The sequence below is a fragment of the Dipodomys merriami genome, unplaced genomic scaffold, assembly GCF_024711535.1.
Source record: "Dipodomys merriami isolate MVZ:Mamm:240054 unplaced genomic scaffold, mDipMer1.0.p SCAF_16, whole genome shotgun sequence".
In the NCBI taxonomy this organism is placed as follows: Eukaryota; Metazoa; Chordata; class Mammalia; order Rodentia; family Heteromyidae; genus Dipodomys; species Dipodomys merriami.
Genome location: NW_027202937.1, coordinates 33,567,311 through 33,638,455, shown reverse-complemented (window position 1 = coordinate 33,638,455; position 71,145 = coordinate 33,567,311). Strand labels below are relative to the sequence as shown.

The following is a 71,145-nucleotide window of genomic DNA, read 5'->3' as shown; positions in this document are numbered from 1 at the left end:
AGTATACCATTCAGTATATGATTTGTAGTGAACTGTCTCATTGATGAGATACCCTTAAAACTTATAAGATCTGGTCAATTTTTTTTAATTTAAAATTTTATTTTATTTTATTTGAGAACATACTGTACAGAGGGGTTACAATTACCTGGGCAGGATAATGCATACATTTCTTACCAAGCATTGCAGCCTCCTCCTTTGTTTACCCTTCACCTCCCTTCCCAGCCACCCCCCTCCCCCCCACCCAATCATACCCCCCTCCCCCCCACATCGACATTGTAAAGCTGGTTTTGACATGACATTTTGTACTTCTCATTGTTGCAACAGGTCCACCTGAATCCTTAAACGACTTGTTTGTCCCCATCTCCTCCACATGTTATACTGACATCAAATATAGTGAAAGCGGGGGTTACACTGTGGGGGAGGGACATACAAAGCAACAAAGAAATAATCTTATAAATGCGTTAGAAACACATGCATGAAAGAAACGAAAACATTAAAATACATAATTTAAGGGTTCATTTTCCTAACATCACATTATCTGACCTTTTCCGCTTGACTCATACCTATACTAGATATTGCAAATAAGGGAAACCATGGGACCTATGTTTCTTTGGGCCTGGCTTACTTCACTTAATATAATTTTTTCCAAGTTTTTCCATTTCCTAACAAATGGGGAAATGTCATTCTTTCTGATGGAGGCATAGAATTCCATTGTGTATATATACCACATTTTCTTGATCCATTCATCTACTGAGGGGCATCTGGGTTGGTTCCATATCTTAGCTATGGTAAATAATGCTGCAATAAACATAGTTGTGCTGGTAGCTTTAGTGTGGTCTTGTTTGTAAACATTTGGGTAAATGCCCAAAAGTGTGATGGCTGGATCATAGGGGAGATCTATGTGAAGTCTTTTGAGGAACCTCCATACTGCTTTCCAAAGTGGTTGAACAAGTTTACATTCCCACCAACAATGAAGTAAGGTTCCTTTCTGTCCACATCCCCTCCAGCATCTGTTGTTGTTAGAGTTCTTGATTTTTGCTGTTCTAACTGGAGTGAGGTGATATCTCAATGTTGTTTTGATTTGCATTTCTTTTATGGCTAGGGATGTTGAACATTTCTTCATTTGTCTATTGGCCATCCTTCTTTCTTCTTCAGAGAAGCTTCTCTTTAAGTCTTTCGCCCACTTATTTATTGGGCAGTTGTTTCTTTGAGGATTTGTTGTTGGGTGGTTTAATTTTTTGAGTTCCAAGTATATTTTAGATATGAGACCCTTGTCCGTTGTATGGCTAGTAAAGATCTTCTCCCAATCGGTGGGCTTTCTATTGAAGATCTGGTCAATTTTTACTCTCCAAAATGTTTCATTAACAATATGAGTTCAGAGGGGACAGGGGGAGGCTGTGAAGGGGAAACAAAGGAGGAGGCTACAATGCTTGATAAGAAATGTACTCATTATCTTGCCCATGTAATTGTTACCCCTCTGTACAATATTTTCATACAAAAAAATTATCTTGGAAAAAAAAACAATATGAGTTCAGAATCAGAGGCAAAAGCCTAGACCTAAGGTGGCTTTTCATTCAGCCTCACTAAGAAATTTACTTTAAGATGTGCTGTGGAATAAGTGTGTGACCTGAGTGACAATAATACTGATTGTGTTACAGGCCCTCTGTGTTTATAGAAGATAAAGCTGTAGACACCCTGGCATATCTCAGTGATGGGGATGCCCGCACTGGCTTGAATGGACTACAGCTGGCAGTGCTGGCCAGGTTGAGTTCTAGGAAGATGTTCTGCAAGAAGAGTGGACAAACCTATTCTCCCAGCAGAGTTTTGATCACCGAGAATGATGTGAAGGAAGGCCTTCAAAGGTCCCACATACTATATGACCGAGCAGGTGAGTAATTGGAATGTGGAGAGAGTAATACTAGGGAAATAAGTGTGAGTACAACGTGCTCATTGCTAGGTGTCTAACCTACTGGGTCCAAAGTTTGTCCCTCCTACTCAGTTGGATCTGTATATAGAATTAAACCTCACAGGATTGACTTTCCTGAATAAAGGCATAAAGCAGAAGCTCCCAGGATAAGAATCAAGAGGAATTTGAGGCTTGAAGCTTTAGGCTTCCCTGTCATTTAGAAACTTGTTAGATATTTCCCATTCCTCACTAGTAGCACTTCAGTTGACAGTAAGCAGTTCTTGGCATCATGTCAGTACGTAACAAGAAAGCTTTTGCAGTAAATAACTTCATTCTCTTGAAAGTTAAATTCTTTATATCTAGAACCTAAACTAAAAGTTACATGTTATAGGTCTTGATGCTTTTGTTTTGTAGTAGCTTTGAAAATTTAGTTTTACTATGCATGGAATTGCATTTACAGATGGCAGGCATATATAGGGCAGACATACCAACTTACAAAATTCTTGAGCTGGCAATGTTAAATATTGTAGGTATGGCACATTTGGGTTTTTGTTTTTTTGTGTTTTGTGCTGGTCTTGGGGCTTGAACTCTGGGCCTGGGTGCTATCCCTAAACTTCTTTATTTGCTCAAGGCTGGTGTTCTACCACTTGAGCCATAGCTCCACTTCCAGCTTTTCAGTAATTTATTGGAAATAAGAGTCTTACGGACTTTCCTACCCAGGCTTGTTTTGAACCACAATCTTCAGATCTCAGCCTCCTTGATTAGCTAGGATTACAGGCATGAGCCACTAGTACCCAGCACATTTTCTTTTTTTTTTTTTCTATAAAAGAGGTGGGAGATTAAGTTAATTTACTATAGATTAGGCTGGACTCTGGGGCTTTACCATTTGTATGACTCTGAATGCAGTCTTAGTGCAGTAACTGGAATACAATTTCTATATCTTTAAAAGACCTTCCATTTTGAAAAGGAAGCTGATAATTGGACACTACAGGCCTACAATTGACTATGCTGTCTCTGCTGTTTCCTGATGATGGGAAGTGCTAGCTAGCAAAGAGCTAAAAGGACTGAAGACTAATTCCAAGCACTGCCTCCCCTGAGTAAACTTGTTTGCTGCTTGTTCTCAGTGACCAGAGCTCTGTGGCCTTAATGCCCTTTGGCTAGTGTTACTGTAGGGTGTTAATTAGTGCTAAAAGCACACCAGACACTTTGAACACACAATCCTATCTGTGTTCTGATCAGAACATTTCTCTCTCCAGGAGCCTACTCTTGAATGTCATGTCAGTGCTTGAAAAGTAAAATATCTAGATGTAAAACTTTCAAGAAATGGAAGAATTCTTACATGCTGGGCTCTCCCTTGTTTGTTTCTGAGGGTCCAGCGTGGTAGTCTTTCTCTTTTCTTGTGGGTGTCCCAAAAAGAGCTTTGTTTAGACTAGACTTTGATTTCAGAAAGAAATGAGATTTAGATTTTTGCTTTATCAAGCTATCAGTTAAAATCCATATAACATGACATTCACTAAAATTTGATTATTGAGTATAAATTTCTGAAAGTCCTCAAAATAGAAGTAGGAAATGAAGATAATTCAAGTCTGAGTTTGGCTGTTCCTCAAGATCATGTCCTTCCCTACTGTCCACATGTGCCTATACAACCCTGCTGAGCAGTCACTGAACTCACCTGAGTGTGTGTTACTGAGAAGAGTTACCCTTGGACCCTAGGACTCTAGGGAGCCAGGTGCAGTGGGTATCACCTTGATAGTAGCTCTTCACTGTCCCAGGAAGAATAGTGGCAGTGGAGGTTTCTCAGTGCCACAGCCTCTGCCTCTCATGTAAAGCACCCTCACCCCGCCCCACTCTAGTGCATCTGCTCCACAGGAGATTACAGACATGTGGAATGTACTTCCTATCCTTGAGAAGTGTTCTCTTATAGGCTATTCCATAAAAAAAAAGAATTATAGAAGCATTTTTCTGGGAACCTTTGGATTCGATTCTTAGGACTTTTTGTAACTCCACCGAGACAAACATCCCACCCCCAGAGTTTGTATTGTTTATTTTAATGTCATGTAATACATAGTTTCTCACTAGTAGGATCCTATAAGTAGTTTGTACATGAGTGAAGAACTTTGCAAATGAGAAAAAATTTTCTGCTGGGTATATACATTATTCTGTGTAAATAATATGAAATTTCCAGTTATAAAAAGCAAAACTGAAGGGTAGCATAATATAACAATAGAAGGTAACCCTGATACCATGTTTTTGTCATGTTTGCCTTGTGCAGGGCCTGTATTATTTAAAATAACATTATAAGGTTGCTGGTCTTGGTGACCCCACTTTTACCATTGAGAACCTTGAGGCATAAAGAGGATCCACAGCTTGCCCATGGTTGCATAGATAATGAGTTTGGTATTCAAGCCCAGTCTCTCTGGCTCCAGAGCCCATGGTTTGGCCCACTATACCATTGGGATTACCTCTCTCATTGACACAGTAAAGCTGAATGAGTAACCATGATAGAGCATATGCAGTTGAAGAAAGTGAGCTAGAGATGTTTCTTCTACCCATCCATACCTATATATTTTGCGAAGCCTAGCACTGTCTGGGAGAGGAACAAAGCAAAGGATATCTTTTGGGCAGCAGGATAAAATGGTGAGGGCAAGGGCTGGAACCATGTGGATCAGCCAGGACACTTTCCCAACTAGAGTTCATAGCTAACTATACTAGGAAAACTCTGGCACAAAGAATACTCAGTTTATCCATAGAACCCTAGTATCTGGGCTAATGCCATCTATCTACTCTAGGTATTCTCTTGTGTCATTAAGGCTCTGCCATCAGTATTTTGGGTGTTAGCCCTGCAGTAGGCCCGCATCTTGCCACTTGTTCTCATTTCCATCAACCAACTGTCATCTTACCAGCTGCTAGGATTTGTTCTGGGGCCCAAGTTCTACCCAGAACACAGTCCTATTGTTGACATGGCTTGTGATAAGCAGAGACCAGGTGCTTCTCTGGAAGGACTCAGAAGAACAGTACCCCATGCCCTTTTGGGAGACAGTGTTCTCTGATCTTCTGTGAAAGAGTAGTCAGAAAGTTGGGGAAATATGTGCAAGTGCCACTGCTTATTTTTTGTAATTGTTTAGCTGTCATGTCCTCCCTTAAATGTGTTTTTTGTAAAGTATTAATTTTTTTTCATTGGTTTTTTTTTTTGGGGGGGGGGGTGAGGAGGTAAGGGTAGGGCTACAATACTGTCAGGGTTCGAGCTACTTGCCCATGTACCAGTCCTCTTGAGATTCTGCCACATAAGTTAAGGCTGTAGTAAAAATGACCATGGGCTTTGAGATTAGGAAGGCAGCTGGAAATGACACAGAGGAACAAATGGGCTGTAACAGCTGTCCTACCACTCTCTTCTCCATCCTAGCGTCTGTGCCTAGGTCAACAGCCAGTTGTCCTCAAATAGACTATTGGGGCAGAGCATGAGACCGGGATGTGAGAGTGCTTCTCCCTCCACCCCTTGTAATGGCCAACCCACTGTTGTGAAAGAATTACCTTTCAGAGTGACTTGCTCCTTCCCTCCCCTTGCTTCTTATGTCTGAATGCAGGTTTCTCCATCTTCCCCCATATGGGACATGCATCCTATCCCAGGGACATCAGCCATGGGGCTGAGCCAGGCTTTGTTCCCCACTGAGTGAGATTTGAAGACAGTTGTCAAGCCCCATCCCTCCCATTGTTCCTAGCAGCCCACATCTCACACTGCAGCCCATGTCAGTATTGTTCTCTCTGGTGTACAGGAGAGGAACACTACAACTGCATCTCCGCCCTGCACAAGGCCATGCGGGGCTCTGACCAGAACGCCTCTCTCTACTGGCTGGCACGCATGCTTGAGGGAGGGGAAGACCCACTCTACGTAGCAAGGAGGCTGGTGAGGTTTGCCAGCGAGGACATTGGTGAGTGCTGTGGACGATCAGGGGAGGGCCAAGCAGCGTGAGGGAGGAAGTAGCTTCTTTTAGACTAAAAATGCAATGAAATTCTACTAGACATGAAGAAGGAAGCTTAAAAAAAAGCTGAACAGGAATTCATACCTATTTCATGGTGCATGTCTTCAAAAAGTCACTATTTTCTGCTTCCTGTTCAAGAATGTTTTTTAAAACACAATTGGCTATTCAGAGTATTGAAATAATAAAAGACAAACTTTTGAATTTGCTTTGTAGCCAGATACTAAGGTTTTCATTAGACAATTCCTGAGGCAGACTTAGAAGACACTGAACATTTAAAACAAAGATCAGCAAGGTGCTAGTGGCTCATGCCCGTAATCTTAGCTACTCAGGAGGCTGAAATCTGAGAATAGTGGTTCAAAGCCAGCCTGGGCAGAAAAGCCTGTTACTCTTACCTCCAATTAATTACCCAAAAAACACCAGAAGTAGATCTGTGGTTCAACTATTAGAGCACTAGCCTTGAGCACAAAAGTTCAGTCCTTAGGATCTGAGTTCAAACCCACCCCAGGACTGTCACAAAAAATAAAGAATAAAAATGAAAACAAAGATCAGAAAAGATTTCCTTTAAAGTCTCTGGTCTTTGTAAATGTTTTGTTTTTAATGTATCTGTCCTGTGATGTCTTCATGGCCTTTGCTCCTTATGTTTGTTGTACATAGTGTCTTTCTTACTAGATACAAAGTTTTTTATCCACAAGAAAATAATTTTTGACACTCTTTAAGTATTTCTTAAGTATACTGTGTCAGAGATAAGTTAATTTATTTTGCTAAATGGGACTTCATTGGTCACTATGTCTAATAATTGTTTATGGTCACAGCAGCATGCAGACAGTTTGGAATGATGTGCATTTGACTTAAACTTTCCTTTGTCTTTCTGTGTGTATGGCAGGCCTGGCAGACCCGTCTGCATTAACACAAGCAGTTGCTGCCTACCAAGGCTGTCATTTTATAGGCATGCCCGAATGTGAGGTAAAGTAATCAGCCCAGTTCTCTGTAAAACTGTCTCTTTGTGTTCTGTCCCTTTGTGAATTTTGATATATGTTTTGCCTTCACCATTGGTGTATCGGGCCTACTGACTAAGCTGCTTGGCTTTTAAATTACTTTGCATAGAATCTTGGCCTTCTGGAGAGATGACCTGGGTACAAATAGTACCAACAAGATCATGTTTTCAAACTATCTGTAGGAGTCCCAGAGCTCAGGGACAGTACTCCAGGCTTTCTGGGGTAGGGACAAGGGACAGAAAAGTTAGATTTGCTAACAGGAAGCCTTTGTACTTTCACCTCCAGACAGCTCTCTGTTCATCTGGTTGGTTTTTTTTTTTTTTGTATGAATAGTTTAAGAAAAAGTTCATATACTAAAAAGTTGTTCTGTTTAAGTGAGCAGCCCTGGTCTGACTAACCTCGTACCTCAGAGGAGTTTTTGTTGTTGTTGTTTTTTCCTCTGTGGTAGCTGGGTGTTCAGATGAGGTGAGAAGGAGGAAAAAACATGATGGGACTCAACAAGAAGGGTCATAAAACCCTCTGCCAAATAGGAACTTTCTGGCATCATCTTAGTAACATGTACCTTTCTGCATCCAAGGTGCTTCTGGCCCAGTGTGTGGTCTATTTTGCCCGGGCCCCAAAGTCCATTGAGGTGTACAACGCCTACAACAATGTCAAAGCCTGCCTGCGGAACCACCAGGGGCCCCTGCCCCCTGTCCCCCTGCACCTGAGGAATGCCCCCACCAGGCTGATGAAGGATTTGGGCTACAGTAAAGGCTACAAGTACAACCCCATGTACAGTGAGCCTGTGGACCAAGAGTACCTGCCTGAGGAGTTGAGAGGAGTTGATTTCTTCAAGCAGAGGCGATGCTGACTCTCAGGCAGTGGCAACAGAAAGAGGCTTCTGGCTTCAGGAAGGCCAGGAGGAAAAAGTCACTGGATGTTGGTGTTGGGTTGCCTAGTGGAAGTTAAAAAGAGACCAGCCTTTTGTACCAGAAACTTAAAGAGTTCTGTAGGCAGAGGTGGTTACTTCAACTAAATGTGTACCATTGAAATTGTGTTCATTTGCACTCTGTGCAATGGTTATGCTTATGAAAATATCTGGCAGCTTTGTGCAATGAATTAATGTTATAAGGAATTATCTATTTTGTCATAGTATTTAAGTCATAATGTCATTTCAGAATTGAGTTCAGTAGGGTTTTTTCCTTTAAAAAATGTATATTCTGGGTAGTTTCAATTGGTAAAAAAAATAATGTAATTGTGATTTAATACTGCATAGTGTTTTGGGTATTTTTTTTATATGCAAAGGTCTTATGAGCCAATAAAACTATTTCAAAGTACTCTTCAATTCTTTCATGCGTCTTCTGCCAGGAGTCAGTGTTTTTCACCTACCATTTCAGTAGTTATGGTGAGCAAGCAGATGAGAAGATTGGAGAGCGTAGGGAGATGTCAGTGGGTCATTTGAAAATTGACTTTAGTTTTTCACATAGCATCTTGCTATGTCACCCAGGTTGCCTTGAACCTGTCATCCTCCTGTCTCAGCTTCCTGAAGAGGGAGGGATTACAAGTGTGTACCGCCATATCCAGCTAATTTTAATTTTTTAAGAACTACTTGTACATAGTTTGAAGTGGCCTGTAAAAGACTTGGGTAATTCCTGGCCCATTCCTCCTCCTTTCTAATCCCTTCTTATAGTCCTGTATTTATTACTGCCTATTTTTTGTTTGTTTCATGAAGTTTTTTATATATATATATATGTGTGTGTGTGTGTGTTATATATAAATGTATATCCATATTCCTCAGTTTATATATATATATATATATATATATATATATATATATATATATCCTTATTCCTCCACTTTGTGTTCTTTAGATCCACTACTAATTGACACCATTTTGTGTATGTTCGTTCTCACAAGAAGTTGTTGAGCACCTTGTCTTTTACCCTTGATATGGGGTCTTCCTTGAGATCCTGCTGCCACTCTGGAATAGCTGCCTCTGCCTTTCTCTTGAGTAAGAATTCCTATTTTCTAGATGTAATGACCTGCTCATGGTTTAATACACTATTTTGGTGCATGTAGTTTCATCAGCCTACACACACACACTCACACTCACACTCATACTCATACACTGCAGAGGCTTTGTGACCAGTGCCCTCCCAACTGTTTCCCCTTCCTCTGGACAAGCTGTACTTTAGGATTTGGTTGTCATCTCAAGACTGTCTTCATTGTCATCCTGGAGGCTCCTCTGCCCCAACATGCATTGCATCTTCAAACTGCAGGACTGGCAAAGACCCCAAACCCTTAGTTGTGTTTGGTTGGGCTCCTTCAGCTCATAGGTCTTCCAGTGGTCTGAATAGAAGATACCTAGGAAGATAAAACACCCTTTCTTGTAGCCACTTTCTGTGTCTCTGAGACAGCTTCCAAATGGTGATCTTGACTGACCTCACTGAATTTTCTCCCATCATCTTTCCAGCCTCCAATATCATGTCACCATTATCTCCCTTGTTTGCTCTATTTCTAAGGGTGGATAGAAGTTTTTAGATTCTTTCACTGAGGCTTAGGAAATGAAATTAGATGCATGGCCAACCTATTAGTCTTATTGCTAGTTCATTAATGGATTCACAGATCAGTGTTTCCTTTATTGTTATGGGTTGAGGACATTTTCCAGTAAATGTCCTTGCAATGGAACCTGCAGGTAACATTAACTGGGAAGGGGCATTTCTACTACTTTGGCCTGTTTCTGAGGGGCCTGGGTCAGATGATACTACAGGCATAGGTACAGATGTGTGCCTCAAGTCAATGGACTATATATAGCACTCTCTCAGACCCTCTTACTAGACATGCACCATAGAGTATCACATATGAAACATGGTGCCTATCATCAGAGCACTGATACTGAGGAAACTAAAGTTCAATTCCTAATTTCCTAAAAGGGGTAGACTGAAAACAGCTTTCTATAATTGCAACATCAAATTTGGAAGTCAGGAAATACTTTTATTGTATATTTCAAAAATACAAAAAACATTTTATCAAGTTTTTCTTTTTTTTTTTTTTTTTTTTTTGAGGCAGGTCTTTGCACCTGAAATACAGCCTACATCATAAACATGAATGAAAGTACAGTCATCCAAATCTTAGAAAATCTAGTAAGTCAAGGTTTCTGAGTAAAGGGGCAAAACTTCTGCCTGCTTTCAGCAGCACTTTTGTCCACTAGATGCAGGACTCAATTTGTAAGCTATTTAAATACTATGTATGGACTGATTCTGCAAAAGCCACCCAGATAGTCACCAAACATGGTCTTCCTCACACTGCAGATGTGCTTTGTCTTCTGTCTACCTTCATACAGTGACACTTGATTTTGCTAACAACTATTACATGAATGTCTTGCAAAGACTTGTTTCAATTAGTCCAAGAAAAAATACCCTTTCCAGGAGCAAATCTTTAAAACTAGATATTTTATAAATGAGTTCCAAGTGAGAACCTTTTAGTGCTGTTACATTAAAAGGCACAAGTTTCTGTCCTTTCATACACATGCCTCAAAGACTTGTATGTGTGTGCCATACTGGTGCTTGAACTCAGGACCTCATGCTCTCAAGCTTTTTTTGCTCAAGGCTGGTGCTCTACCACTTGAGCCACCACAGCTCCATTTCCAGCTTTTTACTGGTTTGGTTAGAGGTACTATCTAGGATTTGTCTGCCAAGCTGACTTCAAACTTTGGTTCTCAGGTCTCAACATCCTGAATAGCTGTGATTACACCAGTGTTAGCCACTACCACCTGCCTCCACAGAGGTTTCCCCCTCCCCTTTTTAAGCATTGTGTAGTGACTCGATTGTAAGCATTCTGGTAGGTATGTCTAGATGTGATTCCAGACAGTTCAAGCCCCCAAGAGCATTTAAAATTTAAGTGGAAATCATGCAGAAATATTTTTATAGTAGGGTTAACAAAATATCAACAAAAGCAATCACTTTAAAGCTTTGTAGCACTTAAAATCAGTTTCATTAAAGTAAGAGCACCTGCTGTCCTGTGTGTACAGGAGGCAGAGGCCAGCCAGAGTCCTAGGGGTTACTGAAGCATTTGCCAAGGATTACAATGTTCCAGAGGTGTAGGGAGAGCTCAATATGGGACAGGATACATTTCCTCCAGACTTGAAGACAAAAGAGAATCCTAGTTGTCAAGGGCCAAGGCCAGCTTTGATAAAGCCATAGCATTGAATGGGTGTGTTTATGTGCATGCATGCACATGTGCTCACACATACACATGTAGGACTCAGAAGATATATGTCTGGAGAGGGAGAGGAGTACGGCAAAGAAGGGGGCAGCAGTCTGCCTTCTCTCCTGCCTTCTTATCTGTTGGTGCCTCCTCCTGGCAGAAAATTTCAGCAGAAAGAAGATGGAAAGCTAGGCACTGGGGTTTATTGCTGAGACCTGAGAATTATAGGATTGGACACACAAAAAAAAATGTCTGGAAGACTTAATTCCAGTTACCAACAAAAAGTTGGAAGTAGTGTGGCTCAAGTGGTAAAGTGCCAACCTTGAGCAAAAAAGCTAAGGGACAGCACCCAGACCCTAAGTTCAAGCCTCAGTACTGTTAAACATACACATACACACAAAGCAAATGGAGAGGTGATCAGACCAGTGGGAACACCCATTGTGGACCAATCTCTTCGATAAGAAACACAACTGCCATCTTAAAATTCTTTCTGTAAGACTGCATACCTGGGGAACCAACAAGAATAATCTGAAATACCAATAACATAGTACAGTACAGTGGCCAGATGTAAATAATGCATGCAAGTCTATAGCTTCTAAACTACTATTGATAAGTTACCAACAAACACACTAGAGAACATCTCATCCTTAGTGGCAGCCTGGAAACCAACTTTGTGTACTTAAGAAGAGCAACAGAACTTAAGTACAGAAAAATTCACACTGTTGAATCAAAAAGAAGACTGAAGCCCAAGGAGAAGGGATCATTTTTCCTGTCAGTCTCTGTGTTCCATGTATTTTTATACTCCCATTATGCTTGGCATGTAGATGTGAAAAGCACTTACTGAGTGATGAATAAACTTTTCCTGACAAGACAAAGTAGAAGTTAGTCCTTGAATCTTCTATCTACCAGGAGTCCAGGGTCAGCCAGATGAAAGCAGGTTCTGAAGTTACATTGCAAAACAACTTTTTTTCTTGACCAAAGCCAAGTTTCAGTGTTTGCTATTAACCTGAAAAATGAAGAAACTGCTTTAAAAGAGACATTTGGCTGGGTACCAGGGGCTCATACCTGTAATGCTAGCTACTCAAAAGTCTGAGATTTGAGAATCACAGTCAAAGTGAGCCTGGGAAGTAAAGTCCATGAAACTCACCTCCAATTAACCAGCAAAGGGCCAGAAGTAGAAGCATGGTTCAAGTGGTAAAGCACCAGCCTTGAGTGAAAAAGCTAAGGAAGAAAGTCTTGTCCCCAATACCAGCGCGCGCATACACACACACACACACACACACACACACACACACACACACACACACACACACACAATATATATATTATATATACATATATATACATATATATGTATATATATATATATATATACACACACACACACAAATAGAGCCTTTTGTTATAGAAGCAATATCAAGGGAAATCATGGAAGAGGATGCAACAGCAATAAACCACATAGAAAAAGAAAGGTTAATATTTCCTCTCAGCACCCACTATAAACAATATGAATGCTTCGGATATTGTTTCAATGTGTGTGCCTGTGAAAACTGGGAACCTACAACATCTCTTGTACAGCTGTTATTTTCTCACCACTCACATGATTTTCCACAGCCTGCATTAGTCTCATGACCTTGAAGGTCTCATAGCCACAAGGAGGTGCACAGCTCACACTCTACACGCAGAGCAATGTCAGTCACAGGCTGTGATCCATGGCAGTCCTTAAGAAGAAGATTAATAAGAGGAAATGGTAATTTGGCAATATTCCTCCAGTTCTCCCACACCTCATCCTCTACCACCACCAGGATTCTCTTCTCCTTGATCAAAACTTCCGAGTCAGAACCGAGAGACTCAAATCTATCTGGGCCACTTCTCTACTGTATGACCTTGGTTGAGATTATTTTCTTTGTTTACCACCTTCCTCATTAGTAGAATAGAGATTAAAAATATTACTCACTTGCAATGGGAACTACACTATTTGAAATACCAAATTGTTTAGCATAATGCCCTGCATAGTCATTCTGATCTCAGTTTAAATATCATTGTCTTCTGACTTCTCAGGCTAAGTTCCCACCCCAGCACTGTGCCTAGCCCCATGTCTGCTCACAGCCCCAGGAGCTCCTGCTCATATCTAGAACTCTTAACAGAGCCTGATGGCTATTGGTTCAATATTGCTCTCTCCTTCTGGGCTTCCATTGCAAGCCAGCCTGCACTCTTTCATTCCTTGTGAAGAACCAGGCTGAAATGGGAGTGTTAGCCTGAGAACTAGGGAGTCAAGCAATCTTGAGCACTCCTAATACTTATTTTGGGCTGTTATCAATAATTGTAAAAATCCTATCTTCTTTTTTATGTATAGTACATTCATGTATATATCTTGTGGGGGGCACACTTGAGGGGTACAGAAATGGAGCTCACTGGACACTGACAAAAGTGAATTATACAACTCATGGGTGGAGATTGGTGGGAGGGACTGGAAAGAGAGTGAGGGAAGAGAAGACACTGTATGAAAGGAAATGTACTCATTACCTGATTCATGTAATGGTAATCTCTCTGGACATCACCTTTATGGGAAGAAGACACATTGGTATCTAAATCATGGCATTTCAGCATCTAGTATATCTCCTTGAGACTTAGCTTCTCTGTCTGAACTAATCTCTTCCTCATTGTGTTGTTGCAAAAGAAGAAATGAAATAATGTTAGAGAAAATTTCAGCCGGAACCGGTGGCTCATGCCTGTAATCCTAGCTACTCAGGTAGCTCAGATCTGAGGATTATAGTTCAAAGCCAGGCAGGGCAGGAAAGTCTGTGTGACTCTTATCTTCAATTGACCACCAGAGAATTGGAAGTGGCACTATGGCTTAAAGTGGTAGACTTCTAGCCTTGAGTGAAAAAGCTCAGGGACAGTGTCCAGGCCCCATAATAAAAACAAAAAAATAAATTCAGGTACAGATTTCCAACATCAGCTCTTCTCTGTTGGTTCAATTATACTTATGTTTGTGTTCCAAGTTACTTTTTGTCATATAAGTAAGATAGAAAATTTATGAATAACAGTGATAAAGAAACAGAAAGCTACCAAAATAAAGACATAGAAATTTTATGGTACTATTTTTTTAATGTGTAGGTAACACTAAGATTCTAAATTGTCAAGTACATTCTATAAATAGGTGAATTCAAAATAGTACAACAGGCTGAAGTAGTAAATCAAAACTCAGAAGACAATGAATAGGCAAGTGAACAGTTATAAAAGGTGTAGATTCTGTGAATTTTCCAATCCATAGAGTTAAAAATAAGCATTACAAACATGGAAATACTGCCTATTTGGTGCAGGCACCATTCAGAATGCTTTCAGAATTCGGTTAATACTTTATGGATTCTGTCTTTTTCCATCCTCAGTTTCTAAAAGCACCAAGTCAGTACTTCTGTTTTGCATTTGGAAGAGGTCTTTGGAACTCATCACAATCAAGTGGCAGCTAGATACCCCAGAGACCCCTCAAGGCCTATACCACATACCACTAAGTCTGTCTCCTTCTCTCCCACCCTTTATGTCCCACCGCTTCTTCTCAGGGTGCTGACTGGAACCAGCTGCTAGGGGTCTGTGCAGGCTGGTAGTATCTAGGATTGCTTGGCTGAAGCTCAAGTCAGCAGGCTGGCATCCAGATTGTGCATTCTCTAAGATGCAAAAAGGTATTCATGGGCTGGCTGGTAGAGAAGAGAGAGACTTTGAAGCAAGTTAATTTGCCTATTGTGGTTAACTTTCAGTTTCAAAAAACAAAAACAAAAAGAGGCTCCTTGCTGAGAAAAAAAAATGTACAAACTTCTCTCTGCAGCCTGCAGATTCCCTAACTTGCCACCTGCTCACTGTTATAGAAAATCGAGGAAACAAAAGGGTTAGTATTGTACTGGGAGCATGGGGAAACTCTTACCATATTGAAAACCTGAATCTCTAGGACACACATGGTGGGAAGCCTCTTGTCAGCCACACTGGGCATGCTCTAATTAAAGCTGGTTCTGAGGAAGTTAAAAATCATATGGCTACTTGCTAAAGCAACCAGCAAAGTCCTGAATCTGTTATCTCTTTCCTCTGCATGTAAGTCACATGTCTGGCATCCTCAACTTTTTTCTGAAGCAGAAACTGAAAGCAGGGCACTGGTGGCTTCCATCTATAATCCTAGCTATTCAAAAGGCTGAGATCTGGGGATTGTGGTTTGAAGCCAGCCTGGGAAGGAAAGTCCATGAAACAAAAAGTTGAAAAGTAGAGGTTTGATTCAGGTGGTGAAAAAAAAGCCAAGTGAGAGCTCAAGGCCCTGAATTCAAACCCCAGTCCAGGAACATAAAAGAGAAAGAGATAGAAAGAAACAGAGACAGAGACACAGAGAGACAGAGAGACAGAGAGAGGGCAGCAGAGAGGGAGGGAGGGAGGGAGGAAGGAAGGAAAAAGGAAGGAAGAAGGAAGGAAGGAAGGAAAGATCCTAAATATTTCCCATTCTCCAGGTTTTGAAATCCTGTCCCAAGACCTACCAAAAATGTGAAGTTTTCCTTTACCATCAGTTTGAATACACAGCTGCTCCTTCTGCTCACAATATCTGGCTGCTAATATTACATGGATCCTTCCCATTTAGCTCTAGATTGGTAGCCTTCTGGGTCAATTGTAACAATAGTGGCAGTAATCCTGCAATGTTGGGCTTCTACTAGGCTTTCAGTGAGCATTTGTTTCATGATCTTTCCTTGGTGGAGAAGATAGTGATCTTTATAGGCTCAGCTAGTGTAGGTGTGAGCTCTCCCTAGCTCAGACAATGAATGGCCTGGTCACTTTCTGAGACTATCTTCCATAGTCTGGCTTGAGGAGTGGAACAACTGGTGTTTTATGGGATATGGTATGAATTTTATTCTTTTGTACAAAACAAGATTCTTATTCCTTATGCAATATATTTGCCTAAGCAACAGCCTAATTACAAATGTAGTGTTACTGTATATTTCCATGATGTTTCAAATAGAATGAAAATGCTTAAACCTCAGTTATAAAACAGATTTGGACAACTTTGGGTGATTGACATAGTGGCCTCCTTAAGCTTCAATTTCCTTTCTCTGTCTTTTTCTCTCTATCTGTTTGTCTTTTCTTCTGTCTCTCTGCTTCTCTGTCTATTGTTCTGCCTCCTGGCTTCCATCCCTCCCCCCTCTCTTTTTCCTCTCCCTTCCCTTTCTCTCTGTTAAGTGTCTTGCCATGTATCACAGGCTGGCCTCCAACTCATGATCCTTCTGCTTCTACCTTCTGAGTGCGGAGATAACAGATGTGGCCACCTTGCCTAGGTCACAGTATTTTATAGTAAACCTTTTTTCTTATGTTGGTTTTTATTGTTTTTTAATATTTTAAAAGTTATTATCCCCCAGAGCTACACGGGATACCCACAGAACACCAGAGCAGAAGACCTGCAAGGTACTGGTGCTGATCCAGAGAGCGCAAACAGAGACAAACCCCAGCGCTCAGAACCTGCACGGAGGCCCCTCCCCCACCCCTCTGGAAGAGGCTGGAGGCCCATCGTGCAATGCAACCCGAACAGCATTAACTGAGGCAGAGACAGAAGAGAAACACGCAGAGCCACCACCACCCAGCCCAGCCCACAACCACGTCAACTGAACTCTGATTGCGATGGCAACCAACGACCTACAACACAGAAACAACAACTAGCTCCAGGGTGAGTACCCCACAGGGGACAGTGTATCCCTCAAGGGAGACCAGAGCTGGTGGGAATCCCCAGACCCTGACCCAGACTCCCTACCCCAACACCTGGACCACAGGACCCACTAAAACTGGGAACTGTTTGAGAGCTCCACCAGCCCGTGGGCCACACCCAGCTGGCCAGGCTAGAGCAAGAGCGCCCCTGGAAGAGAGCTTAAACACCCAAGCCAAGAACAACACCCCTGGGTCAAAACAGCCAACAATAGAAGAAATTTGAACTGTGTACTCCAGGCTGCATGACCTAGGTGGAATACACAGCAGCACAGGTCCAACTGGCATGCCCCAGGCAGGGGGGCAGGGACCAGGCCTGGGGATCCAGTGCCTGAGCAACACAACCAACTCCTCCCAACTGAAGTCAGAAAGTGAGCATACACCTTAGCAGAGGGGGGAAAAACAGGGAGCTGTACCCCCTGGGAATCACACCTGTGACAACAAAAACCTGGAAGTTCAGGACAAGAGAAGCCCAAACCCCACCAGAACCTGACCCATATATTCCAGGCTGGGAATTGAACAACACAGGCCGCCAGCACCTGATAATACTCAGGAGCTCAGGCTGGTAAGATGGCTCAGAAGTAGAGTGCTTGTCTTGGGTGCATGAGGCCCTGGATCTGATTCCTCGGCACCACATAAGCAGAAAGGACCAGAAGTGGTGCTGTGGCTCAAATGGTAGGGTGCCAGCCTTGAGCTGAAGAGCTGAAGGACAGTGCCCAAGCCCAGAATTCAAGCCCACAACCGCCCCCCCCCCCAAAAAAACAAACATCAGGACCCCATAGCAGACTCCAGTATCTGGGAGAGTGCATCCAGCACATCTAATCTCGCCAAGAGCACCTGTAGGAGCAAACAGGATCAGTCTAGGCTGCTCAACACTTCTAAAGGTGGGAACTGCCAGTGATCTACAGCAGAGAGTCAAGAACCCTATGTGGGTCAGACCAGCAGCTGGAGGTCGGCCCCCAACAGAACTGAGATCAGTTACAGACTCTCTCTACCAGCACAGAAACAGCAACCAAGCAAAGACAGACACCTATTGACCAAAACAAAATTTCAGATTAGTCTCCAATAATCCCTGAATCCCCATGTGAAAATCACAGAGAAAAATTATAAGGTTTATCAACACCCAGGATAACAAGCTATCCCCAAAAGCCAGCAGCCAACCAGGGTAGAGCCCCAGTGGGAGCAAAGCAGGAATAGAAGACAAAAGCTACATCCAAGAGATGCTGGAGTCAATGACTCAAGAAATAAAGCGAGAAATAGACCAGAAATTGAAAGAATACAGGAAATATCAAAAGAGATGCGGGATATCAAACAAGAGATGCATGCAAAAATAGATGCAGCATATACCTCGCTAAGAGGTAAGATTAGTGCAAAAATAGAGGCAGTACACACCTCACTAAGAGGTGAGACTAGTACTTTGAGAACCAACATCGAATCCATAAATGAGTCCATTTCCTCCATGTAAACCACAATGGAAGCCATAGTTAACAGAGTGAACAAAATGGAATGTAGAATGTCAGATACAGAAGACAGAATACACCAACTGGACCAAAAAATGGAAAAATCACTTAAATTATGCTGAAGGGAAATTCAAGAGCAAACGGATAGTGCCAAGAAATTTAACCTTCGTATAATTGGAGTGGATGAAGGTGAGGAATATCAAAGCAAGGGAATGCAACACCTATTCAACAAGATAATCAGTGAAAATTTTCCCCATCTCAAAAAAGAACATCTTACCTACATAACAGAAGCATATAGAACACCTAACAAGCAGGATCCCAGGAAAAACACTTCTAGACACATTATAGTATAAATGATAGATCTGAATGATAAGGAAACAATCTTGCATGCAGCAAAAATGAAGAAGGAGTTATACTACAATGGGAAAAAAATTAGAATCACTGCAGATCTCTCCACACAAACACTGAATGCAAGAAAGGCCTGGGAAAGTCCCATATGAGCCCTGAGAGCCAATAACTGCCAACCCAGACTGATATACCCAGCAAAGCTAGCATTCACATTTGATGGAGAATTGAAAATTTTTAATAACAAAGAAAAACTAAATGAACACATAAACATTAAGCCAGCATTACAAAGAATACTAAGAGGGGGAACACAACCTGAAGAAAGCAGCCAGGAACAGAGACCTGCACCCAGACAGGCATTAATAGAAGTCTAACTGAGCAAGCACAGGAGGAAAGGAAAGAAGAAAAACTTAGGAAAACAGGGAATGACAGGGACCACAATGCATCTCTCTATATTATCTCTTAATATTAACAGTCTTAATTTACCAATCTAAAGAAAAAGAACTAAGGGTTGGGAAGGTGGCTCAGTGGTAGAGCACTTGCCTTGCATGCCTGGGGCCCTGGGTTCGATTCCTCAGCACCACATAAGCAAAAAGAAAAAAGCCGGAAGTTGCGCTGTGGCTCAAGTGGTAGAGCGCTAACCTTGAGCTAAAGAGCTAAGGGACAGCGCCCAGGCACAGAGTTCAGACCCCATGACCAGACCCCCCCAAAAAAAATAAGAAAAGGAAAAGAACTGCAGATTGGATCAGAAAACATGACCCATTCATCTATTGCCTTCTGGAGACCCACCTCTCAGCCAAACATACAAACAAACTCAGAGTCAAGGGTTAGAAAAGGATCTACCAATCAAATGCCCCCAAGAAAGCAGGTGTAGCAATCCTGATATCTGACAAAATAAACTTTTCATTAAAACCAATACAAAAAGACAAGGATGGATGCTACATATTAATACAGGGAACAATCCAAGAGGAGGATATTACCGTCATCAACTTACATTCCCCAAACATTGGCGCACCCAAATATGTTAAGCAAATACTCTCAAACTTACAGAATAAAATAGATCCCAAGATGATAACACTAGGAGACTTTAACACCCCACTCTCATCAAAGGACAGGTCTACCAACCAGAGGATTGGCAAAGAAGCTATCGAATTAAGTGAGGCCATACTTCAAGTGGAACTAACTGACATCTACCAAGTATTTCACCCTAAAACAACACAATACACATTCTTCTCAGCAGCTCATGGAACTTTCTCCAAAATAGACCATATCATAGCTCATGCAAGGAACTTAAGCAAATACAAGGGGATTGACATTATCCCTTGTATCCTATCTGACCACAGTGGAATCAAGCTAGTTCTCAATAATAAAGCATACTGCAGAAATTACTCAAATACATGGAAATTGAACAGCACACTTCTAAGCAACACCTGGATAACAGAAGAGATTAAAGAAGAAATTTAAAAATTCCTACAACTCAATGAAAATGAAAACACATCACAAAGAAACTTGTGGGACACAGCAAAAGCAGTTCTGAGGGGCAAATTTATTGCTCTCAGTGCCCACATCAAAAAAATAGAGACAGACCAAGTAAATAATCTCATGTTGCAATTGAAACAGCTAGAAAAGCATGAAAATATGGAACCTAAAGTTACTAGATGGAGCCAGATAACCAAACTAAGAGCAGAGTTCAATGAAATGAGAATAGGAGAATCATAGCCAAAATTAACAAAACAAGCAGCTGGTTCTTTGAAAAAATAAATAAAATTGATGGACCATTTGCAAGATTAATTTAAAAAAGAAGAGAGGAAACCCATATTAACAAGATTAGGGATGCCACAGGAAAAAATCATAACACGTACCCAAGATATCCAAACAATTTTAACGGACTTTCAAAAGTTATACTCTCTAAAGAAAGAAAACCTGGAAGAAATGGATGCATTTTTAGAGAAATACAAGTTGTCCAAACTGATCAAAGAAGAAGTAAATCAATTAAATAAGCAATATCCTACAATGAGATACAGGAAGCAATCAGAAGTCTTCCAACAAAGAAAAGCCCGGGACCATATGGATTCACAACAGAATTCTATAAGACCTTTAAAGAAGAACTAATATCCATACTCCTCAAGCTCTTCAGAGAAACAGAGGAGGGAGCTATCCCAAACTCATTCTATGATGCCAGTATCACACTCATCCCCAAACCAGGCAAAGACCCAACCAAAAAAGGGAATTACAGGCCAATTTCCTTGATGAACACAGATGCAAAGATCCTTAACAAAATTCTAGCTAACAGAATGCAGAAACACATTTAAAAAAATTATACACTACGACCAGGTAGGTTTCATCCCAGGGATGCAGGGATGGTTTAACATACATAAGTCAATAAATGTAATCCAACACATCAACAGAGCCAAGATCAAGAATCACATGATTATCTCCAGAGATGCAGAAAAGGCCTTTGATAAAATTCAACATTCATTCATGCTAAAAGCTCTGGAGAAAATAGGAATAGAAGGAACATTTTTTTTTAATTTTATTTTATTTTATTTGAGAACATACTGTACAGAGGGGTCACAATTACATTGGCAGGATAATGCATACATTAGAAGGAACATTTCTTAAAACAATAAAAGCCATTTATGACAGAACAATAGCCAATATTATACCTAATGGGGAAAAGCTACAACCAATTCTCCTAAAATCAGGAACAAGGCAAGGATGCCCACTGTCTCCACTCCTCTTCAATATAGGCCTGGAACCCTTAGCCAGGGCAATAAGGCAAGAAAAAGACATTAAAGGGATCCACATAGGGAAAGAAGAAGTTAAACTATCCCTTTTTGCAGATGACATGATACTATACCTTCACGACCCCAAAAACTCCATCCCCAAACTCTTAGAAATCATAAATCACCTTGTCAAAGTAGCAGGATACAAAATAAACCCACAAAAATCAGTTGCCTTCCTGTACACTGACTATGTACAAGCAGAGAGGGAAATAAAGGAAACAACCCCATTCACAATAACCTCCCAAAAAATAAAATATTTGGGATTAAAGATGTAAAAGAACTATTTAATGAAAACTACAAAAAGTTAAAGAAAGAAATTACAGAAGACACTAGGAAATGGAAAGATCTTCCATGCTCTTGGATAGGCAGACTTAATATAGTGAAAATGGTAACACTGCCAAAATTAATATACAAATTCAATGCAATTCCTATTAAAATACAGAAAACAGTCCAAAATTTCATATGGAACAACAAAAGACCTAAAATAGCCAAAACAATTCTACGGAATAAAGACAACATGGGAGGGATATCCATGCTGAACTTCAAACTCTACTATAGAGCCATAATAACAAAGACAGCATGGTACTGGCACAAAAACAGACCCAAAGACCAATGGAATAGAATAGAAGATCCAGAAATAAATCCACAGGCCTACAGTCAGCTGATATTTAACAAAGGAGCCAAAGACATACAATGGAAGAAATACAGCCTCTTCAACCACTGGTGCTGGGAAAACTGGGCGGCCACATGCAGAAGACTAAAAGTGGACCCCAGCCTATCACCATGCACCAACATCAACTCATAATGGATTAAAGACCTTAACATTAAACCTGAATATCTGAAACTACTGCAGGACAGAGTAGGAGAGACACTTGAACTTATAGGCACAGGAAGGAACTTCCTGAACAGAGTCCCAGGGTCACAACAAATTGGAGAGAGACTTGACAAATGGGACTACCTTAAAATAAAAAGCTTCTGCACAGCTAAAGGTATAGCAACCAAGCTAGAAAGACAACCAACTAATTGGGAAAAAATATTTACCAACAATATATCAGACAAAGGGTTAGTATCTAGTATATACAGGGAACTCAAACCTAACAAACCTAACAAACCAATTACTAAATGGGCAAGGGAACTAAAGAGAGACTTCTCAGATGAAGAGATAAAAATGGCAAAGAAACACATGAGGAAATGTTCACCATCCTTGGTTGTGAAGGAAATGCAAATAAAGACAATCCTTAGATACCATCTTACCCCAGTCAGAATGTCCCACATCCACAAATCAGCCAACGACAAATGCTGGAGGGGATGCGGAGAAAAAGAAACCCTATTACACTGCTGGTGGGACTGTACACTTATACAACCACTTTGGAAAGCAGTCTCGAGGGTCCTCAGAAAGCTAAATATTGACCTCCCTTATGAGGTCATCTATCCTGAACAACAGGAACCAGTATACAAGGACACATGCACCTCCATGTTTATTTCAGCACTGTTCACAATAGCCAAGATATGGAAACAACCCAGATGTCCCACCTCAGATGAATGGATCCAAAAATTGTGGTATCTATACACAATGGAATATTATGCAGCCATTAGAAATGACAAAATAGTGGCATTTGCAGGGAAATGGATGGAGCTAGAAGAAATCATGTTGAGTGAGGTAAGCCAAGAGCAAAGAGACTAATGGTACGTGGTCTCCCTGATAAGTGGATGTTAAATCCAAAATGTTAGGTGATACAACAAAATTAACAGGACTTAAGAAACAAAGGACTTCCACTCATCTGGTCGAATCACTACTAAATAACCCCATGCTGCTGATCACATGTATGGTATATATGTGCACACCGGAGGGGAACCAGGAAGACGACACAGAACTAGAAGGAATCAGGAAAAAAACATACAAAAGCGGGACCCATCAGCTGCACTGGACATTGACCAAAATGAACTAAGCAACCAATGGCAGCAATCAGAGGGAGGAAACAAGTAGGAAAGAGGGAGCAGCTGATGCTATGAAAAACAAAATAAATGTACCCAATGTGGAAGAAATAACTGTATTGGAAAGCTCATAGAACTCATAAATGTTACAGGCCATGATAGACAATTTGCTCCAGGAAAGTTAGAATGTGTTACATCACTATCCCACAATACTGTGAAATTTGGGAAATTATGTAACCATTTAATCACAATAAAAAAATTGAAAAAGTTATTATCCATAAGTACTTAACACAAGAGTTTCCATTTAACAAACAGTTTATAAATACAATGCACCTTCATCAGTGTCACCCTTTCAACAGTCTCACCCACCCACCCACTCTCCCCTTCCCTCGTTTTCCTTAATTTTGTAGGATATACATTCAATTCTTGACTGCATTCTCTCTACTCCTCCATTCATCTATCCCTTTCCCCTTGACTCCACTCTACTCTTTTCAGGTACTCATTTCCTGGTGAGTAAATCTTTTTTTTTTAACATGTTGAAAGAGTATATTTCAAAATAACAATTTAAAAAAGTATCATCACGTTGAACTGCTATCCTCAGATCTTAGACTCCTTAGCTAGATGGCATAAGTCACTGGTGCCTGGCTACAACTTATTTTTGATAAGCTACTTTTTATGTGCTCTTTTTGTTTAAGGGAAACTACAAGCAGTTTGATTAGATTAGGGGTTGGTTTTTATGAGCTATATTAGTGGAAAAAGTTATGATTAAACATATCATCTGTCAAAATCACTGTAATTTTGATCTCCTCTCACCACCATGGTCAAGTTACTGTCACATTGCCGGAACTGGATCCAATTACTCATAAGTTCCTTTCTTGTCTTATAATTCAATATGAGGCTACACTGATTATCTCTGTGAGATTGTCACCCAATTCTCTTCGTTTATTTAGGCTTTAGCAGCACAAAGAAAAGGATCATTGGAAGCAAATTGCAGAATGAATGAATCATACAATAAATACAGAAACCAGTAATGTAACCCAGGTCATCTCAAAATAGGTACCTGCTTCAGGCAGGAACTGTGGATCCCAGAAATCCAGGTGGGAAATAGCTGAAGAGGTTGTAGTAGGGTACAACATCTTGTATTTCTGCAAGATGCTGATGGTAGGACACATTTCAACTCATTGTATAAAGAGCCTAGAGTGGTTTGGGGTGTTTGGTTTTTTTTAAAGTAGTACTGGGGTTTGAACTCAGGGACTAAACTGACACGATAGCCCTGAGCCACACCTCCAAAATCATAAAATAAAAACAGATTCTCTCCTAGCTTCATTCAGTTTGACTTCCATTAATGAGAGTTAATGAACATGGCTTCTCCTTCAAGCTTGACCTCCTCATACACATCTCCTATCTGATTAAGGCTCTGTATGGACCCACAGCTATTGGAGGATAGACTGGCCAAGGCAATTAGTTTGAGGACAACTTGACACAATTTTTCTCCACATTGCTTTCTGGTTCTTCCACATTCTATTGTACAGAGACCTCATTCTTTTTCTCACTTTAGTTGTACCAATCCCTCCTCTATCACCCACAATCTTTCATCTTCTATACCAGCCACAGTGTTGTGTGTGTGTGTGTGTGTGTGTGTGTGTGTGCGTGTGCACACATGCATGCATATTTGCATGCATGTGTGCTGGTAGTGGGACTTGAACTCAGGGGCACTGTCCCATAGGTTTTATGCTTAAAGCTAGCTCTCTATGACTAGAGCTACCACTTTATTTCTGAATTTTAGGTAGTCCCTGAAGATAGGAATCTCATAGATTCTCCTTGAGCTGGTTTTGAGTCATAATCCTTAGAACTCAGCCTTCTGAGTAGCTTGGATTATAAGTATTAGCCAACAACACTTGGAGAACCCTAGTCTTATCAAGAGTTTATAATTGGAAAAAATAGTTCTTTGTGCCTCAAAGCCTTTCCATTTTATGGCTATCATTACAAACAAAAAATATTGTTTTTTATTACCCTATAGACTAGGGAAACTCCTGTGGGCTCTAGGAGAGAACATAGGGAAAAAAATGCCTATTATAGGGAGAACAGGCTAGTACTTGTGGTATAATCTTGTAATTCATACAAGATTGTCAGTCAAAAGAGCAACGTAATCACATTAGAATTCTATACTTTGAATTCATAGTGAATTCATAATCTCACAGTGAATCATAGACTGTTACCAGAGATAGTGAATTCATAGTCCACACAGTGAATCATAGATTGTTACCATAGATTAAATAAAGGAAATGAAATTGTTTATGAGAGATGCCAAGGACAGAATGGGAATGTAGAGACGCCTCAAAGTCTGACAGACATGTAGTCACAGGTGACTCAGGTGTGTACCAGATACCAGGTATAATTCCTGGGAAGTAATGGAGAATAGACAAGGTATGGTCAGCAAGTTCCTCACATAGACACGCCACTCCCTTCCCCTCCTCTGGGATGAAACATTTGTGAAAGAGTTGGAGTTTTTTGAGAGGCAAATTGCCAGGATGTGTGAGGATAATTCTGGGAAATGTAAGAATTTAGGCTTGAGGCCATGATTGTGTAAAGGCAAGCTGCAGACTATTCTAAATGTTATCTTTTCTAATCTGTGAAAGAGTGTCCTTCTCAAACATGCAACACTAGTGCACAACCATCTTAACATGTGGATACCTTGGGCCTCAGTGATCATATCGCTGACAGATGCAGGTTTAAGGAATCGTTGGAACACAGTACCATAGTCTTATAGAATCTGGAGATTCAGAAAATCCATCATGACAACAAATATAGCAGTCTTAAAGTTTTCTAAAGATCAGCCTGGTGCCAGTGGCTTATGCCTGTAATTCTAGCTACTCAGGAGGCTGAGATCTGAGGACTGTTATTCAAAGCTAGCCCTGGAAGAAAAGTCTGTAAGATTCTTATCTCCAATTAACCACCAAAAATCCAGAAGTGGAATAGTGGCTCAAGTGTTAGTTAGCCTTGAGAGCATCCAGCCTCTGAGTTCAAGGCCCAGGATCAGCACCAAAAAAAGAGAAAGAAAGGAAGAAAGAAAGAAAGAAAGAAAGAAAGAAAGAAAGAAAGAAAGAAAGAAAGAAAGAAAGAAAGAAAGAAAGAAAGAAAGAAAGAAAGAAAGAAAGAAAGAAAGAAAGAAAGAAAAGAAAGAAAGAAAGAAAGAAAGAAAGAAAGAAAGAAAAGAAAGAAAGAAAGAAAGAAAGAAAGAGAGAAAGAAAGGAGGAAAGAGAGAAAGAAAGGAGGAAAGAGAGAAAGAAAGGAGGAAAGAGAGAAAGAAAGGAGGAAAGAGAGAAAGAGAGAGAAAGAGAAAGAAAGAGAGAGAAAGAGAAAGAAAGAAAGAAAGAGAGAGAGAGGGAGGGAAGGAAGAAGGAAGGAAGGAAGGAAGAAAGGAAGAGAGGGAGGGAGGGAGGGAGGGCAAGAAAAAAGAGGGTAAAGAAAGAAAGAAAGAAAGAAAGAAAGAAAGAAAGAAAGAAAGAAAGAAAGAAAGAAAGAAGGAAGGAAGGAAAGAAAGAAGGAAAGAAAGAAGGAAGGAAGGAAAGAAGGAAGGAAGGAAGGAAGGAAGGAAGGAAGGAAGGAAAGAAAAAATGATTTCTAAAGATCCACACAGACTGATTGCTTAAACTTAAGCACTATCAAACTGGGCACAGTGATGATGGCCTATTCCTAGCTCATTGGGAGGCTGAAGTAAGAGGATAGTTCAGCCCAGACACTTCAAGGCCAGGCTGATACCACCTCTTAAAAAATGTTTATTTTTTGTTAAGAAAAGTATTCTTTGTTGTTGTTTTTGTTTTCTTTTTTGTCTTATTTTTCCATTTGTCTGTCTTTGGGAGGGTAAAAAAGGCACAGAAATGGAGGGACAAAGGATGAACAAATGCAGCAATTGTACTCACTAGACATTATGTAGAAAATGAACTATACAACTTATGGGTGGGAATGGGAGGGAAAGCTGGGAGCGAGGGAAGGGGTGACATCATCCAAAAAGAAGTGTATTCTTTACCTGACTTATGTAACTGTAATCCCTCTGAACATCACCTTTAGAATAACAATTAAAAAAGAAGTCTCTTAGAATGAATTCCTTTGCATTCCAATAGAAGACTGTAGTATCTTTGGATATTATAACACTTTTCATGATCAGTTTTGTATTTTAGATATAAATGACTAGAATACGAAGAAGGTATCAGAACAAGAAGTCATCATCATGAGATGAATGTGCTGTCAAAGAAGGATTTCAGCAGGTGTGGATGGTGTAAATAAGCATTCCAGAAAGAAGAAAATGCATCAGTAGTTCTGTTTTAATATGGAAAGAATTTCTCAATCAGGGCACTGTTAAAACTTGAGGTCAGATTGTGTCTTGTGTGGGAACAGTCTAACATGTTACCATCCCTGGCCTGTTCCACTAGATGCCAGTGGTTTCCCTATCTCTAGTCATGACAACCAAGAACAGATCCAGGCATTGCCAAATGTCACCCTTAATGTCTCAGGAAAAAAGTCATCATGAATGAGAACTAGTGACATAGAAGATATACAAATATACAAACACACACACATGAATGCATATTTTTAAAAAAGTTTCAATATGTGAGGCCACCAAAGATGGAAGGTACTATGATAAATGTACGAGTGCATAAAGTACAATTTAGAGGGATGTGTGGATAGAAACACATCTTGGATAGCAACAAACCAGTGGATCCCAGTACTGCAAGGCAAAGGAAAAATGTATATATGCAAAGCTACACAAAAGGAGGCTCTGGATGGCCAGAATATACCTGGCCTTTTGCAATAGTTATTAACATGTCCAATATCGTTAAGAAACAATCTGTGTATCAATGCTTTGCAATCTTTCCTATCCAGTCTGACTTCGAACCATGATTCTCACATCTCAGCCTCCCGAGTAGCTAGGATTACAGGCATGAGTGGTTAGTACCTTACATTGGATTATTATATATATTTTGTTTGTTTGTTTTGCCAGTCCTTGGGCTTAAACTCAGGGCCAGTGTGCTGTCCCTGTGATTCTTGTGCTCAGACCAGTGCTGTACCACAGCACCACTTCTGGCTTTTTCAGAGTGGTTTATTGGAGATAAGAGTTTCATGGACTTTTCTGCCCAGGCTGACTTCAAACTATGATCCTCAGATCTCAGTCTTCCAAGTAGCTAGGATTACAGGCATGAACAATTGGCACTTAGTCAGGACGACTATCTTAATGGTTTACTTTGATTGCTCTATAGGGTTTGGAATGCATACCTTGAGCACTTGATAAGCAAAATGGTGCTTATCAAGTTGGGTGTAGTCAGAGCTAAACATATATACATATGCACACACAATAAGAGTGTGTGTGTGTGTATGTGTGTGTGTGTGTGTGTGTAATACATAAATTAATACATACATATGAACCATTTGAAATTGTCAAACATTCACCATTTTGGTCTACAAAAATGACAATTTGAAATGACTTAACAATACAGATGATATAAGATACAGACACATACATTTGGGAAGGCTGGGTGTCATCACTGTGAACATCGGGCAGGTCATTTATGCTCGTGTGGTTGAAAAGAAATAATAAAGGGGCTTCAGTCAGACAGACCTGGGCTGTTCATTCCTGGAGCAGCTGTGTGCAGCTGAGCAATATACTTGAAAATGGTGACAAAGGGGTATACAGTAGTTCAGTGGTAGAGCCATGCCAAAAACAATGCAACAAACCCTAAAAACAAAATGGGAATGATGGTTATAAGATTTACATTAAAAGATTTCTGCAAAGAAGCTGGGCACCAGTGGCTCACATCTGAATCCCTAGCTACTCAAGAAGCTGAGATCTAAGGTAGTAGTTCAAAGCCAGTTTGGACAGAAAAGTCAATAAGACTCTAATTTCCAATTAACCAACAAAAAGCTTAAAGGAGAGGTGTGGCTCAGGTGACAGAGTGCCGGCCTTGAGTAAAAAAGCTAAGGGACAGCACCCAGACCATGCCAGTACCCTTCCTCTCTCTTTCCCATCTCTCCCCCACACCTCTCTCTCTCACACACACACACACACAAATACACACGTAAGATTATTGTAAAGACTGAACTGAATAAGGATCAAGTACTTCCTAGCTACTCAGGAAGCTGAAATCTGAAGATCAAAGTTTGAAACCAGCCAGACAATAAAATCTGAGAGACTGTACCTCCAATGAACCAGCAAAAAGACTGGACTAGAGATGTGGCTCAACTGATAGCATAACCTTTGTATAAAAAAACCAAGCAAGAAGGAAGCTCCCTGAGTTCAATCCTGGTACCATTATACACACACCACACACACACACACCCACACACACAGATAGAGAGACAGAGACAGGGACAGGGACAGAGACAGAGACTGAGCAAGAAATATATGCGAAGTCTCTGGTGCATAGCACTACATCCCTTAAACCAGCGGATAATGGCTTTGAAGGTTCTGAAGGTTTGAAATCAGAGAAGCGTTTGTTTTTTTTCTTGACTAGATCCTAAGAACTTGAATCATGTGGCATTGTAAAATAAGATGAACAATAAACACCTACATGGGTGTTGCTGAACAGCAGAAGTGCGATATCCATGAGATATACAAGATAATGGAAAGAAAGTAGTGTGCCACAGAGAGAGCCAGAACTGTTTTGCTGAGGTTCATTCACATACAATGCACACAAGTTGCTGTCTTTGATGTGTTTGTCTATGAAATCATCACAACCAGGAGAATGAATTTACCTATGTTCATATTCTATGCAGGCTGACTGTATTCTCTGCCATAGTCCTCACATGTGGAACTTTAAAAAACAGTACAACTTTTGCCTCATAATGTTTTAAACGCAAATTTGAGAGGCATTAATGGTGAAACACCCAGTTTATAATTGAGCTTACTGAATCTATCGCTTTTTTTTTCTGCCACTCAATAATTTAGGGTGATAAAGGAACTTCATTTCATGTGGGAAGAAACAAATAGGGCTAGATTTGCTGAAATTTCAAGAACAATAATCAAAGGAGATAGGAAATCAATAAGGAAACCATCACCAGGCAACATGTTTGTCCTGAGCTAGAAATTGACTACCATGATTGGATTAAGGAAAATACCTTGCCACTGAAACAAAACATCCAGCTCTCCCATCCCATCTTCAAATCAACAATGTTCCCTGTAAATATATGGCTCCTTTGTGATCTCTTTGTTGTGATCTCTTTGCTGGCTGGAACACTTGTCAGCTTTGGGTTTTTAGGGATGGCCCCCAACTACACGTAATATTTTTACTTAGTATAATGAACTGCAGGCACATGAAAAATTCAAATTGTGTCAGATGATCTTGTTTTATCAGCCTGGCAAAGCTTTGCTTGTTTGATGACCCAACATGCATCTACGGGATCATGAACATTTTGTGAACATTGCAGAATATTAGAATTTGAGGGAAATTTACAAAATACAGAGCCCACATTCTTCATCCCCTCCCATGGGGAATGTGTCTTCTGTGACTGATATACTCATGGTTATCTCCTCTTGCGTTGTAAGTCTCTATTTAAATACAGCCTGGTCTTTATGTTTGGAGTCCTTTGTAGCCTCTATTAAAAGTCTTCTTTAGTGGCAAGGTCTCTTCTATACCCATCACTGGCCACACCAGCCACTAGCATGGTTTCCAGTATTCAGAAATATTAATACATTAATCCAAACAATGATCTTCAAGATATACAATAAGTCTTAGCCAGACATTTGCCTGAACACACTGGGAAGACTTACCCCTCCTTCTCTATCCTGTATAATGCTGGCTGCATTAACAGCAAACTCTTGGGCCAGGCTCTCTAACTGAACGTTGGCTCTTTGTGACAGTTGACAACTTGCCTAACTTGTGACTCAATTTCATCATCTTTACCCAATTGGATAAGATAATGAAATAAGCTTAGAGGGCTTAGAAAGGTTCCTGGTACATACTCATAATGTGATATGAGATATTACCTTCCTTTCAGAGTTCCATCTACGCCAATGTCATCCTGATTACCAGGAGCAAAATCTCTTCAGGGTTGGAACTTAGAAGGGCTGTGCTCAAAATAGAAAGATCTGGACAGGGATGAAGGAAGGGAATGGAAGTGGATGGGCATGGCTGGAGAAAGAGAGGACAAGACAGATAGTTTTCATTTGGAGGGGATTTTTCCTTTTATTATTTATGTCACTCAATTGTTGAGTTGGAAATTTTAGTCATAAAAATTAAGCAGTCATTTGGCTTTTCTTAACTGAGATTTATCATGTTGATGCTGATTTCAATCTCCTTTAGTTTCTTCCAAAAAGTAGCAAAGATGCCAGATTCATCATCACAATACAACTGTGGTTGAACTGCTCTGAAAACCATTGGTTTCCTGATTAACTGGAGACATGATTGCATGTATCTGTAACAATATTTCTTAACATCTGAGAGGAAAAAAAGCAGTTAGGGCCAGAAAAGGCAGATTTAGTTGAGAATTCCCTTTGTAAAAATTTGTGTACATGAATTGTACAAAGTAGTAGGTTTCTTTATGATATTTTTATACATGAATGTAAGGTACTTTGATCATATTTACCCTCTACTACACATTTTCCTTTCCCCCTCCCCTTCCTATTCCCTGATGCCCTCATTCTAGTTTCAGGTGTTTTTAAGGCAAGGTTTTTTTTTTTAATGTACTGGGAATTTAATTCAGGACCTCCCATTTGCTAAGCAAGTGCTCTTGCTTGATCAATACCCCCAGCCCTTTTTGCTTGTAGTTATTTTTCAGGTAAGATCTCATGCTTCTCGCCCAAGCAGGCAGTCCCTCTACTGCTGCCTTTTTGGAAGAAACTAAAGAATTATGGGTATAAGCCACTGTGCCCAGCCCTAATACATGAATTCTTTGGGATCTTGTATACACACGAAAGCCAAACACTACACTTTAGCCTCAACAAATGTTACTTTCTATACAAGGGAGGGATTGATTATGGAATCTATGCACACATAATATATAATTTTAGGAAAACTAAGACAAGACATGGACAAACCTTGTTGATGACCATTACAGGGTTTGTGGTCTCTGGAGCACTGGGAGAATTCTATTTCTTGATTTGGCTGCCAAACATATGAGTGTATTCATTTTGTGAGCCATTTTTATAAATTGTATTATATGGTAGCAAATAAGAAACTAATCAGCCTCTATGATGAAAACTTTAAAATCTTAAAAAAGGAAATCAACACAGAACTTAAAATGTGGCAAAACCTCCCATGCTCCTGGATTGGAAAGATTAACATCGTGAAAATGGCAATACTTCCCAAGGCTATCTACAAATTCAATGCAATACCTATCAAAATTCCAGCCTCATTCTTCAAGGAAATAGAAGAGGCAATCCAAAAATTCATATGGAACAATAAAAGCCCCCGAATAGCAAAAATGCTCCTCAACGCAAAGAACACTGCTAGAGGAATATCAATACCAAATTTCAAACTCTACTATAAAGCCATAGTAACCAAAACAGCTTGGTATTGGCATAAGAACAGACCTCAGGACCAATGGAATAGAATTGAAAACCCAGAAATGAACCTACAGACCTATAGCCATCTAATCTTCGATAAGGGAGCTAAAACAATAGAATGGAAGAAAGACCGCCTTTTCAGTAAATGGTGCTGGCAAAATTGGTTAACTACATGTAGAAAACTAAAGCTAGATCCTTATATATCACCCTGCACCAGAATCAACTCCAAATGGATCAAAGACCTTGAACTCAAAGCAGACACTCTGAAAACATTACAGGATGGAATAGGAGAAACCCTAGGTCTCCTTGGCTCAGGCCGAAATTTTCTGAATAGAGACCCGGAAACACAACAAATCAAAGAAAGGTTGGACAAATGGGATTGCATAAAGTTGCAGAGCTTCTGCAGGGCAAATGACATAGCTAGCAAGATCAATAGAAAGCCCACCGATTGGGAGAAGATCTTTACTAGCCATACAACGGACAAGGGTCTCATATCTAAAATATACCTGGAACTTAAAAAATTAAACCCCCCAACAACAAATCCTCAAAGAAACAACTGCCCAATAAATAAGTGGGCTAAAGACTTAAAGAGAAACTTCTCTGAAGAAGAAAGAAGGATGGCCAATAGACACATGAAGAAATGTTCAACATCCCTAGCCATAAAAGAAATGCAAATCAAAACAACATTGAGATATCACCTCACTCCAGTTAGAACAGCAAAAATCAAGAACTCTAACAACAACAGATGCTGGAGGGGATGTGGACAGAAAGGAACCTTACTTCATTGTTGGTGGGAATGTAAACTTGTTCAACCACTTTGGAAAGCAGTATGGAGGTTCCTCAAAAGACTTCACATAGAGCTCCCCTATGACCCAGCAATCCCACTTTTGGGCATTTACCCAAATGTTTACAAACAAGACCACACTAAAGCTACCAGCACAACTATGTTTATTGCATCATTATTTACCATAGCTAAGATATGGAACCAACCCAGATGCCCCTCAGTAGATGAATGGATCAAGAAAATGTGGTATATATACACAATGGAATTCTATGCCTCCATCAGAAAGAATGACATTGCCCCATTTGTTAGGAAATGGAAAAACTTGGAAAAAAATTATATTAAGTCAAGTAAGCCAGGCCCAAAGAAACATAGGTCCCATGGTTTCCCTTATTTGTAATATCTAGTATATGTATGAGTCAAGCGGAAAAGGTCAGATAATGTGATGTCAGGAAAATGAAGGCTTAGATATGTATTTTAATGTTTTTTTCTTTCATGCATGTGTTTCTAACGCATTTATAAGATTATCTCTTTGTTGCTTTGTATGTCCCTCCCCCACAGTATAACCCTTGCTTTCACTATATTTGATGTCAGTATAACTTGTGGAGGAGATGGGGAAAAACCAGTTGTTTAAGGATACAGGTGGACCTGTTGCAACAATGAGAAGTACAAGTTGTCATGTCCAAAACGAGCTTTACAACGTCCATGGGGGGGGGAAGGGGGGGAAAATAAAATAAAAAAAAGAAACTAATCAGTTTGTTGTTAATCTCATTTGTCCAAGTATAAACAATGTTTAAGTTTTATAACTTTTGTGAATTAGATGAAGGAAATCTCTACTTAAGAAGCTGATGGTTGCAATGATTAAATAAGATAAACATCAAGCAGTAACAAGGATAACTGTATGGTAATATGTAGAAAAGAGTCCCAGGCTTAACTGATCTCTTGGGCAAAGTAAGTTACTTCCCCAATTATGCTGTGAAATGACATGTGTATCCTGCCTCTGCCTCATGCTTCTAACACCTGAGCAGGTCATTGTGGCTTTTGTCTTCTCAAGTAGAAAGCCATCTTCCCAAGGAATTGCTCTGTCTTATTTATGTTTTGCTCTTCAATAAGTATAGAAGGAAAGGCATGTATCAGGTACTCATTATCCATCTGTTGAATGGATGAGTGAACAGAGGATTTTGTATTTGCATCTTGGTCAGGCTTCTTGGACTTCAGAGAATCACAGGGTCCTGTGGCTAAGAGGCCAACCACACTGGTAACTGTATAACTAGAGGCCAACTTATTCCCTAGTGCTTTGTTTTTAATCTGGTCAACAGAAGTTAATGTGTTTGAAACTTAATCCTCAAATTTATCTGTGAATGATATTTGGTGTGAGGCCTTTGGGAGATACTTATGATTAGATGAGGTGATAGGGGGTCATCTCTTATTATGTCATCTGTGGCTTTGTAAGAAGGAAATCCAAGCTTGCGTCTTTCTCTGTCTCATAGTGATATCCTCCATCATGCTAGGATACAGCATGAAGGCCTCATCAGATGCAGACATGCTGGTGCTATGCTCTTAGACTTCTAGCCTCTAGGACAGTAAGCAAATACATTTCTACTCTCTACCTAGTCTCAAATATTTTGTTATAGCAGCAGAAAACAACTAAGATGCCTGGAATGCAAGTCTACTAAATAATTTGGTAAGTGAAGCTTTCCAGAATCTCAGCCCTGGATATTAAGCATAATCCTTTCTTAATTAAGGTACCATCTGCCACATTGGAATCATTGCTAACCAAAGGAATCAGCTAACCAAAATAATTATTGGAGCATTATTTTATGGAGTAGATGTATCCATAGTACTTAATACAAATCTTAGTACACCACACATTGTAATGGATATTAACCAAACAAAGGAATTTGAAAGGAGAACAAAGAGAGTTTGTTTAATCATAAGAGAATTTTAGTACATATTGTCATAATTCCCTGGAAGGTAGTTTACCTTGACTGTGTCCCCTGTTTCCTGGAGTTAACATGACTTAACTAAAACCTAAATTCACAGTGATTGAAAAATACTAATTAAAATTAACTTATCAAAGCTGGGTGCCAGTAGTTCACACCTATAATCCTAGCTACTCAGGAGGCTGAGAACTGAAGATTATGTTTTGAAGCCAGCCTGGGCAGAAAAGTTCATGAGAACTATTATATCTAATTAACCACCAAAAAGCCAGAAATAGAACTGTTGCTCAAGTAGTAGAGCACTAGTCTTACATGAAAAAACTGAGTTCAAGCCCCAGTACTGGCACAACTAAAAAACATATGTCAAAAAACAGCGTCAGGCAGTGTATATAGGGCATAAATATAGAAAAAAGAGTAGATTTAAAAATCATGCAAATCTTAATCGTTTAATATACATGATATGAGAAAATCAGGTAAATAATATGATAGGTACAAATTTGTCCTGATAGAAAATGTCAGGATATTCATTCGTGATAGTATATGCCTGTAACCCCAGCACCTGGGAGGCTTAGAAGGATTTGAAGCCAGCCTGAGTGACCTAATGAGACCCTGTTTGAAAACACAAAGCAAACCAAACAAATAAAAAACTGGGTTACCTGAAAATGCCGGGTGGGGATGGGGGGAAGGAATCTTACCTCTTTTCCATACATTACAACTAATATGCTATAATTTGAACTGGAAACTAAAATTTTCAAGACATCTCCATTCTTTTTTTTTTTGGCCATGGAGCTTGAACTCTGGGCCTGGGCACTGTCCCTCAGCTCTTCAGCTCAAGGCAAACTCTCTACCACTTGAACCACAGTGCCACTTCCGATTTCCTACCCGGGCTGGCTTTGAACCATGATCCTCAGATTTCAACCTCCTGAATAGCTAGGATTATAGGCGTGAGCCACCAGCGCCCAGCTGACATCTCCATTCTTTTAAAACTGACTTTCAAAAGTATCGTGGAATAAAAATATTTGTATTTTTACTATACAGGCAAACATGTCAGTGTAGAAGTGAAATTTCAACAGAATTTGTTGTAATTCTCTATAGAAAATAAAGGAAAGATGGTACAAGAACCCTTTTGAAAATCTCTTTCAAATGGAAGCAAGAGGTTTTTCTTTGTGTTGTTTTTGCTTTCTTTTTTTCTGTCTTGTTTTTTCATTTGTCTGTCTTTGGGAGGATAAGGATAGGCATAGAAATGGAGGAACAAAGAGTGAACAAATGCAGCAGTTGTACTCACTAGGCACTATATTGAAAATGAACTGTATAACTTGTGGGTGGGATAGGAGGGGAAAACTGGGAGAGAGTGAGGGAAGGGTGACATTGTCCAAAAAGAAATGTACTCTTTACCTGACTTAGGAAACTATAACCTCTTTGTATATCACCTTTATAATAACAAATAAATAGGAAAACCACTTTCAGCAACACCAACCTGTTCCTGGATTTGAAATTGTCTCTCCTGTACCCTAGAAAATCATCTCTGTTCCAGAAAATGTGAATATCACACTCGAAGTGAATCTAGAGAAGAGTCATTTGAGGTGGATTCATTCACTCCTCATATCATGGATTCAGCCCCTTCAGTGCAGGTACCTACTTGGTTTTCTAATCAGAAAGTCTCCTGGCACTCTAGTCCCATCTCTAGATCCCTGAAAGTTCAGTTGTAGAAATGCTTTCATACTTTATCATTTGTAGATGTTTCTGAACTACAGCCTTCTCCAAGGTGGAGGTTCCTTTCTTAGTCCCGAATTGTTATTTTATTTATTGCAGTGTTGGAAATGGAAACCAGAGCCTCATACATGCTCTACCATGCTGCACATGTGTGGTCTTCCACTGAGCGATGCTCCAACCCCAAATATACCGAGTTTTATTGCATTGATTTTGGTTCTTAACAGCAACATGGAGCAGTGAACTGCTGAACTGGTGTGTGGGAAAAGCATTACTCAGCAGGTTTTACTGAAATTCCATCTAGCTATTTCCGTCAAGTCTGGGTCTGCCTTGTCCAGGTCTGCATGCTTGAGATTGTGAAATTATCTTGTATCATGTTAATTGGCTGATGTCCAGAACAGAAAATACTTTTCATATTTTTATTTATTTCCATTTATTTGTTCATTTTTGTATCGCTACTGGGGCTTGAAATGAGGGCTATTCATGCTTTGGGAGAGGCCATTGAGCAGCTGAAAAGTCCGCCCGAATGCCAGGTGGCTGTCAGTCTGCATCTATGGGTCTGCCCTGCTCTGGCTGCCCGAACCTGGGTTCACTCCGTTGCCCTGGCGACACTGCATTGGCTCTGCACCACACTCCACGCTGCACCTAGTCTTGGTTAGCTTTTGCGCTCAAGGCTAGAGCTCTGTTACTTAACTCACAGCTCCACTTCTGGCTTTTTGCTCATAAATGGGAAGTAAGAGTCTCTCAAGGTTATATGCCTAGGCTGATTCCCCAAAGAGGTCCTCTGGTCTCAGCCTCTTAAGGAGCTAGGATTATAGGCATGAGTCTCTGGCATCTGGCTTCAGTGTCTCTTTTAAGTTGCAATTATCTACTGAAATCTTTAATCATGTCTTTTATTGTCTCCATCCTAGAAATCAGAGTTATTTTATAAATTGTGTGATGATTCTGTTACGTGGAGAGCACGCTCTGTTTCTCTTTTCTGTTGTTTGTGCTGATTTGGGTCCGTGTTACCATGGCTTCTCACTCAACTAGTTACCTTCAATTATGAGCTGAATATTGTATTTGAAAAATGAATAGGAAAAACAATTTCAGTTTAATAATCATTTTACCCCCTGCCTGACAGAAATGACCTTTGTTTGCTTCTGCAATATACCCTTGGGTGGCAGTGGACCCAGGCTGATGCAGTCCAGTTCAGAAGTGGACCATTTGGACATCTCAGGACTTTCAGCAGGCTGCATGGTTCACAGGCTCCAAGAGCATAGCTCAAGGCTGGCGGGGGGGGGGGGGGGGAGATTGCATGGAGACACATAAAAGCAGAGGAGGAAACTGTAGCTTCCCAAACTGAAATGAAAACTCAGTTTGTTTACCTCTAGCCTTGGGAAGAGGAGAATCCCTTGTGTCCCAGTGGAGAACTCCCAGTGATCTAGACCTTCCACTAGGCTCCACCTCTTAAGGGTCCTACCACCTCTCTATTACACCACTCTGCAGACCAAGACTTTAACACAGGTGCCTTTAGGAGAACTTCCAGGATTCAAATGATAGCAAGGAACTCAAGATGAAGAGTTACAGTTTTTCCCTAGAGTTGAGAAAACTTGGAATATGGCAGGAGTTAGTAAATATTTAAGTGGAAGATAGAAAGGAGGAGGACAGAAAAAAGAAAGGAAAGTAATCTTTCTGATGAGCAATTTACCAGTGTTTTTCTTTTAGTCTGCACAGTCCCTCACTAAAGTCAGTATTTTTCACTCCAAGAACCCCTTTGTGCATGCAGTTTTGGCTTGTCTGAGGGGCTGGTCTGAAGGGACATGGGATCAGTCCGGTTCACAGAATCTGGGAAAACTGAATTCATGGTGACCACCAGCTCATGGAAGTAAAGAAGTGCAGCATTTTGAGCCCATGCAAAGGAGTACAGTTAGCAAAGGTTTATTGTTAAATTAGACTTTGCCTGAAAACCACGCAGACATCCAAGTACAAAGGACCAAGAAAAGGTTATTGCCAGTAAAGGGACCAGCAAGACCCCTTCTCATAAGAGAGAAAAAGTCCCGGCTATTGTCTCAGGTGACATTTTATAACCTCCAAGATCTGGGGAAATCTTGCTGCTTTATATGGTTATAGCTATCCCAAAGGAGGGCCCTATCAGGTGACCCATAGCATAGCATCTGTGAGCTCTCTCAGGTTAGGGGGTAGGGACTAATCACTTATTGCCTTTACTAAATGGGCCTAGTGTTGCCTAGGGAAAGAGCATGCTAAGCTATGAGAGAGGAGACCATTAGACTAACATTTATATTAATACAGTCTTCACCTTAGCCTATTGTCTATCACACAATTGCACAAATTCATCTCATTGGCATATAAAGCTGTGTGATGAACGTCCAGAGGCACATGAGAAGGCAGGTGCCCCTAGCTCTTGCCTATAATCCTAGTTACTTAGGAGGCTGAGATCTGAAGATATAGATTTGAAGCCAGCTCAGGCAGTAAAGTCCATGAGACGCTAATCTCCAATTAAGCCAGAAGTAGAGCTGTGGCTCAGGTGGTAAAGCACTAGTCTAGAGTAAAAAGCAAAGGGACCGGGCTGGGAAGGTGGCTCAGTGGTAGAGTGCTTGCCTTGCATGCATGAGGCCCTGGGTTCGATTCTCCAGCATCACATAAGCAAAAAGAAAAAAAGCCGGAAGTGGTGCTGTGGCTCAAGTGGTAGAGTGCTAGCCTTGAGCTGAAGAGCTGAGGGACAGTGCCCAGGCCCAGAGTTCAGGCCCCACAACCGGACCCCCCCCCTCCCAAAAAAAGCAAAGGGACCATGATCAGGCCTTGAATTCAAGCTCTAGTACACACACACACACACACACACACACACACACACACACACACACACACACACACACACACACACACACACACACACACACACACACACACACACACACACACACCAAATGGTTACACTCCAACTGGTTAAGGAGGAGACTGTTCTCCTGCTACAGTCTTCATTCCTTAGTGTCTTTAAGCTTAAAACAAACATATACTTCTTTATTCCATGTGATCCCACATGAACTACATTTCATATACCATTCCAACAGCAGAAATAAGGGAGTGTAAGTTATAGCCAGCTGGCCCTTTAATTGAAGAGCTGAAGCAGTTGAAGGCTGCCACAGAACAGGAAGTTTACAGAATAACTCAGAGAAATGGGGCCAGACAAGTCTGTCTTAATAACCCAAGCCCTTTACTAGAGTGTTCATCTATGTTTCAATTGCCCTTCTGCTTTGACTCTTCCGTCAACAGCCAGTCTGGTTCCTCTAGCTCCTAAAATACTAGGGTAAAATAAAGGATACTTTTTCATGTCACAAAACATGAATGGAACCTGTTGGCAGTTGTATAGAGGTTCATTCATTTAAATAATATTTGATTACTCTGCATCTATAAAATTGATTTCATCTCTTCTTTTTGCCTCATCCTAATTCCAGATTGGGAAATAAGTGACTATTGAAAGTCCTGCCTCCTCAGGGAGATAAGACAGCATGGCAACTTCACAGATTACTACACGGTCATGAATCTATGCATCTGAGTTAATCTTTATTTTTAACTGAAAAGCACAATTCCCAGGTTTTTTTCTTTTCATTGTAAAAATCTCTTGCTTGTAATCCTAGCTACTCAGGAGGCTGAGATCTGATGGTCATCCCTGGCAGATAAATGGGAGAGACTCTTATCTCCAATTAACCAGCAAAAATGGCAGAACTGGGGGTATGGCTCAAGTTGTAGAGTGCGAGCATTCAGTGAAAAAGCCAAGCAAGAGAAGGAAGCCCTGTGTTCAATCACAATACCAGCACTAACAAAATAAATAATATAAAATTAATGATACAAAAAGGCAACAGGGATGAGTTTATAAATGAAAATGAAGAAAGCGTGCCCAGTTCTGGATAGTAATTTTATTGGTAAAAATAAATGAAAACCATAACTACTAAAAGCTCAGGAAATAAAGCTCTAAGCTTGACTTTGATTTCCAGTGATTCTTCTAAGGGGAAGAATATCTGCCCAAGAACATGATATTACCAGTGGGGTTGTGCCGGATAAGGAAAAGGAATGGATGGTCAGCTGTAAACTCCTCCTCATGCATCAACATGCAGAAGACAGCAATGCCTGCAGTGGCAGCTGCTGCCTCAGTACCCTCCTCATTCACTTCCACAAAAGATTTGTGGACAATATTTGATATGAAAAGATCTCTGGCTCCTGACATGCCAGACAGATCAGCCTTGCTACTAATAAAGAGATCCTGTACTCCCAGGCGGGCTAGATCAGAGTTGAGCATATAGGATTCCTCCAGTTTGAATCTGGGCAATTTGACGTGAACCTCAGTCTTTGCCAGATTCGCAGGTTTGGTCCACTCACGCAGTTTGTCCAGAGACAACTGCTTCTCAATCTGAAATAAGAATAAGGCAAAAGGAAAAAGTGAAATGGATTTTACATAAGCAAATAAGCACTAATCAAATCAATGGGGATACAATAAAAATTGCTAATAGGTTTCCTTTGTTTTGTGCTTAAGCAGATTCTATTAGAAAGATTTCATTTTTGTTTGTCAATTGGTGCAATAGAACAGAAATATATTCTAAGCCAATAAGATGCAAGAATAGGAACTTTGAACATTGAACAGATCATCTATCTACAATGGAAACATTATGTTAAGTTCATATTAGAAAATAAGCCTAACACCAGCAAATCATCATTAACATTATCATAACAAGGGTAGTGATGATGATGATGATGATGATGATGATGATGATGATGATGATGATGATGATGACGAAAAAATTAAAGTAATCCCTCAAACAAGTTATGCTGATGGGATAGATATACAATGAAATAGCAAAGAATTGGTATGGGAAGTCCGATAACATCAGTGGACAAATAACAAGCACCTATCATGGAACTTACACAAAGAACAATTGCCTAAGCATAGCAGTATAGCAAAAGGAAACAGGAATCAGGAAATTGGCAGTGGGTTACCTTCCTCAGACCTGTGGACTCATCCTCAATGTCATCAGGCAGCAGAATGACCATGCTGAGCTCCTCGCCCTGGTAAGGCAGCTCCAGCACCCGGCACTTCAGGTCCTGGATGTAGCCAAAAGGAAACTTTTTCTTCTGATACATCATCTTCACTGTTTTCGTGTCTTTCTGAAACATTAAGAAAAAATGCCCTAATTATGTTCTGTTCTTTTACAGCAAAGAGTAATTTAGAGGCTGGAGTTGTGGTTTCACATAGAGTAATGGGAATAGCAAATGGGACACTTGGATTTCATGCCCAGTGGACACACACACACACACACACACACACACACACACACACACACACACACACACACACACACACACACACACACACACACACACACACACACACAACTCAACCCAGAAGGCACTTCTGGACATTGGCATCTCCTGACCTTGTTCAGTCTGAACGGGGCATCGGTTGTGTCTTCTTTCATGAATTTCTCCTGCCAGTTTCCCTTGAAGTAGATGGCATTCACTAGCACAAGTTTGGTCATGGTATCAACCACACCTGCAGCCAGTAGTTCTGGAATTTTCCCTGAGAAGATAAAGTGAGCCTACTGAAAACTCTATGTTGGAATTCCAAATTTGAACAGACAACTTGGTTGCACTGAAAGGTGATTCAAACGTATATGCTCCAAAGTATTCTCCTTTAACTCAGTATTAATGAAGCCCAACTGGTTCTTTTGACTTTAAACACAGCAATGTGAGAGACAGACCAGGGTGGCATGCAAATAGGTCATTGATGGGGCTTGGAGAGCAGTTCAGGAGGAGAGCAGAGCATGTGCATAGCATGCACGAGACCTGGATTTCATTCCCTGTATGAAAACCAAAAGTTCATTAAAGCCAATCAAATGTCCTGAAAGGCTAAAATTAAGGAAAACGCTCCTTTCCTGGACTGTATCAAATCAAGAAGCATTAATTTATTAGTGGAAATTACTGAAAAATATCCTTAATGAAAATGTTAATAATCACTTGTAAATGCTTTTCAAATCTGCTAAATGGAAGCCTATTTTAAGAAATAATTTTGATAAATATTCACAAGGTAAAACAATCATTCTCCTGAACAAAATCTCCACCCACATTATGGGTAAAGGAGGCAACATTTTCCAGTAGCAGTGGACTGGTGTTTACAAATTCTTTGGGTAGATAAACTCACATAGGAACAATAGTAGATGAGAGTTGCTTTTAATAAATTAATTGACCCTTATAATAAGTCTACCCAACCCACTGCTCCTGATTTACCAGACAAGAGGTTGGCAAAAGTATTAATTGCCACAATCGTTTTTAAATATCGATTAAATGTATTCCATGAAATTTCATATGAATATTAACTACTTGGAGGTAGGCACTCTGTATTCAGTGTTGGTTTCAACTTTAAAATGGAGTTTAAATGACTGACAAGAAGAAAATATTTAGTTGCTTCAGTTCCCCTCTCATGGATTGCTAATAAATGACAGTTTGTCCACAAATGAGCATTACAAAACTTATGTCCAGGAAGTGGCATCTAAAGGGAAGTGTGTATGAATCAGGATTTGGGAAGGGCTGGGAAAAAGAAATAAGATGCAAGGAAGGAGAGTGGATGACAGAAAGGGCCTGCACAAGATGAGTCTACTATTGCTAGGAAGTGGCCTCATGAATTCCAGATTTTCTCCCCAGCCCTTCTCACTACCGGAAAGTGGTGGAGTCTTTAATAGGTAGGACTAAGTAGAAAGTATTCAGACTACAAGACCAGAAAGGGAAGGATAACCTTCAAGGGATTGTGGGACACTGGTCTCTTCCTTTCCCTTGTCCTTCCTACTTTCTTTTCCTATCCAGCCATGAAGTAAATTGACTCCTCTGCCACATGCTCCTGCCATGAGGAACTGTGCTGCCACTGGAACAATCAATCGTGGGCTCACTAAACAACCTTTTCTTTATACAAGCTAACTCAGGGAGTTGTTACAGTAAGGAAACGCTGGCTAACAGAGACTCCATGACGCCCAGTCTCTTACCTTCTGTCTGCCCTTTGACCCATTCATTTATTGCCTTCCTGGACTCCTCAGAGCCATGCTGAAAATCCACACTGGCCAACTCAGCACCATACATTTTCTGAGTTGAAGCCAAGAAGTCCTATGTCAAAAATCAAGAAGTCAAGAATTACACCTCCTATGAACAGAAATAATTTCCCAGAATTCTGGAAAGTGAAAGAACTCTGCAAAAAAGGCTACATTTCATTGAACACAAAAATTCTAAACCTTACACTTTTTATTTTCGTCAAAAACATAGTAACATTACATTTCCTATCTCAGCCATTAAGGGTTCATTGTGGTAGGGCTAAGTTTAATCCACTCTGGTGCTATATAAAGTTTACCAATTTCTTTTCAATGCTTGGGCTGACATTTTCCTAAGTAGGCAAATAACAATAGTACTTTGGAAGGGAATGACAAGATTCACTCTTGCTTTAGTAGAATAACAAGACTGAGCTTTTTACAAAGCAAATGAAAGTCCAAAAAAAGGAAGTGCTATATGCCACACATTCTCATTCTGTATTGTTTGTATAAATATTAAAACTACTAAAGTGCCTTTTGTGCCTTGATTTTTACAGGAAAGCATCTCAACTATCCAGTGGAATTACGCAGTACGGAAAGTAAAGCACATACCGGGAGGAAATTATATGTTTTCTCTCCATATAATCTGTTAGCAAGTTTCAGAATATAGGGACTTCCATGTTTATTAATCGCAGCATTCAGATCTTGAAATCTGGAATGAATATCCTCAACTTCATTGAAATGAAAGGTCTGAAAGAAAGAAAACGTTCTACAGATAACCATTTGTTTTGAAATTTCTAAGTGAATCCCTAGGCTGGCTTCCATCATGTTTTTATTCTAAATTTATTCATTTCTGTGTGTGTGTGTGTGTGTGTGTGTGTGTGTGTGTGTGTGTGTGTGTGTGTGTGTGTGTGTGTGTGTGTGTGTGTGTGTGTGTATTGGTATTGTGGCTTAGGCTCAGAGCCTAGTTATCTCCCTTAACTGCTCTGCTCAAGGCTTGGCATCTATGGTTTGAGCCACCAGAGCTTCACCTTCCCAGAGAACAGTGCCATCTGATGTATGGTAGGCATGTTAGAAAGTTCTCCACTTTTACCATTCTTTCTTAGGCTTCAAGAGAAGGCAGCGTTCTCAAGAATTCTAGAAAACAGAACGTTACGGAAGACGAGAAGCAAGGGTGTCCTTTCTCTTGCTGAAACAGTCATCTGTTGGCACCTTTTTGCCAGGGGCTTGGTCCCACTCACCAACCTTCCCAGCCTCCCACGCCCCACCTGCCACAGGAATCTTGTGCTGCTCCTTAGTCCTGAGTGAGTCCCCTCTCACACACAGAGTCAAGCTTTGGGAACAGGCTAGACAGTTGTCTTTTGTTCCAGTCCCTGAAAGAAGGCAATACCACCAACTTCTCATTGTCTTTTGTGTGTTTCCCATATCTCCTCCCTCGAAGGTTTAAAGGTGATTCCATAGAACAGGCATTACTTATGAGTAGTTAGATATCATATGCAAAGCACAAGTGGAAACTACTAGACAAGGAGAGGTGAGGACCCAGGAAAGCTGAGAAATTCAGTCTTGGAAATAAATCCCTTGGTGGCACAGAAACATCAGTGGATTTGCTCACTGCTATCTCCTAGGCAAACCAATACACATTGCCTGAGGATCTTCATGAAAGGCTGCTCTTGGGCTTTTAGGAAAACCTGACCTAAACATGGACCATTGGTAAACACAGATTAAACCATGGTTTCAGAAAACACATTAAGAGTTCAGAGGTGCCACTTTTTGACCCCAGTTCTGGGTTTAGCAGAGAATAGCAGAGAGGGGACAGGTTTCCTTTATGCTGACCTTGGAGAGCTGTGCTGCGGTGTTGCCTCTGCACCCCAGAAGAACCATGGCCAAGGCAGATGAAATGCTGAAGGGAGAGATGAAGATGTTTCCTGTTGGGTTGTTTTCACTCAGAGCCAGGAACAGGTCCAGGGTGAAACGGGTGTTGGCAGTGCTCAGTTGCTCCATGGTGAAAACTGGAACACAAAGTGGAGGCCGCAGGCTGCCCACTGCCGGTGCCCCCAAGTGGGATGCCCCCTGACCCTGTCATCATCTCAGCTTGTGCCACCCACCGCTTAACACCATGGAATTTGGACCTCAGCTCATCCCCACCCAAGAGCACAAGAATTCTCTCCCATGTACACAAAGGTGGGGCTGGACCTGAGCCATGACACAATGCTAGATTCCTGCTGTTTTCACCTGTTGGACAGGTGCCTCTCACAATCCAGCTCCCCAGCTCCTCCAAACTGCTAGGTTTGGGAGAACACACATAACTGTCCCTCTGGTACAAGTCTCATTCATTTGGGGAATGAATCCCTTCTCTGCATTTGCCTGAAATAAGAATGCTTTGGCTGGAAGATCAGAGACATCTGCTACCCATTAAAACAATTTCTGGGAAAGATGGAATTATAATGAGCAATAGAATTCATTTGGTCATTCCTAAACATCAAGGTCCACCGTCTCAGTGGGTGTAGAAGTTGTGGGTTTGGGAAGGCAGCCTATCTAGGATCAGGGAAGGCTGTTAGGCAGGGAGGCTGGACACAATGTATTCTTCCCTTGTGCAGGGAAGTTAGTGTTTGCAATGGTAGGTTCTGGCTGGGGATAGGGGTCCTTATGGATCAACCTTGGACCCCTCTGGACTCTTACAGACTGAGTTTCCCAAAGCAGAGCAAACAAAATCCGTGCTCAGCTCACTTCTCACCTTTGCTGAGGAATGACCTCTGGATGGCACTGGCTTCCTTTCTTTCTCTGGGGCAGAAGGGAGAAGCAGACCTGCCCTCTGCTGCTGGGAAGTCCCACACAGCTCAGCCAGGAAGGAGCTACAAGGATAGAAAACCGGATCTGAGCTTTGGGTCTGCACTAGCCAGCATCTCCTTCCCCCCTCCCTGTCTGCAAGGCCGGCCTGGCATTGGGCCCTGGGCCTGGAGGCTGCCTTGCCAGGGGATCTCCTGCAACAATCCCCACCAGCTGGAATCCTGCTGGGGCGGGGCTAGGGTGCAGGGTAGATTGCTGTTAGGGGCTCAGCAGGGTCCTCCTTTCCCTCCCAGGCCACCTCTCTTGTGGCAGCCTTCCTTACCCTCTGCACAGCTGCTTAGGCTCCCAGGATGTGGGTCCAGGAGGAGCCTGGAACAGGCCTGCAGCCCTTATAGTCCCTGGAAGGGGTGTGTCTTCATGACAGGCCCCTGGGACTCTGCCCTTCCCTATGGTGACTGCTGAGAGGCGGGGCTTTCAGGGTTGGCTAAGTAACTGCCTAATTGTACAAGGGCTGCATGACTCCTGCCTGTAGGCCATCACCACTTTCCTAGACTGTTCCTCAAATTTCTGCCAGGAACTTTAAGCTGTTTCTTTCTAAAGTGAATGATGGTGATAAAATGTGTTACTTCTTATATGGAAAATTATGTACTCCAAATGTTAGGGTAGGATTTTTTTTTTTTTTGCTGGTGTGTGGGGCGGGGGGCAGGGGTTGTATAGTGGAGGGGAAATACAATTTGAGGCCTTCTGTGCAAACTGGGGGTGTAGGGGCTGGGGTGAGAGGAGTTGCCACAATACCACAGAATCCGTTCTTACTTACTGCCTTCCACCTACCAATGCTTTCAAAGGACTGCTCAGGCTGGGTGACACAGCACATAACTCACACTGTAGGAACAAGTATTTTTACTCAATCATGCAATCCTCCTTCAAAATATGAAAATAAACTATCAAGATTGAGAAGCACAGGCCACAACTGTTTCCCTGCAGAAAATCTCTCCCCATGTAAAATCAGTTTGACTCCTTTTATACATCTGGATATGTAATTTCACCAAGTTAATAGTTCTTATGAGCACAAAATGTCTGTTGTGTCAATAGCCAATATATGAAAACAATCCAGATGCCCTACTACGGATGGTTCCAAAAATTACGGTACCTGTATACAATAGGTTTTATACAACCATTAGAAAGGATAAAATAATGGCATTTACAGGGAAATGGGCAGAACTAGAAAAGAATCATGTTGAGTGAGGTAAGCTAAGATCACACAGACAATGGAGTATGTTCTCCCTGATAGATGTTAAGTGTTAAAATGCAATGAGATATGACAAAGTAAAACAGGACTCAAATTACCCATACACAGTGAGACCAAAAGAGGACAGTCTCAGGAGAAAAGCACCAAATTGCAATACCCAACCACCCCTTCATTTCTATATAATATAATAGACATACTGAAAAGAAACCCAAAGAGAAGGTAACAAAGTATCTCTTCTTACTTTATCCTATCATTTTTTAGACCACTCTGTGTTCTTTACTTCATACATGGTGATTACACATGCACAACTGAGGGAAGGTAGGAGCAGAGCGCAGAATCAGTGGAAAGCAGGTGAAAAAATACAGCAGAGGGGCCCATCAGCCACACTGGACATTGATGGAAGTGAACTAAACAACTCAAGGGCAATGATGGGAGGAAGGGAATGAGAGAGAATGCAGGAACAGCTGATACTAAGCAAAAGAAAAGAAACATACATATCACCCAATTTGAAAAAAAATAGTTGTATGGTTCAAGGTCATAGAGTTCATAAGCATGGTAGATTAAGATAATGATGAATATCATTGTGCAGATTAATAGGTGTTTGGGACTTTAAAATACAAAACAAAACAAAATAAAAACAAACTTAAGGGTTAAAAAAATCTGTTTTGAAACTTCTCCTTACTTGCTTGCAAACCTCATCATAGAAAATGACCAAAAAGGAAAAATTTTGTTGTTTAGTTTGTATGAATCATACCATATGGGTTGATAGTCTTTTTGTGATTATGATGATTTGTTTCTAGCTGTGTGCCAGTGGCTCCTGCCTGTATTCTAGCTAGGCAGCCTGGAAGAAAAATTCTTGAGAGTCTTCTCCCCAATTAACCAGCAAAAAGCCAGAAGTGGAAATATGGTTCAAGTGATAATGCTTCAGCCTTGAGCAAAAAAAACCTAAGCAAGATCTGGAGGCCTGAGTTCAAGCCTAAGTACCAGAAAACCTCTCCCTCTCAAAAATTAAAACAAATGATCAAACAAAAAACAGATGAGAAGATGATCACAGTAATGAGTGACAAAAATCTCTATTTTTAAAAAGCCCTTGGAATATTCCCTTGAACAAAAGCCTGAATAAGTTCAGTAAACTTAAATAATAATTAAGTTTGTATATTTATAGTTTATTAGAACAAAGAAATCAATGCTTCTTAAAAAAAAAGCCAGAGAAGTCATTTTGTGGTGCTCATACTGGGACTTGAACTCAGGCCCTTACTCACTTTAGCTTCTTTCTTTGAGATAAATGCTTACCATTGAGCCACACCTCAGCATCCAAATTTTTGCCTATTAATTAGAAATAAGAGTCTCAAAGACTTTTCTGGACAATCTGGCTTTGAACAGATTTCCTCAGATCTTAGCCTCCTGAGTAGCTAGGATTATGGGGGTGAGCTACCAGGGCCTGGCTCTGAAACCAATACTTCTTAACAAGCAGTCATAGTTAGCTGACATAACTTGATCATATTACTACTGTTCAGAAGCACTGGATAGCAACCTTATGGTCAGAAAGCCAATGGCAAAAGGCTGTTTCTTTAAAAATATAATTTTATGCTTATTATTCAGGTGTTGTACAGAGGGTTTCCATTTCACAATTCAGGTAGTGCATACATTTCTTTTTAGACAATGTCACCCTTTTATTCACTTTTCCCCAGTTTTCCCTTCCCACCCCTGTCCACAAAGTTTCCTAGTTCATTTCCCACTTAAATGTGTCCTAAGGGCTGGGAAGGTGGCTCAGTGGTAGAGCGCTTGCCTTGCATGCATGAGGCCCTGGGTTCAAATCCTCAGCACCACATAAGCAAAAAAAAAAAAAAAAAGCCAGAAGTGGCACTGTGGCTCAAGTGTTAGAGCGCTAGCCTTGAGCTGAAGAGCTGAGGGACAGCACCTAGGCCCAGAGTTCAGGCCCCACAACCGGACCCAGAAAAAAAAAAGAAAAATTAAAAAACATATTTTCATTTCCTGTAATTCATGTTGATAATATGTGTTCAGAATTATGAATTGGTTCCTTCCCTTCTGGTATCCTCTTTTGTCTTCCCTGTGTGAGAACGCCTAGATATCTGTATAATTTGTTATGTCCCCATAATTTACATCAAGCTTGCACATATGAGAGAAAATATGCGCCATTTGTCTCTCTGAGCTTGGGTTACCTCACAACACGATTTGCTCTAGATCCTTCCATGTCCCTGCAGAGGACATAATCTTCTTTCCAATGGATGAGTACTGTTCTCTTTTGTGTATATACCACATTTGTTTGATCCACTCATATATGTAGGGCATCTGGGCCACTTTCATAATTTGGTCATTGGAAAGGCTATTTGTTTTTTTTTTTATTTTTATTTATTTTTTATTGTGAAAATACTGTACAGGGGGTTACAATTATATGGGCAATATAATAGTATATTTCTTATCAAGCATTGTAGCCTCCTCCTTTGTTTCCTCTTCCCATCCCTTCCCATCCTCCCGCACCCCCACCCAATCCTCCCTGCCCCCCCCACCAAAGTTGTAACGTTCATTTTCGACATAAAGACTTGTACTTCTCATTGTTGCAACCTGTATTCTTATTTAAACGACTTGTTTTTCCCTTTCCCCTCCACAAATTATACCGACATCAAATATAGTGAAAGCAGGGGTTATACTGTGGGGGAGGGACATACAAAGCAACAAAGAAATCATCTTATAAATGAGTTAGAAACAATCACATGAAAGATAAAAAACATTTGAATACATATCTTAGGGTTCATTTCCCTAACATCACCTTATCTGACCTTTTCTGCTTGACTCAGATATATACTAGATATTGTAAATAAGGGAAACCATGGTACTTATGCTTCTTTGGGCTTGGCTTACTTCACTTAATATAATTTTTTCCAAGTGGAAAGGCTATTTGTAAAGATAAAATCCAGACATGGTGCTGGGAAAGGGGCTCAATAGGAAAGCACTAACTTAGCAAGCCTGGGGCACTGGGAACCATCCCCAGCACAATGAAGAAGGGAAGGAGAAAAAGACAGAGGAAGGTAGGGAGAGTGTACATAGTTTCATTCATTGAAATGTTTGATTACTTTGAAAAATTGATTTCATCTCTTCTTTTTGCCTCATCCTAATTCCAGACTGAGAAATAAGTGGCGATTGAAAGTCATGTCTACTATGGAGAGGATGGCAACTTCACAGACTACTACATGGTTAAGAATCTATACATCTGGGGCTGGGAAGGTGGCTCAGTGGTAGAGCGTTTGCTTTGCATGCCAGAGGCCCTGGGTTCGATTCCTCAGCACCACATACGCAAAAAGAAAAAAGCCGGAAGTGGCGCTGTGGCTCAAGTGGTAGAGTGTTTGCCTTGAGCTGAAGAGCTGAGGGACAGCACCTAGGCCCAGAGTTCAGGCCCCATGACTGGACCCAAAACAAAGAATCTATACATCTGAGTTATCCTTTATTTTTAACTCAAAAGCACAATCATTGGATTTTTCTCCTTTCATGGTAAACTCTGTTGAATATAATCCTAGCTACTCAGGAGGTTGAGATCTGAGGACTGAAGTTCAAAGTCAGCCCTGGCAGGTCAATGGGAAACACTCTTATCTCCCATAAGCCAGCAAAAAATAAAGGCAGAACTGGGGGTATGGCTCAAGATGCAGAGTGCCAGCATTCAGTGAAAAAATTCAAGTTAAGAAGAGGAGGCCCTGTGTTCACAGCCCAATACCAACACCAACTATTCACCGAAATAGTACAAAATTACTTATATAAGAAGCCAAGAGGGATGAGATTTTAAAGGAAATTGAAGGTAGCTTCTGGATAGTAATTTTATTGGTAAAAAATAACTGAAAATTTTAACTATGGAAAGCTCAAGAACTAAGACTATATTCTTGACCTTGATTTCCTTGCCTGAGTCTCTTTCCTCTAAGGGGAAGAATATCTGCCAAGGAACAGGATGTTATCTGTGGGGTTGTGCCTAATAAAGAAAAGGAATGGATGGTCAGCTGTGAAGTCTACCATGTGTGGCCTCGAGAAAAAGGTGGCAACAACTCCAGTGGCAGCTGCTGCCTCTGTACCCTCTTCATTCACTTCCACAAAAGATTTGTGGACAATATTTGATATGAAAAGATCTCTGCCTCCTGACATGCCAGACAGATCAGCCTTGCTACTAATAAAGAGATCCTCTACTCCCAGGTGGGCTAGGTCCGAGTTGAGCACATAGGTTTCCTCCAGTTTGAATCTGGGCAATTTGACCTTGACCTCAGGCTTTTTCAGCTTTACAAGTTTGGTCCACTCACGAAGTTTTTCTAGAGTCAATTGCTTCTCAATCTGAAATTAGAATGAGGCAAAAGGAAAAAGTGAAATGGATTTTCCAGAAGCAAATAAGCACTATTCAAATGAATGAGCATACAATAACAGTTCCTAATAAGTTTCCTTTGTTTTGTGCTCAAACAGATTCTATTAGAAAGATTTCATTTTTGTTTGCCAATTGGTGCAATAGAACAGAAATATGTTCTAAGCCAATAAGATTCAAGTATAAGAACTTTGAACATGGAACAGATCATCTATCTACTATGGAAACATTATGCAAAGTTCACATTAGAAAATAGGGCTAACACTCCAACAAGCATGTACCCATTGGAAACTTAGTCTATATGAATTATAGTAAGAATGAATAATGTTAGGATATGATGAAAATATACACTGAAATGTCAGGGTTTAAAAAACGTTTTCTTCAGTAAAATAATCCTCATCTTATTATACTTTTCTTTAAGGCAATTGAAGAGACTTTCCATGACTGTCACAAATATTACTTTAGTATCAATCTGTAAACTTTCCTGATCACATCAGCCCACTGAAAATTATTGGCCATCTTATCAATTTCAACTTAATATTTCTGTATAGAGATAAAGTTCAGAGGCAGAGCACTTGCCTAACATGCAAAGAACCCTGGGTTTGATCTCCAGCACAGCTGATAATAATACAGGCTCCTGTCTATAATTGAAGCTCCTCAAATGACTGAGATATGAGGATTGAGGTTTGAAGCCAGCCCAGGCAGAGAAGTCCGGAATATTCATCTATAATTAAGTACCAAAAAGCCTGATGTAGAACTATGGCTCAAGTGCTACAACCATAGCCTTGAGCAAAACATAACACGGGAAACTTACACAGGTGCTGAATTCAAGCCCCAGGATCAGCAACAAATCATCATCATCCTCATCATAACAAAAAGTGTGATGATGAGGATAAAATTAAAGCAGGGCCTCAGAGAAGTAAAGGCCGATAGGTTGTATTTACAAAGAAATGGAAAGCATTGGCATTGGATGTCAGATAACGTCAGTGACAAATACCAAGCACCTACCATGGAACTTACACACAAGAACAACTGCCTGAGCATAGCAGTATAGCAAAAGGAAACAGGAATCAGGAAACTGGCAGTGGGTTACCTTCCTCAGACCTGTGGACTCATCCTCAATGTCATCAGGCAGCAGAATGACCATGCTGAGCTCCTCGCCCTGGTAAGGCAGCTCCAGCACCCGGCAATTCAGGTCTTGGATGTAGCCAAAAGGAAACTTTTTCTTCTGATACATCATCTTCACTGTTTTCGTGTCTTTCTGAAACATTAAGAAAAAATGCCCTAATTATGTTCTGTTCTTTTACAGCAAAGAGTAATTTAGAGGCTGGAGTTGTGGTTTCACATAGAGTAATGGGAATAGCAAATGGGACACTTGGATTTCATGCCCAGTGGACACGCACACACACACACACACACACACACACACACACACACACACACACACACACAAAACTCAATCCCGAAGGCATTTCTGGACATTGGCATCTCCTGACCTTGTTCAGTCTGAATGGGGCATCGGTTGTGTCTTCTTTCATGAATTTCTCCTGCCAGTTTCCCTTGAAGTAGATGGCATTCACCAGCACAAGTCTGGTCATGGTATCAACCATACCTGCAGACAGTAGTTCTGGAATTTTCCCTGAGAAGATAAAGTGAGCCTATTGAAAACTCTATGTTGGAATTCCAAATTTGAACAGACAATTTGGTTGCACTGAAAGGTGATTCAAACATATATGCTCCCATATATTTTCCTTTAACTCGGTGTTAACAAAAGCCCAACTGGTTCTTTTGACTTTAAATACAACAATGTGAGAGACAGACCAGGGTGGCATGCAAATAGGTCATTGATGGGGCTTGGAGAGCAGCTCAGCAGTAGTACAGAGTATGTGCATGAAGTCCTGGATTGCATTCCCTGCATGAAAACCAAAAAGTTCATTAAAACCAATCAAATGTCCTGCAAGGCTAAATTTAGGAAAAATGCTCCTTACTTGGACTATGTCAAAACAATAAGCATTATTTTGTGAATGGAAATTTCAGAAAATCATCCTTAATCAAAATGTTTCTAGTCACTTGTACATGTGTTTTCAAATCTGCTAAATGGAAACTTACTCAAAAAAATAATTTTAATAAATATTCACAAGGTCAAACAATCATTCTCTTCAGCAAAGTGTCTACCCAAAGCTACAGACACAGTAGGGAACAATTTCCTGTTGCATTGGACAGGTGTTCAGGTGTTTTCTGAGAATACTATCGCACATAGGGACAATATTAGGTTAATAAATTAATTGAGCCCTGATAGTAAGCCTACGCACCACATGCTCTTGATTTACTGGACAAGAGGTTGGCAAAAGTATTAACAACCATAATCATTTTTAAATAATGGCTTCATGTATTCCATGAAATTTCCTATGAATATTAACTATTTGAGGGCAGGGGTGTTATTCCTTTTATTCTGTGTTGAGTGTTGGTTTCAACTTCAAAATGTAGTTGCAAAGACCTGACAAGAAGAAAATATTTAGGGCTGGGGAGATGGCTCAGTGGTAGAGCGCTTGCCTTGCATTTTTGAGGCCCTGGGTTTGATTCCTCAGCACCACATAAGCAAAAAGAAAAAAGCCGGAAGTGGCTCTGTGGCTCTAATGGTAGAGTGCTAGCCTTGAGCGGAAGAGCTGAGGGACAGTGCCAGGCCCAGAGTTCAGGCCCCACGACCGGACCCCCCCAAAAAAAAAAGAAGAAGAAGAAGAAAATATTTAATTGCTCCAGTTCAAATTTTCTATATTTCCCCTCTCATGGATTTCTAGTAAATGACCGTTTGTCCACAAATGAACATTACAAAACTTATGTCCAGGGAGTAGCATCTACAGGGAAGTGTGTATGAATCAGGAATTCGGAAGGGCTGGGAAAAGAAATAAGATGCGAGGAAGGAGGGTGGATGACAGAAAGGGCCTGCACAAGAAGAGTCTACTATTGCTAGGAAGTGGCCTCATGAATTCCAGATTTTCTCCTCAGCCCTTCTCACTACTGGAAAGTGGTGGAGTCTTTAATAGGTGGGACTAAGTAGAAAGTATTCAGACAACAAGACCAGAAAGGGAAGGATAACCTTCAAGGGATTGTGGGACACTGGTCTCTTCCTTTCCCTTGTCCTTCCTACTTTCTTTTCCTATACAGCCATGAAGTAAATTGACTCCTCTGCCACATGCTCCTGCCATGAGGAACTGTGCTGCCACTGGAACAATCAATCGTGGGCTCACTAAACAACCTTTTCTTTATACAAGCTAACTCAGGGAGTTGTTACAGTAAGGAAACGCTGGCTAACAGAGACTCCATGACACCCAATCTCTTACCTTCTGTCTGCCCTTTGACCCATTCATTTATTGCCTTCCTGGACTCCTCAGAGCCATGCTGAAAATCCACACTGGCCAACTCAGCACCATACATTTTCTGAGTTGAAGCCAAGAAGTCCTATGTCAAAGATCAAGAAAAAGTCAAGAATTACACCTCCTATGAACAGAAATAATTTCCCAGAATTCTGGAAAGTGAAAGAATTCAGCAGAAAAGGCTACATTTCATTGAACACAAAAATTCTAAACCCTACACTTTTTATTTTCATCAAAAACATAGGAACGTTACATTTTCTATCTCAGCCATTAAGGGTTCACTGTGGTAGGACTAAGTTTAATCCACTCTGGTGCTATATAAAGTTTACCAATTTCTTTTCAATGCTTGGGCTGACATTTTCCTAAGTAGGCAAATAACAATAGTACTTTGGAAGGGAATGACAAGATTCACTCTTGCTTTAGTAGAATAACAAGACTGAGCTTTTTACAAAGCAAATGAAAGTCCAAAAAAAGGAAGTGCTATATGCCACACATTCTCATTCTGTATTGTTTGTATAAATATTAAAACTACTAAAGTGCCTTTTGTGCCTTGATTTTTACAGGAAAGCATCTCAACTATCCAGTGGAATTACGCAGTACGGAAAGTAAAGCACATACCGGGAGGAAATTATATGTTTTCTCTCCATATAATCTGTTAGCAAGTTTCAGAATATAGGGACTTCCATGTTTATTAATCGCAGCATTCAGATCTTGAAATCTGGAATGAATATCCTCAACTTCATTGAAATGAAAGGTCTGAAAGAAAGAAAACGTTCTACAGATAACCATTTGTTTTGAAATTTCTAAGTGAATCCCTAGTTTGGCTTCCATCATGTTTTTATTCTAAATTTATTCATTTCTCTGTGTGTGTGTGTGAGTGTGTGTGTGTGTGTGTGTGTGTGTGTATTGGTATTGTGGCTTAGGCTCAGAGCCTAGTTATCTCCCTTAACTGCTCTGCTCAAGGCTTGGCATCTATGGTTTGAGCCACCAGAGCTTCACCTTCCCAGAGAACAGTGCCATCTGATGTATGGTAGGCATGTTAGAAAGTTCTCCACTTTTACCATTCTTTCCTAGGCTTCAAGAGAAGGCAGCGTTCTCAAGAATTCAGGAAAACAGAACGTTACGGAAGACGAGAAGCAGGGGTGTCCTTTCTCTTGCTGAAACAGTCATCTGTTGGTACCTTTTTGCCAGGGGCTTGGTCCCACTCACCAACCTGCCCAGCCTCCCACACCCCACCTGCCACAGGAATCTTGTGCTGCTCCTTAGTCCTGAGCCAGTCCCTTCTCACACACAGAGTCAAGCTTTGGGAACAGGCTAGACAGTTGTCTTTTATTCCAGTCCCTGAAAGAAGGCAATACCACCAACTTCTCATTGTCTTTTGTGTGTTTCCCATATCTCCTCCCTCGAAGGTTTAAAGGTGATTCCATAGAACAGGCATTACTTATGAGTAGTTAGATATCATATGCAAAGCACAAGTGGAAACTACTAGACAAGGAGAGGTGAGGACCCAGGAAAGCTGAGAAATTCAGTCTTGGAAATAAATCCCTTGGTGGCACAGAAACATCAGTGGATTTGCTCACTGCTATCTCCTAGGCAAACCAATACACATTGCCTGAGGATCTTCATGAAAGGCTGCTCTTGGGCTTTTAGGAAAACCTGACCTAAACACGGACCATTGTTAAACACAGGTCAAAACATGGTTTCAGAAAACACATTAAGAGTTCAGAGGTGCCACTTTTTGACCCCAGTTCTAGGTTTATCAGAGAGTAGCAGAGAGGAGACAGGTTTCCTGCTGCTGACCTTGGAGAGCTGTGCTGCAGTGTTGCCTCTGCACCCCAGAAGAACCATGGCCAAGGCAGATGAAATGCTGAAGGGAGAGATGAAGATGTTTCCTGTTGGGTTGTTTTCACTCAGAGCCAGGAACAGGTCCAAGGTGAAACGGGTGTTGGCAGTGCTCAGTTGCTCCATGGTGAAAGCTGGAACACAAAGTGGAGGCTGCCGGCTGCCCACTGCCCGTGCCCCCACGAGGGATGCCCCCTGGCCCTGTCATCATCTCAGCTTGTGCCACCCACCGCTTAACTCCCTGGAACTTGGACCTCAGCTCATCCCCACCCAAGAGCACAAGAATTCTCTCCCATGTACACAAAGGTGGGGCTGTTCTTGAGCTGTGACACAATGCTAGATTCCTGCTGTTCTCACCTGCTGGACAGGTGTCTCTGACAACCCAGCTCCCCAGCTCCTCCAAACTGTTAGGTTTGGGAGAACACACATAACTGTCCCTCTGGTACAAGTCTCATTCATTTGGGGAATGAATCCCTTGTCTGCATTTGCCTGAAATAAGAATGCTTTCACTAAAACATCATAGCCATCTGCTACCCATTAAAACAATTTCTCGGAACTATGGAATTATAATGAACAATAGAATTCATTTGGTCATTCCTAAACATCAAGGTCCAAAGTCTTAGTGGGTGTACAAGTTGTGGGTTTAGGAAGGCAGCCTATCTAGGGTCAGGGAAGGTTGTTAGGCAGGGAGGCTGGACACAATGTCCTCTTCCCTTGTGCAGGGAAGGTAGTGTTTGCAATGGTAGGTTCTGGTTGGGGAGAGGGGTACCTATGGATCAACCTTGGACCCCTTTGGACTCTTACAGACTGATTTCCCCAAAGCAGAGCAAACAACATCCGTGCTCAGCTCACTTCTCACTTTTGCTGAGGAATGACCTCTGGATGGCTCTGGCTTCCTTTCCTTCTCTGGGGCAGAAGGGAGAAGCAGACCCACCCTCTGTTGCTGGGAAGTGCCAGGAAGGAGCTACAGGGAAATAAAACCGGATCTCAGCTTTAGGTCTGCACTGGCCAGCATCACCTTCCCCCCTCCGTGTCTGCAAGGCCCGCCTGGCATTGGGCCCTGGGCCTGGAGGCTGCCTTGCCAGGGGATTTCCTGCCACAATCCTCACCAGCTGGGATCATGTGCTGGAGCAGGAGCTAGCATGCAGGGTAGATTGCTGTTGGCTTATAGAGCCAAGGAATGAGCGCCTCTGGGAGCCCTTGAGGGTCTCAGCAGGATCCGCCTTTCCCTCCCAGGCCACCTCCCTTGTGGCACCCTTCCTTACCCTCTGCACAGCTGCTTGGGCTTCCAGGATGTGGGTCCAGGAGGAGCCTGAATCAGGCCTGCAGCCCTTATAGTCCCTGGAAGGGGTGTGTCTTCATGGCAGGCCCCAAGACACTGCCCTTCCCTTTGGTGACTGCTGAGAGGCCGGGTTTTCAGGGTTGGCTAAGTAACTGCCTAATTGTACAAGGGCTGCATGACTCCTGCCTTTAGGCCATCACCACTTTTCTAGACTGTTCCTCAAATTTCTGCCAGGAACTTTAAGCTGTTTCTTTCTAAAGTGAATGATGGTGATAAAATGTGTTACTTCTTATATGGGAAATTATGTACTCCAAATGCTAGGGTGGGATTTTTTTTTTTTTTTTGCTGGTGTGTGTGGGGGGGTAGTGTAGGGGAAATACAATTTGAGGCCTTCTGTGCACACTGGGGGTGTGGGAGGGTGGAGGGTTAGAAGAGTGGCCACAATACCACAGAATCCGTTCCAAACTTCTGACTTTATTGCCTTCCACATACCAATGGTTTCAAAGGACTGCACAGCCTAGGTGACACACCACATAACTCACACTGTGGGAACAAATATTTTTTACTCAGTCACGCAATCCTCCTCCAAATATGAAAATAAACTCTCAAGTTTGAGTAGCACAGGCCACAACTGTTTCCCTGCAGAAAATCTCTCCCCGTGTAAAATCAGTTTGACTCCTTTTTTACATCTGGATATGTAATTTCACCAAGTTAATAGTTCTTATGAGCACAAAATGTCTGTTGTAGTAATAGCCAAATATGAAAACAATCCAGATGCCCTACTACAGATGGATCCACAAATTATAGTACCTGTATACTATGGAGTTTTATACAACCATTAGAAAGGATAATGGCGGGGCTGTGAAGGTGGCTCAGTGGTAGAGTGCTTGCCTCACATGCTCAAGGCCCTGGGATCGATTTCTCAGCACCATATAAGCAAAAAGAAAAAATCCAGAAGTGGCGCTGTGGCTCAAATGGTAGAGTGCTAGCCTTGAGCTGAAGAGCTGAGGGAGAGCGCCCAGGCCCAGAGTTCAGGCCCCATGACCGGACCCACCCCCCTCCCCCCCAAAAAAACCCAAAGCAAAACAATAAAGGATAATGGCATTTACAGGGAAATGGACAGAACTAGAACAAATCATGTTGAGTGAGGTAAGCTAAGATCACACAGACAATGGAGTATATTCTCCCTGATAGATGTTAAATGTTAAAATGCAATGAGATATGACAAAATAAAACAGGACTCAAATTACCCATACACAGTGAGACCAAAAGAGGACAGTCTCAGGAGAAAAGCACCAAATTGCAATACCCAAGCACCCCTTCATTTCTATATAAAATAATAGACATACTGAAAAGAAACCCAAAGAGAAGGAAACAAAGTATCTCTTCTTACTTTATCCTATGATTTTTTAGATGACTCTGTATTCTTTACTTCATACATGGTGATTACACATGCACAACTGAGGGAAGGTAGGAGCAGAGCACAGAATCAGTGGAAAGCAGGTGAAAAAATACAGCAGAGGGGCCCATCAGCTGCACTGGACATTGATGGAAGTGAACTAAACAACACAAGGGCGATGATGGGAGGAAGGGAATGAGAGAGAATGAGGGAACAGCTCATACTAAGCAAAAGAAAAGAAACATACATATCACCCAATTTGAAAAAAAATAGTTGTATGGTTCAAGGTCATAGAGTTCATAATCATGGTAGATTAAGATAATGATAAATATCATTGTGCAGGTTAATAGGTGTTTGTGACTTTAAAATACAAAGCAAAACAATATAAAAACAAACGGAAAGGGGTGAAAAAAATCTGTTTTGAAACTTCTCCTTACTTGCTTGCAAACCTCATCATAGAAAATGACCAAAAAGGAAAAATTTTGTTGTTTAGTTTGTATGAATCATACCATATGGGTTGATAGTCTTTTTGTGATTATGATGATTTGTTTCTAGCTGGGTGCCAGTGGCTCCTGCCTGTATTGTAGCTAGTCAGCCTGTTAGAAAAATCCTTGAGAGTCTTCTCTCCAATTAACCAGCAAAAAGCCAGCAGTGAAAATATGGTTCAAGTGATAATGCTCCAGCCTTGAGCAAAAAAACCTAAGCAAGATCTGGAGGCCTGAGTTCAAGCCCAAGTAAAAGAAACCCCCCCCCTTAAAAATAAAAACAAATGATCAAACAAAAAACTGATGAGATGATCACAGTAATGAGTGACAAAAATATTCTCTATTTTTAAAAAGCCTTTGGAATATTCCCTTGGACAAAAGCCTGAATATGTTTAGTAAACTTAAATAATAATTAAGTTTGTATATTTATAGTTTATTAGAACAAAGAAATCAATGCTTCTTTAAAAAATAAACCAGAGCAGTCTTTTTGTGGTGCTCATACTGGGACTTGAACTTAGGCCCTTACTCACTTTAGCTTCTTTCTTTGAGATAAATGCTCTACCACTTGAGCCACACCTCTGCATCCAGATTTTTGCCTATTAATTAGAAATAAGAGTCTCAAAGACTTTTCTGGACAATCTGGCTTTGAACAGAGATCCTCAGACCTTAGCCTCCTGAGTAGCTAGGATTATGGGGGTGAGCTACCAGGGCCTGGCTCTGAAACCAATACTTCTTAACAAGCAGTCATAGTTAGCTGGCATAATTTGATCAAGTTACTACTGCTCAGAAGCACTGGATAACAACCTCATGGTCAGAAAGCCAAGGGCAAAAGGCTGTTTTCTTTAAAGACATAATTTTATTGTTATTATTCAGGTGTTGTACACAGGATTTCCATTTCACAATTCAGGTAGTGCATACATTTCTTTTTAAACAATGTCACCCCTTCATTCATTTTTCCCCAGTTTTACCCTCCCACCCCTGCCCACAAAGTTACTAGTTCATTTCCCACTTAAATGTGTCCTAAATACCATGATTGCATTTGTTAACCATTCCTCCTTCCTTTCCTGTGTCCCCCTTTGCACCTGCTAAGAAGCAGAAAAAGGAAACACACAAAAGAACAACAGCAAAAAAAAAACATACAAAGACCACTACCACCACCACCAAAAACATATTTCCATTTCCTGTAATTCATGTTGATAATATGTGTTCAGAATTATGCCTTTGGGTTGGTTCCTTCCCTTCTGATATCCTTTTTTGGCCTCCCTGTGTGAGAACGCCTAGATACCTGTATAATTTGTTATGTCCCCATAATTTCCATCAAGCGTGCACATATGAGAGAAAATATGCGCCATTTGTCTTGCTGAGCTTGGGTTACCACATAACACGATTTGCTCTAGATCCTTCCATGTCCCTGCAGAGGACATAATCTTCTTTCCAACGGATGAGTACAATTCTCTTTTGTGTATATACCACATTTATTTGATCCATTCATGTATTCTAGGATTTCTGGGCCATTTTTATAACTTTGCCATTGGAAAGGCGATTTGTAAAGATAAAATCCAGACATGGTACTGGGAAAGGGGCTCAGTAGTAAAGCACTAACTTAGCAAGCCTGGGGCATGGGAACCATCCTCTGCACAATGAAGAAGGGAGGGAGAAAAGGACAGAGGAAGGTAGGAGAGTGTACAGGTTCATTCATTTAAATAATGTTTGATTACTTTGTAAAATTGATTTCATCTCTTCTTTTTGCCTCATCCTAATTCCAGACTGAGAAATAAGTGACGATTTAAAGTCATGTCTACTATGGAGAGGATGGCAACTTCACAGATTACTACATGGTTAAGAATCTACACATCTGAGTTATCCTTTATTTTTAACTCAAAGGCAAAATCATTGGATTTTTCTCCTTTCATTGTAAACTCGGTTGAATATAATCCTAGCTACTCAGGAGGTTGAGATTTGAGGATTGAAGTTCAAAGTCAGCCCTGGCAGGTCAATGGGAAACACTCTTATCTCCCATAAGCCAGCAAAAAATAAAGGCAGAACTGGAGGTATGGCTCAAGACGTAGAGTGCCAGCATTCAGTGAAAAAAATCAAGGTAAGAACAGGAGGCCCTGTGTTCAAAGCCCAATACCAACACCAACTAAATAAGTATTCACCTAAATAGTACAAAATTACTTATATAAAAAGCCAAGAGGGATGAGTTTTTAAAGGAAATTGAAGGTATTTTCTGGATAGTAATTTTATTGGTAAAAAAATAACTGAAAATTTTAACTATTAAAAGCTCAGGAACTAAGACTATATTCTTGACCTTGATTTCCTTGCCTGAGTCTCTTTCCTCTAAGGGGAAGAATATCTGCCAAGGAACAGGATGTTATCTGTGGGGTTGTGCCTAATAAAGAAAAGGAATGGATGGTCAGCTGTGAAGTCTACCATGTGTGGCCTCGACAAAGGGATGACAACATCTCCAGTGGCAGCTGCTGCCTCTGTACCCTCTTCATTCACTTCCACAAAAGATTTGTGGACAATATTTGATATGAAAAGATCTCTGGCTCCTGACATGCCAGACAGATCAGCCTTGCTACTAATAAAGAGATCCTGTACTCCCAGGCGAGCTAAGTCAGAGTTGAGCACATAGGTTTCTTCCAGTTTGAATATGGGCAATTTGACCTTGACCTCAGGCTTTTTCAGCTTCACAAGTTTGGTCCACTCACGAAGTTTTTCTAGAGTCAATTGCTTCTCAATCTGAAATTAGAATAAGCAAAAGGAAAAAGTGAAAGGGATTTTACATAAGCAAATAAGCACCATTCAAATGATGAGCATACAATAACAATTGCTAATAGGTTTCCTTTGTTTTGTGCTCAAACAGATTCTATTACAAAGATTTCATTTTTGTTTGCCAATTGGTGCAACAGAACAGAAATATGTTCTAAGCCAATAAGATTCAAGTACAGGAACTTTGAACATGGAAAAGATCATCTATCTACAATGGAAATACTATGCAAAGTTCACATCAGAAAATAGGCCTAACTCTCCATCAAGCATGTACCCATTGGAAACTTAGTCTATATGAATTATAGTAAGAATGAATAATGTTAGGATATGATGAAAATATACACTGAAATGTCAGTGTATATTCTTCAGTAAAATAATCCTCAACTTATATACTTTTCTCTAAGGCAATTGAAGAGACTTTCCAAGACTGTCACAAATATTACTTTAGTATAAATCTGTAAACTTTCCTGATCACATCAGCCCACTGAAAATGCTAGACCATCTTATCAATTTCAACCTAGGATTTCTGTATGGAGATAAAGTTCAGAGGCAGAGCACTTGCCTAACACGCACAGGACCCTGTGGTTGATCTCCAGCACTGCTGATAATAATACAGGCTCCTAGTATGGAGGGTCCTCAAAAGACTTCACATAGAACTCCCCTATGACCCAGCAATCCCACTTTTGGGCATTTACCCAAATGTTTACAAACAAGACCACACTAAAGCTACCAGAACAACAATGTTTATTGCAGCATTATTTACCATAGCTAAGATATGGAACCAACCCAGATGCCCCTCAGTAGATGAATGGATCAAGAAAATGTGGTATATATACACAATGGAATTCTATGCCTCCATCAGAAAGAATGACATTGCCCCATTTGTTAGGAAATGGAAAAACTTGGAAAAAATTATATTAAGTGAAGTAAGCCAGGCCCAAAGAAACATAGGTCCCATGGTTTCCCTTATTTGCAATATCTAGTATATGTATGAGTCAAGCAGAAAAGGTCAGATAATGTGATGTCAGGAAAATGAACGCTTAGATATGTATTTTAATGTTTTTTTCTTTCATGCTTGTGTTTCTAACACATTTATAAGATTATCTCTTTGTTGCTTTGTATGTCCCTCCCCCACAGTATAACCCCTGCTTTCACTATATTTGATGTCAGTATAACTTGTGGAGCAGATGAGGAAAAACCAGTTGTTTAAGGATACAGGCAGACTTGTTGCAACAATGAGAAGTACAAGTTGTCATGTCCAAAACGAGCTTTACAACGTCGGTGCGGGGGTGGGGGGGGTAAGGGAGGCAGGGGGAAGGAGAAGGATTGGGATTGGGGGGGAGGGGGAAGGCTGGGAAGGGATGTGAAGGGTAAACCAAAGGAGAAGGCTGCAATGCTTGGTAAGAAATGTACGCATTATCCTGCCCATGTAATTGTAACCCCTCTGTACAGTATGTTCACAAATAAAATAAAATTAATTTAAAAAAAATACAGGCTCCTGTCTATAATTGAAGCTCCTCAAATGACTGAGATATGAGGATAGAGGTTTGAAGACAGCCCAGGCAGAGAAGTCAGGAATATTCATCTATAATTAAGTACCAAAAAGCTTGATGCAGAACTTGATGTAGAACTTGATGTGGCTCAAGTGGTACAACCATAGCTTGAGCAAAAAATAACACGGGAAACTTACACAGGTGCTGAATTCAAGCCCCAGGATCAGCAACAAATCATCATCCTCATCATAACAAAAAAGTGATGATGAGGATAAAATTAAAGCAGGGCCTCAGAGAAGTAAAGTCTGATAGGTTGTATTTACAAAGAAATGGAAAGCATTGACATTGGATGTCAGATAACGTCAGTGACAAATACCAAGCACCTACCATGGAACTTACACACAAGAACAATTGCCTAAGCATAGCAGTATAGCAAAAGGAAACAGGAATCAGGAAACTGGCAGTGGGTTACCTTCCTCAGACCTGTGGACTCATCCTCAATGTCATCAGGCAGCAGAATGACCATGCTGAGCTCCTCGCCCTGGTAAGGCAGCTCCAGCACCCGGTACTTCAGGTCCTGGATGTAGCCAAAAGGAAACTTTTTCTTCTGATACATCATCTTCACTGTTTTCGTGTCTTTCTGAAACATTAAGAAAAATGCCCTAATTATGTTCTGTTCTTTTACAGCAAAGAGTAATTTAGAGGCTGGAGTTGTGGTTTCACATAGAGTAATGGGAATAGCAAATGGGACACTTGGATTTCATGCCCAGTGCACACACACACACACACACACACACACACACACACACGCACACACACGCACACACACGCACACACACAAACTCAACCCAGAAGGCATTTCTGGACATTGGCATCTCCTGACCTTGTTCAGTCTGAATGGGGCATCGGTTGTGTCTTCTTTCATGAATTTCTCCTGCCAGTTTCCCTTGAAGTAGATGGCATTCACCAGCACAAGTCTGGTCATGGTATCAACCATACCTGCAGACAGTAGTTCTGGAATTTTCCCTGAGAAGATAAAGTGAGCCTATTGAAAACTCTATGTTGGAATTCCAAATTTGAACAGACAATTTGGTTGCACTGAAAGGTGATTCAAACATACATGCTCCCATATATTTTCCTTTAACTCGGTGTTAACAAAAGCCCAACTGGTTCTTTTGACTTTAAATACAACAATGTGAGAGACAGACCAGGGTGGCATGCAAATAGGTCATTGATGGGGCTTGGAGAGCAGCTCAGCAGTAGTACAGAGTATGTGCATGAAGTCCTGGATTGCATTCCCTGCATGAAAACCAAAAAGTTCATTAAAACCAATCAAATGTCCTGCAAGGCTAAATTTAGGAAAAATGCTCCTTACTTGGACTATGTCAAAACAATAAGCATTATTTTGTGAATGGAAATTTCAGAAAATCATCCTTAATCAAAATGTTTCTAGTCACTTGTACATGTGTTTTCAAATCTGCTAAATGGAAACTTACTCAAAAAAATAATTTTAATAAATATTCACGAGGTCAAACAATCATTCTCTTCAGCAAAGTGTCTACCCAAAGCTACAGACACAGTAGGGAACAATTTCCTGTTGCATTGGACAGGTGTTCAGGTGTTTTCTGAGAATACTATCGCACATAGGGACAATATTAGGTTAATAAATTAATTGAGCCCTGATAGTAAGCCTACGCACCACATGCTCTTGATTTACTGGACAAGAGGTTGGCAAAAGTATTAACAACCATAATCATTTTTAAATAATGGCTTCATGTATTCCATGAAATTTCCTATGAATATTAACTATTTGAGGGCAGGGGTGTTATTCCTTTTATTCTGTGTTGAGTGTTGGTTTCAACTTCAAAATGTAGTTGCAAAGACCTGACAAGAAGAAAATATTTACGGCTGGGAAGATGGCTCAGTGGTAGAGCGCTTGCCTTGCATGCATGAGGCCCTGGGTTTGATTCCTCAGCACCACATAAGCAAAAAGAAAAAAGCCGGAAGTGGCTCTGTGGCTCTAATGGTAGAGTGCTAGCCATAAGCTGAAAAGCTGAGGGACAGCGCCGAGGCCCAGAGTTCAGCCCCACGACCAGACCCAAAAAAAAATAAAATAAAAAGAAGAAAATATTTAATTGCTCCAGTTCAATTTTGTCTATATTTCCCCTCTCATGGATTTCTAGTAAATGACAGTTTGTCCACAAATGAACATTACAAAACTTATGTCCAGGAAGTGGCATCTAAAGGGAAGTGTGTATGAATCAGGATTTGGGAAGGGCTGGGAAAAGAAATAAGATGCAAGGAAGGAGGGTGGATGACAGAAAGGGCCTGCACAAGATGAGTCTACTATTGCTAAGAAGTGGCCTCATGAATTCCAGATTTTCTCCCCAGCCCTTCTCACTACTGGAAAGTGGTGGAGTCTTTAATAGGTGGGACTAAATGTAAAGTGTTCAGACTACAATACCAGAAAGGGAAGGATAACCTTCAAGGGATTGTGGGACACTGGTCTCTTCCTTTCCCTTGTCCTTCCTACTTTCTTTTCCTATCCAGCCATGAAGTAAATTGACTCCTCTGCCACATGCTCCTGCCATGAGGAACTGTGCTGCCACTGGAACAATCAATCGTGGGCTCACTAAACAACCTTTTCTTTATACAAGCTAACTCAGGGAGTTGTTACAGTAAGGAAACGCTGGCTAACAGAGACTCCATGACGCCCAGTCTCTTACCTTCTGTCTGCCCTTTGACCCATTCATTTATTGCCTTCCTGGACTCCTCAGAGCCATGCTGAAAATCCACACTGGCCAACTCAGCACCATACATTTTCTGAGTTGAAGCCAAGAAGTCCTATGTCAAAAACCAAGAAGAAGTCAAGAATTACACCTCCTATGAACAGAAATAATTTCCCAGAATTCTGGAAAGTGAAAGAACTCTGCAAAAAAGGCTACATTTCATTGAACACAAAAATTCTAAACCCTACACTTTTTATTTTCGTCAAAAACATAGTAACATTACATTTCCTATCTCAGCCATTAAGGGTTCATTGTGGTAGGGCTAAGTTTAATCCACTCTGGTGCTATATAAAGTTTACCAATTTCTTTTCAATGCTTGGGCTGACATTTTCCTAAGTAGGCAAATAACAATAGTACTTTGGAAGGGAATGACAAGATTCACTCTTGCTTTAGTAGAATAACAAGACTGAGCTTTTTACAAAGCAAATGAAAGCTCAAAAAAAGGAAGTGCTATATGCCACACATTCTCATTCTGTATTGTTTGTATAAATATTAAAACTACTAAAGTGCCTTTTGTGCCTTGATTTTTACAGGAAAGCATCTCGACTATCCAGTGGAATTATACAGTATGGAAAGTAAAGCACTTACCTGGAGGAAACTATATGTTTTCTCTCCATATAATCTGTTAGCAAGTTTCAGAATATAGGGACTTCCATGTTTATTAATCGCAGCATTCAGATCTTGAAATCTGGAATGAATATCCTCAACTTCATTGAAATGAAAGGTCTGAAAGAAAGAAAACGTTCTACAGATAACCATTTGTTTTGAAATTTCTAAGTGAATCCCTAGGTAGGCTTCCATCATATTATAGTGTTTCCATTCTAAATTTATTCATTTCTGTGTGTGCGTGTGTGTGTGTGTGTGTGTGTGTGTGTGTGTGTGTGTGTGTGTGTGTGTATTGGTATTGTGGCTTAAGCTCAGAGCCTAGTTATCTCCCTTAATTGCTCTGCTCAAGGCTTGGCATCTATGGCTTGAGCCACCAGAGCTTCACCTTCCCAGAGAACCGTGCCATCTGATGCATGGTAGGCATGTTAGAAAGTTCTCCACTTTTACCATTCTTTCTTAGGCTTCAAGAGAAGACAGCGTTCTCAAGAATTCTGGAAAACAGCAAATTATGGAAGATGGGGAAGCACAGGTGGCCTTTCTCTTGCTGAAACAGTCATCTGTTGGTACCTTTTTGCCAGGGGCTTGGTCCCACTCACCAACCTGCCCAGCCTCCCATGCCCCACCTACCACAGGAATCTTGTGCTGCTCCTTAGTCCTGAGCCAGTCCCCTCTCACACACAGAGTCAAGCTTTGTGAACAGGTTAGACAGTTGTCTTTTGTTCCAATCCCTGAAAGAAGGCAATACCACCAACTTCTCATTGTCTTTTGTGTGTTTCCCATATCTCCTCCCTCGAAGGTTTAAAGGTGATTCCATAGAACAGGCATTCCTTATGAGTAGTTAGATATCATATGCAACGCAAAACTGGAAACTACTAGACAAAGAGAGGTGAGGACCCAGTAAAACTGAGAAATTCAGTCTTGGAAATAAAGCCCTTGGTGGCACAGGAACATCAGTGGATTTGCTCACTACTATATCCTAGGTAAACCAATACACATTGCCTGAGGATCTTCATGAAAGGCTGCTCTTGGGCTTTTAGGAAAACCTGACCTAAACATGGACCATTGGTAAACACAGATCAAACCATGGTTTCAGAAAACACATTATAGTTCAGAGGTGCCCCAGTTCTAGGTTTAGCAGAGAGTAGCAGAGAGGGGACAGGTTTCCTGCTGCTGACCTTGGAGAGCTGTGCTGCAGTGTTGCCTCTGCACCCCAGAAAAACCATGGCCAAGGCAGATGAAATGCTGAAGGGAGAGATGAAGATGTTTCCTGTTGGGTTGTTTTCACTCAGAGCCAGGAACAGGTCCAGGGTGAAACGGGTGTTGGCAGTGCTCAGTTGCTCCATAGTGAAAGCTGGAACACAAAGTGGAGGCCACAGGCTGCCCACTGCCTGTGCCCCCACGAGGGATGCCCCCTGGCCCTGTCATCATCTCAGCTTGTGCCACCCACCGCTTAACACCCTGGTACTTGTACCTCAGCTCATCCCCACCCAAGAGCACAAGAATTCTCTCCCATGTACACAAAGGTGGGGCTGGACCTGAGCCATGACACAATGCTAGATTCCTGCTGTTCTCACCTGCTGGACAGGTGCCTCTGACAACCCAGCTCCCCAGCTCCTCCAAACTGCTAGGTTTGGGAGAACACACATAACTGTCCCTCTGATACAAGTCTCATTCATTTGGGGAATGAATCCCTTGCCTGCATTTGCCTGAAATAAGAATGCTTTGACTGGAAGATCAGAGACATCTGCTACCCATTAAAACAATTTCTGGGAAAGATGGAATTATAATGAGCAATAGAATTCATTTGGTCATTCCTAAACATCAAGATCCAAAGTCTTAGTGGGTGTAGAAGTTGTGGGTTTGGGAAGGCAGCCTATCTAGGGTCAGGGAAGGTTGTTAGGCAGGGAGGCTGGACACATGTATTCTTCCCTTGTGCAGGGAAGGTAGTGTTTGCAATGGTAGGTTCTGGTTAGGGGTAGGGGTCCATATGGATCAACCTTGGTCCCCTCTGGACCCTTACAGACTGAGTTTCCCAAAGCAGAGCAAACAACATCCTTGCTCAGCTCACTTCTCACCTTTGCTGAGGAACAACCTCTGGATGGCACTGGCTTCCTTTCTTTCTCTGGGGCAGAAGGGAGAAGCAGACCAGCCCTCTGGTGCTGGGAAGTGCTACACAGCTCAGCCAGGAAGGAGCTACATGGAAAGAAAACCGGATGTCAGCTTTGGGTCTGCACTGGCCAGCATCACCTTTCCCCCTCCGTGTCTGCAAGGCCGGCCTGGCAGTGGGCCCTGGGCCTGGAGGCTGCCTTGCCAGGGGATCTCCTGCCACAATCCTCACATCTGGGATCATGTGCTGGGGCAGGAGCTAGCGTGCAGGGTAGATTGCTGTTG

At 41.0% G+C, this 71,145-nt stretch overlaps 4 protein-coding genes across 8 annotated transcripts in view; 1 reads left to right on the top strand and 3 right to left on the bottom strand.

The window, feature by feature from the left end:
- The window catches only part of Wrnip1 (WRN helicase interacting protein 1), a 24,350-nt gene extending 16,150 nt beyond the window's left edge, over positions 1-8,200 (top strand). The window contains exons 4-7 of one of the 2 annotated variants that reach the window (XM_070024703.1): positions 1,659-1,888; positions 5,680-5,835; positions 6,770-6,849; positions 7,459-8,200. In XM_070024703.1, coding sequence (XP_069880804.1) covers positions 1,659-1,888; positions 5,680-5,835; positions 6,770-6,849; positions 7,459-7,734 — 742 coding nt within the window. In that variant the 3' untranslated portion in view covers positions 7,735-8,200. The remainder of the gene's footprint in view (positions 1-1,658; positions 1,889-5,679; positions 5,836-6,769; positions 6,850-7,458) is intronic. The other variant, XM_070024704.1, reaches the window with a different exon arrangement.
- Positions 8,201-41,149: 32,949 nt separating this feature from the next.
- Positions 41,150-47,511, bottom strand: LOC138828493 (leukocyte elastase inhibitor). Of its 3 annotated transcripts, none has more exons than XM_070024700.1 (8): positions 47,426-47,504; positions 47,051-47,168; positions 46,150-46,325; positions 44,929-45,066; positions 44,281-44,398; positions 42,682-42,824; positions 42,245-42,412; positions 41,150-41,660 (listed from the first exon to the last, which is right to left on the bottom strand). In XM_070024700.1, exons 3-8 carry the CDS (start codon positions 46,315-46,317, stop codon positions 41,256-41,258), a joined length of 1,140 nt encoding a protein of 379 aa, XP_069880801.1. In that variant the 5' UTR covers positions 46,318-46,325; positions 47,051-47,168; positions 47,426-47,504; the 3' UTR covers positions 41,150-41,255. The 3 variants fall into 3 exon arrangements, with proteins under 3 accessions (XP_069880801.1, XP_069880803.1, XP_069880802.1); XM_070024702.1 differs by having other exon boundaries at positions 46,150-46,216; XM_070024701.1 differs by lacking the exon at positions 47,051-47,168 and having other exon boundaries at positions 47,426-47,511.
- A 2,785-nt stretch (positions 47,512-50,296) lies between these two features.
- On the bottom strand, positions 50,297-59,267 carry LOC138828492 (leukocyte elastase inhibitor-like). Of its 2 annotated transcripts, none has more exons than XM_070024698.1 (7): positions 59,191-59,267; positions 57,884-58,059; positions 56,702-56,839; positions 56,051-56,168; positions 54,206-54,348; positions 53,803-53,970; positions 50,297-52,684 (listed from the first exon to the last, which is right to left on the bottom strand). In XM_070024698.1, exons 2-7 carry the CDS (start codon positions 58,049-58,051, stop codon positions 52,280-52,282), a joined length of 1,140 nt encoding a protein of 379 aa, XP_069880799.1. In that variant the 5' UTR covers positions 58,052-58,059; positions 59,191-59,267; the 3' UTR covers positions 50,297-52,279. The 2 variants fall into 2 exon arrangements, with proteins under 2 accessions (XP_069880799.1, XP_069880800.1); XM_070024699.1 differs by lacking the exon at positions 59,191-59,267 and adding an exon at positions 58,730-58,748.
- Positions 59,268-62,079: 2,812 nt separating this feature from the next.
- Positions 62,080-70,935, bottom strand: LOC138828491 (leukocyte elastase inhibitor-like). The gene is made up of 7 exons (XM_070024697.1): positions 70,830-70,935; positions 69,930-70,105; positions 68,737-68,874; positions 68,086-68,203; positions 66,243-66,385; positions 65,832-65,999; positions 62,080-63,836 (listed from the first exon to the last, which is right to left on the bottom strand). The coding sequence occupies exons 2-7, from the start codon at positions 70,095-70,097 to the stop codon at positions 63,432-63,434; spliced, it is 1,140 nt and encodes a 379-aa protein (XP_069880798.1). The 5' UTR covers positions 70,098-70,105; positions 70,830-70,935; the 3' UTR covers positions 62,080-63,431.
- Positions 70,936-71,145: the final 210 nt, after the last annotated feature.

Bases quoted from the DNA above. Each gene is read 5' to 3' on its own strand.
- LOC138828491 (XM_070024697.1), bottom strand. From the start codon at position 70,097: ATGGAGCAACTGAGCACTGCCAACACCCGTTTCACCCTGGACCTGTTC. The intron at 68,875-69,929 runs GTCAGCAGCAGG...TCTTTCTTTCAG, and splicing joins CTGCAGCACAGCTCTCCAAG to ACCTTTCATTTCAATGAAGT. The intron at 66,386-68,085 runs GTAAGAGACTGG...TTATCTTCTCAG, and splicing joins GGTCAAAGGGCAGACAGAAG to GGAAAATTCCAGAACTACTG.
- LOC138828492 (XM_070024698.1), bottom strand. From the start codon at position 58,051: ATGGAGCAACTGAGCACTGCCAACACCCGTTTCACCTTGGACCTGTTC. The intron at 54,349-56,050 runs GTAAGAGATTGG...TTATCTTCTCAG, and splicing joins GGTCAAAGGGCAGACAGAAG to GGAAAATTCCAGAACTACTG. The intron at 52,685-53,802 runs GTAACCCACTGC...TTCTAATTTCAG, and splicing joins AGTCCACAGGTCTGAGGAAG to ATTGAGAAGCAATTGACTCT.
- LOC138828493 (XM_070024701.1), bottom strand. From the start codon at position 46,317: ATGGAGCAACTGAGCACTGCCAACACCCGTTTCACCCTGGACCTGTTC. The intron at 45,067-46,149 runs GTCAGCATAAAG...TCTTTCTTTCAG, and splicing joins CCGCAGCACAGCTCTCCAAG to ACCTTTCATTTCAATGAAGT. The intron at 41,661-42,244 runs GTAACCCACTGC...TTCTTATTTCAG, and splicing joins AGTCCACAGGTCTGAGGAAG to ATTGAGAAGCAGTTGTCTCT.